This window comes from Sminthopsis crassicaudata, chromosome 3, assembly GCF_048593235.1.
Source record: "Sminthopsis crassicaudata isolate SCR6 chromosome 3, ASM4859323v1, whole genome shotgun sequence".
Taxonomy (NCBI): Eukaryota; Metazoa; Chordata; class Mammalia; order Dasyuromorphia; family Dasyuridae; genus Sminthopsis; species Sminthopsis crassicaudata.
Window position 1 is genome coordinate 396,565,652 of NC_133619.1, and position 72,089 is coordinate 396,637,740.

The window sequence follows — 72,089 nt, forward strand, 5'->3', positions numbered from 1 at the left end:
GATAGACTTTATTTGTGTAGACATGTGAATGGGGTAGGCTGGGGATTGGGTGGGGTTAATGTGCCAAGCCGCAGGGCTGTCAGGAATGCAGTGCCTGCTGGGGATGAGAATGCCTTTTTTTGTTTCCAAGGATCTTCTGGTTCCTGTGGTCTCTACTCTTCCTCTTCCTTCTTCTCCCATGAGGCTCTAGTATAGGAAATAGATGGTGGATTTCCTGCCTAGCTCTCTAGAAGTCTTCTAGGATTTCCATATAGTTGCTTTATCTCCTCCAGGGCATCTTTAAAATTCTCCTCTTATTCTTCTGGCTCCTGCCTGGGTATTCCAACCTAGTGGTGTTAAATTCAAATAGAAATGAGGACCAATAAATCAATAAACCATGTGGACAGCATGCTGACTTAATTTTGAAATTTAGTGTTACATCGTTGTAATGTTCTTGAATTGTGAGGGTCTGTCTGCTCAATTATAATCCTTCTCTGGGAGGAGATCTGTAAAATCTTTTTCTCTGTGCGCAGGTTTCTTGGGAGCTCTGAATCTCCTCCAGCAAGAGCTTTCTCAAATCAGACTGGTCTCCTTTCAGCCTGCCTGGCGTCAAAACTATCCCAGAGTCGATTTTTCTCAGACCCAATGCTGCCCCTCTTTTATCCTTCCAGAGAATAGGCAGGTAAGAACTCAATGGGGCATGGGGAAATACTTCCAGCAATGAACTTGCTCCTCTTAGAATTCCTAAGGTGTAAACTCCCTATAAAGGCCTGAATCAAAGTCTGAGCCAGAGAGCTGTCAAGTCAACCTGAGTTCTCACCTTGTCACTGTCCAGACAACCTGAGTTCTCACCTGGTAATCCTAACACGTCCTTTATTATATTTTTGCTTTGTTAACTATTTCCCAATTATATTCTTTCTGGTTCTGGCTGTACTCAGAAGTGTTGTTGACCATATGTTTAACACCTTCATTCTAGCCAACTGCAGCTAGGTCAAGGAAAAATCAACATTGTCTTTTTTCCTTTTGATTTCTCTGCTCACTGTTTTCCATGACCTAGCCAATAGTATGTGATTCAGGGGCTTTTGATGGTTCTGTAAAGAAAGGCAAAAAAAATTAAAATTTAAAATTTAAATTAAAACTTAAATTTTAAAAGAATGATCACCAGCCTTGAAATGTCACTACTGACCTTTATAACAAAGTAAGGGATTGGGGAATAAGCATCAGTTGTAAAGACTTTTTTTGGGGGGAGGGGGGTCAACAAGATTAGGTCAATATGGTTGTTTTGTGTTTTAGAATAACAGGAAGTGTTTGATTAAAAGAAGCCTGTTGCAAAGTTTGTATTTTTAACGTAACATTTAGTTGGTAATTCTTTTAAATTAAGTTTTAGTTTCTCTGGTTTGATGGATAAAAACAATGTGTCTTATGATTGACTATTCAATAAATGTTTGCCTTAAATAAAAAATGTCCATTTTTCATACACTGATGAAATGCATGCACATGATTAGTTGGGAAGAATAGCTCAGTTACATTAAAGGTTAGGTAAGCTTTTGTGATCTAATCTGGGAGTCTAATCACCTGTGACAGTAACAGCATTTTTAAATGGGTGGGGGAACCATTTAACTTCCTTGCCTCCAGAGCAACAAAAGGCTTAGCCTGAGAGGAGTTATTAGAAGTTTTGATAGAATTCTTTTTGCTCTGTGGAAGAATGCCTTTCTGACTTAGAGGTCACAGCTGATTACCTTGATAAATGCTAAGGCAGAAGAGAATGCCCTGTTTAAACTTTAGGAACTGTATCCTTTTTATCCATTTATATCAGTAAAGCAATTTTAAAATTGCATTTTTTGGTCCATGTTGGTCTCATTGCATTTTAACCTGAATCTTTGGATTGGCCTCATTAGACCTTTCCCACAGTATCACCATTTAGAGCACTGCTTCGATGTGGAAAAGGGTTCTAACCTTCAAATGATTGAATCAAAGAACTTGCATTGTGCTTGTGGTCCTTTAGCAGGATTGGCTGTGCTTTCAGTGATGCAAGCAGTGATGAGGATTTGGATTAGGTGAGTACCTATCATCATTTCTCCCAAAGAGGTAACTGAAAAGGATTTAGGTATTCTAGGTATGATCAGAAACTTTTAAAATCCCAATCCCAGCTCATCTACTTCTCTTTCCCTTTAATGATGAAATTTATTCTCTTGCTCCTATTTCTTGGTTCAGGACCCTCAAGGGTAAACAAATCCTGCACTTGGCTTATAGCAGAAACTCAACCTGGAGTCTGAGTTTGCTTTAAAATAACATCTTGATAACTATTTCAATAGAAATAATTTCTTTTGTAATCCTATGTATTTTATTTTATGTTTTTAAAAACAGTCTGTGATTTACCAGATTGGCAAAAGGGTACATGAAACATCAAAGGTGAAGATCCTCTGCTTTAAAGATATTTAAATCATACAGATATCTAGGCTGGTTTGGGTTGAGATCAACCTGTGAATCTCCAGGACTTTAGCTGAGTTCAGCCTGGGCTGAGACAAAGAGGTGGAGGGAGAAGGAGTTAGGACCCAGGAAAAAGCAAGGATGGGAAGTAAACTGATAAGAACAATATCCATTTTTACTCTCTCTCTCTTTTTTAATAATAAATGTTAAAGCAGGAAACATAGTGGTTGGAAATTAAGTCAGCAGTTTCTCTGACTGATGTTAAAACTATGCTTAGGAATAAACAGATTTCATCTGGCTGGGGTTAGTTTATTGTGACTTTAAAAACAAACAACAACCCCAAAACAGCTACCAAGTCACTGGTACCTCTAATTCCATTTTCCAATAATAACAATAGCTCACATTTTTAGTGCCTATTTTGTGCCAGGTACTGTGTAAAGCTCTTTACAACTATTATTTTATTTGATACTCACAACAATACTAGGAAGAAGGTGCTAATTTTTTTCCTATTTTACAGTTGAGGAAACTGAGGCAAAATTTAAGTAACTTACTCAGGGTTACAAAATTAGGACTTGATTTGAAGTCAAACCTGATTCCACCTTGGTGCTCTAACCACTGTGCAACCTACAGCTTCATTGTATCTGATAAAACAACTTTTATCGCTTATTTATCTCTTATAAAGCTACTTTTCAACTTGAATTGCCACTGTTCTACTTTTTAAACTCAGAGCATCCCAAACTCCCCTTTATGAAGTTGATAAGAACCACTATCTCTTGCCAACAGCCCCTGGCCAATGGGCATTGAAGCGTGCCTAGGAAGCATCCTGTCACTACTCTGTTGTGGAGTTGTTTCCAAGTGATGGGAGAAATCAGAGTGAAGTGGGGGAGGGCAGGAGTTGTTGGAAATAAATCTCTAATATTTTCCTCATGTTTGTGGTATAGCTGCTGCTCACTGGCAGGAAAGAAAGGGGAGGCTCTGAATGGGGTTTTTATTTTTCCAATGAGTGTTGCATGGGGAAAAAGCTCATGTTCCCAGCTTCTCTGGGTGAGAGCCCTGAGAATAATATTCAAAGCCTCATGATGAGTGGAGGGGTATGTGGCTTTTCCCTTGCCCATGTCCTGAGAAAGACTCTTTATCTACCCCAACTATGATCCTTTAGCCCTATCCTGAGCCATTCTTGCTTTGGGCTATGCCTTGTGGTGATGAAGGGGTGTTAGATCCATTTCTTTCCAGTGGGCTGAAGAATGCTGGGTAGGTTCCAGAGAAATACTCAGGGAGCAAGCATCTGTCCTTCCCCCACCCAGATTACCATCCTTGCTCCAACTAAAGATCTAGGACTAGGCATAAAAGGCAACTCCTTATAATGGAAAAAACCACCAGATTAGAAACCAGGAGACTAGGGTTCTAGCTCAAGTTCCATCACCAAACAGAAATATGATCTTAATTGTATAAATATGTATGCATATATTGAATTTAACATATATTTCTGCTATGTTCAACATATATTGGACTACTTGCCATCTAGGGGAGGGGATGTGGGAAAGGGGGAACAATTGGAACACAAGGTTTTGCAAGGGCTAATGTTGAAGAATTGTCCATGCATATGTTTTGAAAAATCAAAAGCTTTAAAAAAGAAAAAAAGAAAAACTATCTTTGCATGTATTTTGAAAAATAAAAAGCATTATAAAAAAGAAATATGATCTTAAGTGAGCCATGTTAATCTCTCAGGGCCTCAGTTTTTTCATTTATAAAATGATGAGATTGATTCTTAGTAAAGTTCTTTATGTCTCTAAGTCTTACTCTCCTAGGAAATGCAATGTTCATAGGATTATAGTTTTACAGTAGGAAGGGACCACTGAGTCTGTATCCAGACTTTTTTTTTTTGAGGAAATTGAGGCATAGGGAAGTTAAAGTTTTGTTCAGGATCATGACAATTGACTAATATGGAATTTGAATCCAGATTCCTATCCATTATACTATAAAGATTCTTAATATTTTTATTTTTTTTCAAATTACGTATTAAAACAATAACATTTATTTAAAATTTTTTGAGTTCAAAATTCTTCCTCTCTCCCCCTTCCTCTAAGACAGCAAGCAATTACACATGCAGTTATATAAAATGTATTTCCATATTAGTTATGTTGTAAAAGAAAACAGACCCAAAGGGGGAAAACCCACATCAAAAATAGTATGCGTAAAATATGCATTCAAACTCCATCAATTGTTTCTCTGGACGTGGATAGCATTTTTCATCAGAGCCCCTTGGAATTTTCTTGGATCTTTGTATTGCTGAGAACAGTTAAAGCATTCATAATTGATCATTATACAGTACTGCTGTTACAGAATACAATATTCTCTTGGTTCTACTCACTTCACTTTGCATAAATTCATATAAATCTTTCTAGTTTTTTCTGAAATTTGCCTGTTCATCTTTTCTTATAGCACAATACATATACCACAATTTGTTCAGCCATTCCCCAATTGATGAGCATCCCCTCAATTTCAATTCTTATAATGTCTTTTAATGTGTGTGTTATAATCGAGCCATGTAGAAGGAAAATTCATGGGAATCTTGACATAATAGAGGGTGTTAAGTTTGAGTCGGGGTCTTGAGGGTAATGAATAAAAAAAAATTGCCCAGGCAGTTCTCCAAAATTAAAAGTCTGTGCAATCACCAATATGTATTAGTAAGAGGGACAAGGTTTCCTCATTAAGAGTTCCTTACAACTAATGAAGTCACAGTTCTGGTTGAATAAAAAACCCAACATATTCTAGTGTCACTGGGACTACACAGATATGAAATGATCCCTGACCTGTAGGAGTTTATAGTCTGGGAATGGGAAGAGTAATGATTTATATGTAGCCTATATAAGTTTTAAGGAGTTTTTATTCCAAGTCTCATTAACACTGGCAATTCAAACAACACTTCCATCTCCTTCTCAAGATTTTAAGTGTACATATAAAGGATTCACTTCCAAATGCTACATTGTCTTTAGATGTAATTTTTTAAAAATGCAGGGATACAGTATCTTGCCTATCATTTATGGGCTGTGCTATAGTTCACCCTTCTAAGTCATATTCCTCACCCTGACTCATTATTGTTTGGTCTTTTTCAGTTGTGTCTGACTCTTCATGGTCATATCTATTGAAGACCAATATACAATATCTATGGATGTTCCAATCCTTTTAGAATCAAGAAGCAAGTCTCTGGTGTTTCCCAGATGAGTGATTGGTGATGTATGTATGTATGAAGCCCTGCTTGGTACATATAAGTTTATAAAAAATAAAGAAGGATAATGCCTTGGATGGAGAACTCTTTGCTAAATACTTTCAAGTCCAAGCTTTGGAGGAGCTCAGGAGATGAAGACCTTACCTTAGTCTTTTTTTCTGACATCTATACCAGACACAACCTTATAATCCACTTCCATTTGAAAGATGAAGATGCTAGTATGCAGCATGGGCTCCAACTTGCCTTGAGGCTCCAGAGTAAATCTGAGATGAGAAAAGAACTCTTGTGTTCATTCTTCTTCAAGTGGTTTTTCTATTTCCTCCAGTCCTCCAGAGCTTCCTATCTGCTCCCTTAGCAAGGAATTTTCCTTCTCAGAAAAGGTGGGGTACTTTAATTGAAGCCAAGCAATTGATAATCCCTTCACAGCTCCCCAAGGTAAGCACTCAAGTCCTTCTCCTTCTTGCTCACCCTATTAATACCTGATTTCTATTCTGGGGATGGGCAGGCATATTGGCCCCTTGATAGCTTATTATGGCCCTCAGTAACTGAACATTATTTGCTAATTCTTTGGTGCCTCACTTTCCTTATTTGCCAAACAGGGATAAAACTCCCTGTTCTGCTGATCTTGCCAGGTTCTGGTGGAAATCAAGTAAAGATTTCAGTATGGAACATAGAACCTTCTGGGTGTTTCCAGTATCCTTGAGATAGAGCCTCAGGAAAGCTCATCACTCTCCTGCCTGCCCAGTGATGCTTTTAGACTTTACTTACAACTGAATAAATAATGCCCTGGAAATGAGAATTTTCTTGTTCTGAGTTTGCTTCCTTGTAATTTATTTATTTGTACTTGTCCTACATATGGCTGTAGCTTTATTATCATTCTTCTCCCCCAAGGTAGCAGAAAAAGGGGTCTGTTCTTTTCATTTTACTCTTTCCCCTGCTGCTCACCTATTACTTCTGAACCCTGTCCCACTCTCTCCTTCCTCCTATCCTTCTGAATTTTGTGTAAATGATTTTTTCCTGATTGATCCTTATCAAGCCCAACTCACTCTGTTCCCCCTTCCTTTCCTGAATTCTTCCATCATTCATAGCACTTGCACCTATAATTTACACTATGTTTTTGCTCTCTTGAAAACATGGTTTTCTCCCCCTTCCCCCCAATTAGTTTATTTTCTCAACTCTCATATTGTCAAGGACAAAACTATGGATCCTATTCCTTTCTTCTTCTATCCCTTTCACTTCTATCTTTCCCTCCCTCTTCCTCTCTCTTTCTTCTTTCCTTTCTTTCCTTCTCTTCTTTTCCTTTCCTTCCTTCCATTATTAAGCACATTGAATTTTAAATCCATCTTGAACCCAAAGTCTTTGCTTGAGCTCAGTTCCCCATTTTTATAATGCTGTCCAACTAGTTGAATAGTTAATAGTTATTTCCAATTCCATCTGCAGATCCCAGAAGGCTGAGGATGTGCATCAAATATCTAAAGAACCCAATGTCTAATTTATTAATTATGTTTTATACCCAGGTTTTTTCCAAAAGGGATCTAAGGAAGCTCATAAAATTACATACAGGATAACAGAGATTAATGAAAATAGAAGCAGAACAAAACTAATTAAAAGGACCAGAAAAAAATAGATGTTGCCAGGGATTCAAGATGAGTTAATTACTGCAGTTGGATCCTGTTTACCTATTATAGATCTGTTATAATTAGATTTATTTCTTGAACCCTATTGCATACCAAAGTCATCTTCTTAACTACTCTCTTTGGTCCCTCATCTTCCTCTCCTCCCTCCCCAACTTCTCTTTCTAACATAATCTTTCTGCTTCTTTTTCATATTTACCCTTTCCATATATCCTGCTTTTGTCTCTGTGCCTTTGCCCTACTAGTTCTATCGTACCTATGTGAAACCCATCCATTCTTCAATCTTCAATTTACAATCTATTTTCTTCATGAAGCTGTCCCTGCTCCCAGTGATCTGTTCCTTTCCTGAATTCTTATTTCTTCATTCTTATTGAAATGTCTCAGCTAATGAATAGGGTGCATTCTCAGGACACTATCTTTGTCAGAATGTTCACTGTCAGGCTAAGACTCAAGATAGAATGCACAGGAATGCTTCCCAGGATGCTTGAAGAAGGGTATGGTATCAAACAAACAACTTAAATATATTGAATGTGCTGACAAATATAAAATAAGCATCTGAAGGCCTTGTAACAGAAGGAGATAAGCAGGGAATTCTTTCCATGTTTAATTTTATTTTCTTAATTTCTACCTAGAATCAGTTAGGTAGAGATAAGTGGAAAGAGTGAGGGAATCAGGAAGAACTGTTCAAATTTGATCCTAAATATTTACTAGCTCTATGATCCTGGGCCAGTTGCTTAACCACTATCTGCCTCTGTTTTCTCAACTATAAAATGGAGATAATAATAGTACCTATTGAAGAAATTAAAGCCATCTATAATCAAATGAAAAAATGCTCTAAATCATTATTGATTAGAGAAATGCAAATTAAAACAACTCTGACGTATCACCTCATACCTCTTAGATTGTCTAAGATGATAGGAAAATATAACGATAAATGTTGGAGGGGATGTGGCAAAACTGGGACATAATGCATTGTTGGTGGAGTTGTGAACTGATTCAACCATTTTGGAGAGTAATTTGGGACTATACCCAAAGGGTTATAAAATTGTGCATACCCTTTGATCAAGAAGTGTCACTACTGGGTATGTATTGCAAAGGAATCATAAAAGAGGGAAAAGGACCCACATGTGCAAAAATGTTTGTAGCACTTCTTTTTGTGGTAACAAAGAATTGGAAAATGAGTAGATGCCCAACAATTGGGGAGTAGTTGAATAAGTATACAAAAGTAATAGAATATTATTGTTCTATAAAAATGATAAACAAGCAGATTTTAAAAAGACCTGGGAAGATTTATATGAACTGATGCTGAGTGAAACAAGCAGAACCAGAAATACATTGTACAGAATAATAGCAAGATTGTGTGATGATCAACTATGACAGACTTGATTCTTTTCAATGATTCAGTGATCCAAGACAATCCAAATAAATTTTGAAGGTAAAATGCTATCTGCATCCAGAGAGAATTATGGAGATTGAATGTATTTCAACACATGCTATGTTCACTTTTTCACTTTTTCCTTCTGTTTTCTTTTGTTTTGTTTTGTGGTTTTTTTCCCCTTTTATGATTTTTCTCTCCCAACATGATTCATAAAGAAATATGTAAAAAAATGGATTGTACATGTATAGTCAAAAAATTAAAAAAAAATTTAAAAATAGAACCTACCTCCCAGGGTTGTGAGGTTCAAAGAAAATAATATTTGTAAAAATCAATCACTCAATAAACATTTATTAAGTGCCCTCATGTGCCAAGTACTCTGTTAAGTGCTAGGAGTCCAAAAAGAGGCAAAAGGATCCCTGCCCACAAATAGCTTTCAATCTAATGGCGAAGGAAACATGCAAGCAAATATAGACAAAGCAATTATATACAAGAGAAATAGAAAATAATCAACAGAGAGAAGGCACTGTAATTAAGAGAAATTGAGGGAGGCTTCCTAGAAGATGGGATTTTAGTTGGAAGTCAGAAAGTTCAGCAATTGGAGCAGAGGAGGGAGAGCATCCTAGACATGATGGATAGCCAGAGAAAATGTCCAGAACTGAGAAATGGAATGTCTTGTTCACAGAACAGCTGAGAGAGCAGTGTTAACTGGATTGAAAGAGTAATGTAAGGGAAGAAGGTGTAAGACTAGAAAGATAGAGAGGATTAAATTATGAAGGACTTGAATATCAAATAGAACATTTTGTATTTGTTCCTGGAGGCAACAGAGTGCCACTGGAATTTACTGAGTAATGTGTGTGTGTGTGTGTGTGTGTGTGTGTGTGTGTGTGTGTGTGTGTGTGTGTTTGTGATAGAGAGAGACAGAGAAGAAGAAGAAAGAGAGACAGAGACAGAGAAAGACAGAGAGGGAGACAGAGAGAGGCATGGTCAGACTTACATTTTAGAAATATCACTTTAGTAGCTGAGTGGAAGGTGGATTAGAGTGGAGAAAGATTTAAGATAGACTCATCAGTAGACTATTACAGTAAACAAGATAGGATGTGATGAGGGTCTAAACCAGAGTGGTGTTAATGTCAGAGGAGAAACAAGAGCTTATTTTAGAGATGTTGCAAAGATGAAATTGCCTTGGCAACAACTTGGATATAGCAGGGTGAGAAATAGTGAGGAATCCAGGATGACTCCTAGGTTGTGAGCCTGAGAATGGGAAAATGGTGTTGCCCTGTATAGTAACAAGGAAGGTAAGACACAGGAAGGTTAAGAGGGAAAGATGAGTTTTGTTTTGGCCATATCAGGTTTAAGATGTTTACTAGATATCCATTTTGAGATGTCTGAAAGATAATTGGAAATATGAGAGTGGAGGTCAGCAGAGAATCTGGGATAGGAAAAGTAGATTTGAAGATCAATAGCATGGAGATGGTAATTCAATCCATGGGACCTGATGAGATCACTAAGTGATGGGATCTCCATGCTTAGAGGGAGAAAAGAAAAGAATTCAGGATAGAACCCTAAGGGACATCTACTTTTAGAAGGCATAGTCTGGAAGGGGATCCAACAAAGAAGTCAGAAAAGGTCCTTAATAAATGTTTCCTTCCTTTTCCCTTGATTCTGTCTTATATCAAGACCATTCTGAATCCCAATTCTGTCAACTAACACTCAGCGATTACTTTTAGTTCTGTATTCTCTCACATTTAAAAGGCATATCTTCTACATGTTAAAAACATTCAATAGAAGAAAGTTGAGGACAAAGTCCTGTGGTACTAGAAACCTCCCCTACAAGTTAACATTAATCTATTAGTCAATACTCTTTTGGGGTAATTGTTCAATCAACCACAAGTCCATAACTTTATTATCCAACCTAATTTTCTCTATCTTGGCTACAGGAAGGTCATGAGAGACTGTTAACTGTCCTAATGAAATCCAATTAGCCTCTGAATATGGTATTTTCTTTATTAGTCTAGTAACCAAATATGGAAAAAAATTGATGGTATTTAGGCATATCTTGTTTATTAATGAACTCATTTTGTCTCCTTGTAATTAATTCTTTCTTTTCTAAGTCTCCCAGACTCTCTGTTTAATAATTCATTCTAGAGTTTTTGCCAAGAAGGGAAAATACAAATTTTCCTGATCTCCAGTTCTATGGAATTTATGTTTTTCTTCTTTTGATAATTGGCATAGGATTTGCCCATTTCCAATCTTTAATTTCTTAAATATGATCCATGGTTTTGCAATTACTTCGAGAGTTAATTCTTTTGGTACAGAGACATGAATTTATTAAAAAGATGGTTATATTCTCTTTTGTAATCTCTTATTCTATCCTGAGTTTTAATTCCTTGTTAATGATTTTCATTCAGTTACATGAAGTTTATTCATAAAAGGTATTAAGACCTTCCTTGAGGACCTGGTTGACTCAAAAGACCAAAGGCTCAGACTGTTGACATAATTTCCTCATTTCTTGAGTACAAAAGAAATTCTCAGAGCTCCAGAGGAACCTTGAAGCTAGGCTGATGGATCATAAGGATGATGATGATGATAGTAGATTCAGGCAAGCTTCATGCAGCTAAATCAACTTAAGATAGCCTTTAGTCCTTGTTGAATATCCTTCTCCTGCTATGGATAAATAAATTTATTTTTGTTAACTGTTGGATAACCCACTAGTGTTTTATTTTGTTCCATCATTAAATATAAACTGTCATAACCAGGTCCTACCCATAACATTTCTAAAATTGAATTTAGAATTATGCACAATCCTCAGCATTAGCCTTTTAAGAACTGATCTTACAATCTTGTATGATTTTGTTTAAGTTTGTTGACTGACAAAAAGAGATTCATACAATTAGGATTACCCTAGGTTTATGGCTTGAACTCTTTCCCTCTAATCTTAAGGTTAGTGTTACCTCTTTTTTTCTATTTCCTTTGTATCATTTCCCCTTCAATATTGACCTAATTTTAACTAAATTTCACCCGAGACAAAATTCTTCCTAAAGAGACATCAAGGGTTTGAAGTAGTTGAGCTAGGGAGGGCCAAGAGCCACAATGTATGATTTGGAACCTACACTGCTTACAGACAGTTTTGGACCAGGGTTATGAAGATGAGATTTCCCACTCCAGGCTTTTGCTTCCCCCTCATGTTTCCCCAGGACGGAGTTTAAGAGGAATATCAATTGCACCTTTTTGTTTTGGATTTGTAATGGACTCTGTTAGGGTTGGTATGGCCATTTAAAAATTAGATCTTTACATTTTATAAAGTGGTTTCTTTACCGACAGCTACACTTATATACTCACTTAAACTCACGGATCTGTTATCTTTCATGTGATATTTCCTCCCAACATGTAGATTATGACATATCCATTTGTTCTTTTAATTCCTATACTTCACACAGAGTTTACTCAACTTCATCACTTTCTCTATATGTCATGAGAATCAATCAGTTAACATTTAATAAGTGCCAGCTCTTTCCTGGTAGTTAGATGGCATCATGGATAGAGTACTGGACTGAGTCAGAAAGATTTTCTCTTTCTGAGTTCAAATTTGGCCACAGATACATACTATCTGTGTGATTCTGGACAAGTCACTTAAACACGTTTGCCTCAGTTTTCTCCTCTGTTAAATGAATTAGAAAGGAAATGACAAACCTCTCCAGTGCCAAGAGTATCCTAAAGAGAGTTATGAAGAATTGAATGTGACTGAAAATGACTGAACAAAATAGCTATGTTCTAGGCATAGTAGACAATTTGTATTGTGCTTTGGTTATCGCTTTTTCTTGCAACATTTTTCTAGTATACAATCTTTTTGGCTCCCATGTTTCTTTGATGATGTCCTAGACTTCTTTTTCCTCATCCCTTTCACATGATCCTTCCCCTTCTCTTTGGATGAAAGACATTTTCATTTCTTAAAAGATTGTGGTGTTCTACAACTCAAAGCCATCCAAGCACACTAGAAAAGTTTTAGTGTTAGAAAGATTGATCTTTATTTTAGAAAGATCTTTGGAGTTACTAGAATAACTTTGCAATTTCCCCAAACAAATCCAACGTGCTTTCTTTTTCCTATTTAATTATGGATCCAATTTGTAATTGCAACATGTGTCTAAGATAGCTATACTGATGAATGAGCTCTATAGGTTTATTCATTTACCTTATGCCTTTTTATCTCAACAAAAGGGACTCTATCTGCTTTGATTTTTTTTTTTACTGTGTAAATAGTTTAGCCAAACTCTTTTGAGTGGTTATTGATTTCATTTTGAAGTCTCTACCATGTTCTAGAACTTGATGTAATTGGCATGGTACCATCTCAAAACAGAAACATCTGGACAATCTCATCATCTATAGAGAGCACCTCTTTGACACAGATTGAGTCAAAGACTTTTATTGAGTATTCATCTATTTCTATTTTAAGCCTTGATAAATATTAATAAGAAGGTAATTAAATAAGGTTATCTCTGTTATATTTTTTAAAGAATTTTGAATAATTTTAACATGCGTATGAGAGACACTTTATTGGAAGAAGGTCTTTCAGATATAATTTTGGATTATTGAATCAATTTTTTAAAAAACAGTCAACAAACAAGGAATCTTGTGTTGTCTATCTCTTTTAGTCAATTGTGTAATGATAAAGACATAGCTTATGTGGAATGTCATTCTTAGAAGGCTGCTTTCCCCCCCAATAATATCCTGATCAAGATGCTTTTAATGAATGTATAGATTATTTGAAAGTAGACATATGTTGATAATTTTATTCTCTTGGTTGTCTTCTTTTGGTAGTAATAAGATCTAAGGTTTTTGTTCTTCATGTCTCTGGTATTTTTCCCTCCTTCATATGCCTCAAGAATCAATCTCTCAATGCCCTCCTCACACAATATTGTTCTTTATAGCACAGATTTCTTCTTTGTTTATTTGTTCTAGTCCAGCTGCTTACTCCATCGTTTTATTTCATCACTTTCCTGGACTTCATTTTCAGAAACTCATTATTCTGTTCAGAAATTCATTCCTCTTTAGTGTTTTCTGCCTTTAGGTTTCCTCCCTCTGGTTGGAGATGGTAGAGGACATATATTGGATAGTTCCTACCAGGTTCTATACAATTGAAGAAGGACCTTCAGTGAATTCTCCTCCTTGTTTCCCACCTGCTACTTTCCTGGACTTCATCATCTCCAGAAATTCACCATTCTACAATCTTTGAAATCTTTGATTGAAAATATTGGCCTCCTTTCAGTTTGGTCTTTGAATATTTTCAATATATTTTTGCTATGATGGATCTTTACCAAGTTTTTTTTTGGTGAATTTGTTTATTTTTACAAAGATTTATTATTTTACATCCCAATGTTCCACCTCCTCAACAAAATTCCCTTGAGAACAAAGATTCATAGTCCAGGAAAACAATTTCCCACATTGCCCATATCCAAATATGCACATCTTATTTAGATTTTTAAGCCCATCAACTCTCTGTCAGGAAGTAGGTAACATGAATCATCTTTATCCCTTTGGACTTAAAATTCATCATTGCATTGAACAGAGATGTAAAGATCTTTAAACATATTTTTCTTGATAATGTTGTCACTGTGTAAATTGCTTCCATTTTGCTCACTTTGTTCTGTATCAAAAGTTCATAGAAGTCATCCTAGTTTCCTCTGAAATGGTTTCATCAGTTCTTATAATACAATGGTATTCCATTATATTCATCTATCATAATTTGTTTAGTCTTTCTTTAATAGGAGGATAGTGTCTTAGTTTCCAGTTTGGAAGCTACTACAAAAAGGGTTACTTAAGTATTTTGGTACACATTGATATTTTCCCTCTTTATTTCACCATGTTTCTTCAAATTAGTTTTGCCCTCTGTTGCTTTTATGTTTTATGAGATGATACTGCATATAATGTTCTATCATCCTTCTCCATAAGACTTTACAAAAAGTAATATTTATCAGATTTTTTTGCAATCTTGGGGTGGGGGTAGGTAAGGGAGAGAAGGAGAAAAAAGAATTTGGAACTCAAAACCTTAAAAAAATGTTTAAAATTACATGTGATTGGAAAAATCACATACTATTAAAATAAAATTTAAAAAGAGAAAATGAATAGAGAAAAAAAAGACTTTACAAAAGAATCTATATTCTAAATAATGTTGCCCTTGGCTGTCACTTCTCTTCTCTTTGGAAAGGAAGTTAAGTTTTAGCTGAGTTAGGCAGTTTTTAGGTTTTTGGCATTTCCCTGTTGTGGTAATTGATTTATATCAAGTAAATCTGTTTGAAATGATTAAAATCAACAATCTGATGTCCTGACAACAATTAATGATCAATTAGATATTAATTAAAATTAAGTAATACAATTTACACATCAAAACAGAATACATCATTTTTATTTCCCAACCTGCTTTTTCCTCCAAACTTTCTTGCTTCTGTTGAGGAACTCATTATCCTTCTGGTCATAATCTCTGAGTCATCTTTGAATCTTTCTCTCATACTGTTCTTTACATATCCAATTACTTGCCAAGTGTTGTTGATTCTCCTCATGTAAGAGCTCTTGTATCTATTTATTGCTCTGCATTTATATAATTTGGGTCCTAATAACATCTCAACTGGACTACTGAATTTGCTTTTTAACTGCTCTCACTGTCTCCAGTTTCCCTTTATTCGAAAATGTATTTCATATCATTACCAAAGTAATCTTCCTAAGAAGGAAATCTGACCATATTTCTACCTTGTCAAGTCAAATCCAAACAATAAGCATTTATTAAGGATATGTGCCAAGCACTATGCTAAGATCTAGGGATCCAAAGAAAGGCAAAAATACTCTGCTCAAAAACTTCAGTAACAAGACATACAAACTTAATCCTTAGCAGTTATATTTAAGGAACTGTGTCAGAAGAAGTTCACGTTTTCCTTTAAGGAGGCAGATAACAATTGTTCTTCAGGTCATCACTGATTTACTTTGAAGCATAAAAGACTCAGCCCATGAGGAATTGGGAAATGTAGCTTAGTTGAAGTTGAAAATTTTAGCTGAGTGGAATTCTCATATTTTTTTAACCCTAGAAATTGTATTTTTTTAATCCTTTGTTATTTAAGTAATTTTATTATATTTTATGGTCCACAAGAGTCTCAGTTCATTCTAACCCTGAGCCTGAATCATTGGATTACCCTTAGTTAGACCTAAGTCACTATATGACTATAGAAAAATACCATCTATTATTTATTATAATTAATATTTTTAAAATAATAAATATTAATAACAATTATTATGTCTTTCACAATTACTTTGATTTAATATAATATACATTACTCTGCTTTATTTTCTCTCTTCATTTCAACTACATGGGTTTTGTGATATTATCTGATCTCATCCTGCCTTTTGCCACCTCTGGGCATTTTGTACAGTCTATCACCTAAGTACTTCTTCCACATCTCACCTGGTGAAATCCTGCTCTCCCTTCAAGACCCAGATAAGAAGCATACTCTCTCTACTTCATCTCCTTCCCCCATAACAAAATGTAAGTACTTTTATAAGTTTTTTAGGGGAGAGAATGTTCCATTTTTGACTTTGTACCATCTCTCTTTTTCCATCTTAGCACAGTGCTCTGCACATAACTACTTAAACATTTTCTGGATGTTACATTGAATTGATCATTCTACCTGATTGACCAACCCTCCTCTTAATTCTCCATATTTCTCTCAGAAAACGTTTTGCTGATTCAGAAAAAAGGGGCTAGCAGGTTTGCAGCTGGGGAGAAGTTCCAGGGGCTGGGGCTGGGATTGTAAAGCTGCAGCACTGCTCTCCTGGGGCTTGTCAATTTGTAATTTAATTACATAAAAAGCATGTGGAAAAATTTTAACTCATTAGAATGGCTTCAAAATGGCTTCTGGAAATTCTCTGACTACTTAAGAGCCTGCATTCTCAATTGAATAGCTTCCAGGCTGAGGGAGTGAAGTCCAGGTGGAGCTAGAAAAGAAAGTCCCAGAGGCAGACAGATAGCTTGGTAGAGTAGCAACATCAAGGAACTGGGGAAACCGAAAATGTATGTTAAAGCTCTGGCTTTATCACTTCCTATCCATGCAACTTGAGCAAGCTACTTAAGTCATCTGAGTCAATTTCTTCGTTCATCAAGTGAGATTGCTATAGAGAACAAATGAAATAAAGCACTTTGTAAACTAAAAAGTGCTATATATATTTGAATTACTATTATTTCTCAGTTCACTTTTGAGGGGAAGGGAAGCAAACTTTTTTTTGTTATTGTTGAGTCTGATATTTTATGATACCATTTGAGGTTTTCTTGGCAAAGATAGTGGAGTGGTTTGCTATTTCCTTCTCCAGATCATTTTACAGATGAGAAGGCTGAAATAAATTGGAAGTGACTTGCCCAGCTAGTATCTGAAGCTAGATTTGAACTCAGAAAGATGAGTGTTCCCTGATTCCAAACCCAGTATCCACTGCACCACCTAGATATCCTTATGCTTTTATTAAGCACCTACTGTGTACTTTGTTAAACTTTATGAATATCATCTCATTGGATCTTCACAACAACCCTGAGAAATAGGTGCTATTATTTCTTTCCTGTTACAGTTGTGGAAACTGAGGCAGAAAGAGGCTAAATGTCTTGCCCAGGATCTTGCAGCTAGTGACAGTCTTCCTGCTGCCATGTCTAGTGTCGTATCCACAGCATCATCTACCTGCCTTATAAAAAAATTTCATAGCATTGTTGTGGAGATACTTTGTAAATGGTGTCAGTATCTATATTTTGGTCACACTGATCATGTCATTTATTCTCTAAAAATTGGTGCTTCCTATTCCTGTTTGAACAAACTTGCTGATGTGGGCATTCAAGGCTTATAATTTATTTCCAATCTAATTTTTCAGTTTTGTCTTTCATTCCTTCCTTTTACACACAAACAGCGCTTCTTGCTCTATGTATCCTGCTCTTTCTTGCCTCAAATCTTTAGTTTACTCTCCACTTCTATGTTTAGAAAGGACCCACTTTCTTCTGTTGCAGTGCCACCCTCCTCCTCCGCCCCAAGTCCATCTATTGAAGTCCAATCCTGCCCTCAAGCACAAATCATATTTTACTCCCTCAGGAAGTCTTTTATAACTTCTTTCATAATCTGACATGATCTTTCTTCCTTTCATTTCCCATAGTGCTTTGCCTCAACCTCTCTACTTCTCCCTTATGCTTATCCCACAAAAGGCTCTATGAATACAAAAAATATTTATAGAAATGGACACAAAATAGATACCTTTTCATTGGGGAATGGTTAAATAAGATCTGATACATGAATATAATGACATTTTATTGTGCTATAAAAAATGATGAATATAGGAAGTCATGAAGAAGTCTTATAAGCACTAATAGGAAGAGAAGCAAGCTGAAGCAAGAATGCACTATATACAATGACTTCTGCAGTTGCATCCAAGCCTTTGTGACACTGTGAATCAACTGTCCATGGGGTTTTTCTTGGCAAAGATACTAGAGTGGTTTGCCATTTCCTTCTCCATTTTTATGCAGGCAGGGGTTAAGTGACTTAGCTAGGGTCACACAGCTAGCAAGTGTTTGATTTTAAATTTGAACTCTGGTCTTTTAAACTCTAGACCCAGAGTTCTATCCAATATGAATTGGATCCTAATCCTTATCCACCCTCCTCCCCAATCCCACTTAACTACAAGAGGGTAAATGAAAAAAACAACAATAATAAAATGAGCCTGAATTCTGTGAAATTACAGTATGATGACAAAACCTGGTCCCAGAGGAGGAGACACCTCCTGTCATCTCTGCAGAGGTGGAGGATTAAGGATGCAGTTGTTGTTCAGTCATTTTTCAGTCAAGTCTGACTCTTTGTAGCTCCATTTGGGGTTTTCTTAGCAAAGATACTGGAGTGGTTTGTCATCTCCTTCTTCAGCTCATTTTACAGAGGAGGAAATTGAGGCAAATGGATTAAGTGATCTGCCCGGGGTCACACAGTTAGTATATGTCTGAGGCCGGATTTGCACTCAGGAAGATGAGTCTTCTGACTTCAGGCCTGGCTTTCTATCTATTGAGCCATCTAGGACATAGGGAGCATTGCGTATGTCAGGTTTTGTGGATCAGTTTGGCTGAGCTGTCCCACCTTCTCCCCCCTTATTATTCTTTGTTGTAAGAGATGGTTCTCTAGGAGAGGTAGCGGGGTGGCATGTATTAGGAAGTGTATACAATATTAAAACAAATATCAATAAAAAAAGAAAAAAGAAATTATCATGCAGACCAGAGGAGTTCAAGACCCCAGGGATTTGATTGTTTGGGGATACCGACCAGTGAGAGGTAAGCCTGGGCAATATTCCAGGAATCAAGCCACAGAGTCACTCCAAAGAGGTTTCATAAACCATGTTATATGACAGGTGGAGCATTTCCAACTCTCTGTCTCTCTCTCTCCCTCCCTCCCCCCTCTTCTCTATCTCTGTCTCCTCAGTGTCTCTCTCTCTCTCTCTCTCTCTCTCTCTCTCTCTCTCTCTCTCTCTCTCTCTCTCTCTCTCTCTCTCTCTCTCTCTCTCTCCTGTCTCTCTCTCTCTCTCTCTCTCCTCTCTCTCTCTCTCTCTCTCTCTCTGTCTGTCTCTCTGTCTCTGTCTCTGTCTCCCTCTGTCTCCCTCTGTCTCTCTCTGCCTCTCTGTCCCTCTCTCTCTCTCTCTCTCTCTCTCTCTCTCTCTCTCTCTCTCTCTCTCTCTCTCTCTCTCTCTCTCTCTCTCTCTCTCTCTCTCTCTCTCTCTCTCTCTCTCTCTCTCTCTCTCTCTCTCTCTCTCTCTCTCTCTCTCTCTCTCTCTCCCTCTCTCTCTCTCTCTGTCTTTCTCTGTCTCTCTCTGTCTCTCTGTCTCTCTCCCTCCCTCTCTCTCTCTATCTCTTTCCTGGGTAATTGTGGTTTAGAACTGGCAGCTAAGGAATTTCCAGCTTAAAGGAGATAAGAATCCTAATGGCATTGAGCCAATTTGCAATACCTTTATGAAATATTAAATGTGAATGACTTGACATTTTAAACCTCAGACTTTAGCCAAAATAAACTTGGGTCATGATGGGGGTTGGGGTGGGAAGACCTGCTTCTGTGTATAGAAAATATTCTGTACTACCTGTGGCCATAATACTGACCTCTTCCATGTGGATAGTGCCTAATCTCATCAGTCCTACACTCTTTACATGTGATTTCTTTCCCTACAGCTATAATTCTTTCACAACAAAATATCATTTACTAAATGAGATCTGAAGGAATGATGTCTCATAGGCAGCATCACTGAAACTAGATGGAATAAGATCCATGACTGATATGTGTCTTGGATAGAGATAACTTTATCTATCTATCTGTTTGTTTATATCTGCATCTACATCCATCCATTTATCTATCTATCTACTTATCATTTATCTCTATATCTACATCTATCCATCCAACCATCTATCTATCTATTAGTCTTATATTGTTAAATTGTTTTAGTCAAGTCTGACTCTCTGTGACACCATCTTGGAGTTTTCTTGGCAAAGACACTGTAGTGGTTTTGCCATTTCCTTCTCCCGCTCATTTTATAAATGAGGAAACTGAGGCAAACAGGGTAAGTGACTTATCCAGGGTCACACAGGTAGGAAGTATCTGAGGCCAGGATTGAATTCAGGAAGATGAGTCTTCTTGACTCCAAGCTCAGCACTCTACTCTTTCTCTACTGTGACATCTAACTACTCTCTCTGTCTCTCTGTTTCTCTTTCTCTCTCTCTATGTCTCTCACTCTGTTTCTCTCTATATATATTTCTCTCTTTCTCTGTTTCTGCCTCTCTATCTCTCTGTCTTTCTGTCTCTGTCTCTGTCTCTCTCTCTCTCCATCTATCATTTATCATCTATCTATCTTTATCCTTATTTTTAAAAGGAAACAGGATAGGTAAAGGATAGAGTGCTTTAACATTATAGATTAAGATCATATATTCATGCAAGGAAATCTAGGAACTAGAGTAGAGAAACATGGTCAAACATTTATTAAATGCCTACTATGTGTCAGGTGCTGTGTTAAGCACGATGGAAACAAAGAAAAGAAAAAATAGTTTTCTCAAAGTATAATGGTGGAGAGAGCATGCCAAATGCTACAGACAGGTTCTATATAGGATAAATTAGAGCAGCTCTCTGAGGGAAAGCATTAACATTTGAGAAGAACAGGAAAGTCTTGTTGCAGAAGGTAAGACTTTAGCTGGGACCTGAGAAGGTAGGAGGCAGAGGTGAGGAGGATGAAGGACCAAGTATGGGATGAGAGCAAGTAAAAACTCATGAAGTCAGGAGATGTCTTGTTCCAGGAATAGAAAGGAGGCCAAAGTGCTGAATTGCAGACTTCTTGGCAGGGAGGATAGTGGGGAACAAGTTGTAAGAAGGCTGGGAAAATAAGGAGCAGCCACATCACCAAGTGTTTTAATGGCCACACAGAAATTTTATGTTTGGTCCTGGAGGTGATAAGAAGCCACTGCAGCTGATTAAATGGAAGAGAAGAGAACATGGTCAGATCAGCATCTTCAAATTTCTACAATTGAATTTTGTGATTGTTCATCCTTTGTTCATGAAAAGGACCAATGACATCAGGAGGCTGATGTTTTGACTTGCAAGTGAATTGTATTTAAGTGAAGGTTGTGCGAAGTCATCAGCCTCATTTTCTCCTTTAAAGTCCAGTGGCAATCAGGAGTGAAACAAGGTTGCCCACTATCACCATTACTATTCAATATAGTACTAGAAATTCTAGCCTCGGCAATAAGAGCCGAGAAAGAGATTCAAGGAATTATAGTAGGAAAAGAGGAAATCAAATTATCACTCTTTGCAGATAACATGATGGTATACTTAGAGAACCCCAAAGACTCTGCTAAAAAGCTATGAGAAATAATTCAGAGTTTTAGCAAAGTTGCAGGATACAAAATAAATCCACATAAATCCTCAGCATTTTTATACATTACCAACACAATACAACAGCAAGAGATACAAAGAGAAATTTCATTCAAAATAATGGTCAATAGTATAAAATATTTGGGAATATATCTACCAAAGGAAAGTCAGGAATTATATGAGCAAAATTACAAAACACTTGCCACAAAAATAAAGTCAGATTTAAATAATTGGAAAGACATTCAGTGCTCTTGGATAGGCCGAGCGAATATAATTAAGATGACAACACTCCCTAAATTAATCTATCTATTTAGTGCTATACCAATCAGACTCCCAAGAAACTATTTTAATGACCTAGAAAAAAATAACAACAGAAATCATATGGAAGAACAAAAGGTCGAGAATTTCAAGAGAAGTAATGAAAAAAAAATTAAATGAAGGTGGTCTAGCTGAACCTGATCTAGAACTGTATTATAAAGCAACAGTCACCAAAACCATTTGGTATTGGCTAAGAAATAAACTAGTTGATCAATGGCATAGGTTAGGTTCACAGGGCAAGATAGTGAATAAAAATAGCAATCTAGTGTTTGATAAACCCAAAGATCCCAAATCTTGGGATAAGAATTCATTATTTGACAAAAACTACTGGGAAAACTGGAAATTAGTATGGCAGAAACTAGGCATGGACCCACATTTAACACCACATACTAAGATTAGATCAAAATGGGTCCAAGATTTAGGCATAAAGAATGAAATCATAAATAAATTGGAGGAACATGCGATGGTTTACCTCTCAGACTTGTGGAGGAGGAAGGAGTTTGTGTCCAAGGGAGAACTAGAGACCATTATTGATCACAAAATAGAAAATTTTGATTACACCAAATTAAAAAGTTTCTGCACAAACAAAACTAATGCAAACAAGATTAGAAGGGAAGTAACAAATTGGGAAAACATTTTTACAGTTAAAGGTTCTGATAAAGGCCTTCTTTCTCTGTTTTCAACCTATCTGGTTTAGATATCAGTACCATGTCTGTGTCATAAAAGGAATTTGGTAGGACTCCTTCAATCCCTATTTTTTCACATAGTTTGTATAGCATTGGAGTTAATTGTTCTTTAAATGTTTGGTAGAATTCACATGTAATCCATCTGGTCCTGGGGATTTTTTCTTAGGGAATTGGTTAATAACTTGTTCTGTTTCTATTTCTAAAATGGGACTATTTAGACTATTTACTCCTTCCTCTGTTAACCTGGGCAAGCTATATTTTTGAAGGTATTCTTCCATCTCATTTAAGTTATCGAATTTACTGGCATAAAGTTGGGCAAAGTAACTCCTAATTTTTGTTCTAATTTCCTTTTCATTAGTGGCGAGTTCTCCCTTTTTATTTTTAAGACTAACAATTTGATTTTCTTCTTTCCTTTTTTTAATCAGATTTACTAAAGGTTTGTCTATTTTGTTGGTTTTTTTCATAGAACCAACTCTTAGTTTTATTAATTAATTCAGTGGTTTTTTTATTTTCAATTTTATTAATCTCTCCTTTTATTTTTATAATTTAAAGTTTTGTGTTTGTCTGGGTTTTTAAAATTTGTTCCTTTTCTAGCATTTTTAATTGTAAGCCCAATTCATTGACCTCTTTCTCTATTTTATGTAAGTAGGCCTCTAGAGATATAAAATTTCCCCTTATTACTGCTTTGGCTGTATCCCACATATTTTGGTATGATGTCTCATTATTGTCATTTTCTTGGGTGAAGTTATTAATTATATCTATGATTTGCTGTTTCACCCAATCATTCTTTAGTATGAGATTATTTAGTTTTCAATTATTTTTGGTCTATTTTCCCCTGGCTTTTAATTGAATGTAATTTTCATTGCATCATGGTCTGAAAAGGATGCATTTACTATTTCTGTCTTACTGCATTTGATTTTGAGGTTTTTATGCCCTAATATGTGGTCAATTTTTGTATAGGTTCCATGAACTGCTGAGAAGAAAGTGTACTCCTTTTTGTCTCCATTTAGTTTTCTTCAAAGATCTATCATACCTAACTTTTCTAAGATTTTGTTTACCTCCTTAACTTCTTTCTTATTTTGTGGTTTGATTTATCTAATTCTGAGAATAAAAGGTTGAGATCTCCCACTATTATAGTTTTGTTGTCTATTTCTTCTTGCAGCTCTCTTAATTTCTCTTTTAAGAATTTAGGGGCAGCTAGGTGGCGCAGTGGTTAGAGCACCAGCCTTGAATTCAGGAGGATCCGAGTTCAAATCTGGTCTCAGACACATTTCCTAGCTGTGTGATCCTGGGCAAGTCACTTAACCCCAGCCTCAGAAAAAGAAAAAAAAAATTTAGATACTGCACCACTTGGTGCGTATATGTTTAATATTGATACTGCTTCATTATCTATGCTACCCTTTAGCAAGATATAGTGCTCTTCCTTATCTCTTTTAATTAGATCAATTTTTGCTTTTGCTTGATATCAGATGAGGATGGCTACCCTTGCTTTTTTGGCTTCACCTGAAGCATAATAGATACTGCTCCAACCTTTTACCTTTATTCTGTATGTATCACCCTATTTCAGGGGTGTTTCCTGTAAACAACATATTGTAGGACTTTGGCTTTTAATCCAGTCTGCTAAATGCTTCCTCTTTATGGGGGAGTTTACCCCATTCACATTTATGGTTAAAATGACTAATTCTATATTGCTTGCCATCCTGTTAATCCCTGCTTATGCTTTTCTCCTTTCCTTCCCCCTTACACTCCTCCCCAGTATTAAACTTGTGAGCACCACCTGCTTTTCACAGCCCTCCCTTTTTAGTATCCCTCCCTCACCTTAGAGTTCCTCCCCCTATTTTACCCCTTCTCCTCACAATTTCTGTATTCCCTTCCCCTTAGCTTACTCCTTCCCTTTTCACTTTTCCCTTCCCACTTTTTAATGAAGTGGAAGGAGTTTCACCATAAATCAAATATGTCTATATTTTTCTCTTTAATCCAATTCTATTGAGAATATGATCCACACTATATTCATCCCTCTCCATTCTTTCTCTCTGATATAATAGGTTACCTTTGACTCTTCGTGAGATGTAGTACCACCACTTTACCCTTTTTTATGATATAATTTCCTTTCCACCTTTAGTTTCTAGAAAAATTATACATGTGCTCGTTATATATCTTTATGGCAGAAATATAGCTCTCAAGATTTCTTTTTACCTTTTTAGAAATCTCTGTTCTGTATTTGGAGATCAAACTTTTGTTTAGATTTTGTTTAGACTCATCAATGATAGATGGAATTTATTTATATTGTTAAGTGTCCATCTTCTTCTCTGGAAAAAGATACTCATTTTTTGCTGGGTAAGTTATTCTTGGCTGCATACCAAGTTCCTTAGCCTTTCAGGCCCTTTGAGCCTTTAATGTGGATGCTGCTAGATTTTGGGTAATCCTTATTGTGGCTCCTCCATATCTGAATTGATTTTTTTCTAGCAGCTTGCAATATGTTTTCCTTCGTCTGATGGTTCTTGAACTTGGCCACTATATTTCTTGGCATTTTGATTTTAGGATCCCTTTCAGTAGGTGATCGGTGAATTTTTTCAGTGTCTATTTTACCCTCTGTTTCTAAAACGAGTGGGGAGTTCTCTTTGATAATTTCCTGGAAAATAGTATCCAAGCTCTTTTTTTCCTCATATTTTTCAGGGAGTCCAATTATTCTCAGATTGTCTCTCCTGGATCTATTTTCCAGGTCTATTGTCTTCCCAAGAAGGTACTTGACATATTCTTTTCCATTGTTTAATTTTTCTGGTTTTGCTTGACTGATTCTTGGTATCTCCTCGAGTCATTCACTTCTGTTTGTTTGATTCTGATTTTCAATGATGTATTTTCTTCACTCACTTTTTAAATATCTTTTTGCAATTGTCCAATTGAGTTTTTAAGTGAGTTCTTTTGTTCTATGGAATTTTTTCCCATTTCACTAATTTTATTTTTTAGAGAGTTTTCTTCTTTTTCCAACTCACTAATTCTGTTTTCCTTAGAGTTGTTTACCTTTTCCAATTCACTAATTTTGTTTTTCAATGATTTGATTTCTTTATCCACTCTGTCTTTAAATGCGTGGGATGACTTCTCCAGACTCCTTGCCAAGCTTCCCTTTCCTTTTCCAATTTCTCTTCCAGCTCTCTTGTGAGAGCCCTTTTGATTTCCTCTATGAGAGTTTTGTGTATTGAGGAGAAGATCATATCCCCCTTTGGGGATCCCTCTGGAGACACTCTGTTTTTATTCTCCTCAGGGTTTAAAGTCTGCTCTCTATCCATATAGAAGCTGTCAATGGTTAGAGCCCTTTTAAATTTTTTTTTCATTTTGTCAGAGAAGAATCAGAGAAAACAAATTAATAAGGAAAACAAATGGTCTGCTTTTGGGGGGAGGGGGCTGGATTATGTTACCGAGCTTCCTCTACAGACTGTGGGAGACTAGCAGGACAGCAATGGCTGCGCTGCATCTGCGCTCTGAGGCTCTAAGAACATGCTGAGTCACTCCAGGTAGGGGTGGGGGTGCCAGGTTCCGAGAGATGCTAGCTTTTCAGGGTTTTATTCTTTAGCTCCTGTGTTTATAGCTTCTCTGCTGATCCTGGCTTGCTGCCAAGATAGAATATCCACATTGGGGTAAAGGTCGTTCTGCAGAAAAGGCAGAGATCACACCCCTCCCCACTCTGGTCTGTGCATTGTGAGCTGCCTTGCTCTCATTACTTGCCCTCAGCCTGCAGCTAATCTGTTGGTCCCTGACCCCAAGCAGAAACAGACCTTTTCTGGCAAATTTCAAGGATGTCTTCTGTTGGTAATTATTTGTGGGTTTTTTTCCAGTCAAGCATTAATTCCAAGGCTTTTCATGAAATAAATTCTTAGAGAAAACATGGAGCTCAAGCAGCTGTGTGCCTCCTCTCTGCCATTTTGGCCGGAAGTCTGTGATTATACTTTTAAAGTAAATATTTCTTTGTCAAATATAAACTGATTTTAGTGTCTAATAGACACTAAAGTCCATCCATACACTTGGGAACAACATCGGCAGGAACTGAAGTTATTTGTGGTGAGCATGGAGATACCCCTAATCCCCTTAAGGTACTGGAGAACTTTAGAAGAGAAGTGAAATGACAAAATGCAGCATACTTGGCCTTTAGTCAGTGGGGTATAGGTAGTCTGTGTTATATGTCTGGGCTCAACTGATGAAAAAAGAACTACAGAATTCTATTTAATTCAATAAACATTTTATAAGTTCCCACTAAGTTCAAGGCACTGAGCTAGGGATTCAAAGAGAGAAAAAAAAAGACATTCCCTGATCTCAAGAAGCCTACAAGCTAATGGGTAAGAGAAATGATTATTAATAATCAATGATTTGGGGATATCCAGAGTTCCTTACTTTGTTCTAAAATCCTTATTTCAGAGGTTCAGTTTCTTGAAGGACATTACTGGATTATCTTTCTTATATTCATCTTTGAGTGGGGATAAGTTCTTTGAATAAATTGTCCAAGGCTAAGGGTGGTTTGGGTATAGGATAGTCTCTTTTTGACACAATATCACTCCCAGAACCTCATTGTAATAGTCATCCTTTCATTAACTGTTAACCAATCAGAGTTTATTGCTATCCTCCAGAATACCTCTTCCAAGAGCTTGCAAATTGTGAGCCAATACCATGATAGTCTCTGGCATTTGAGAGTATCACTAATCTTTTATTTAAAATGCCGGCATTATTAATAAAATGACTACCCAGAAATTATCTCTCCAAATTTTTAAATGTCACACTAAGGAGACAACAAATTAAAAAAATATATATACATATATATATATCAAACAAGATATATAGAGGATAAATAGAAAATAACTAACAAAGTAAAAGCCCTGGAATTAAGAGGAGTTAAGAAAGGCTTTCTGTAGAAGGTGGGATTTTATGTGGAACTTATCTGTCAGTAGTCAGAGCAGAGGAAGGAGAGAGTGTTCCAGACATATGGGTAGCAGCTAGAGAAAATTCCTGGAGCAGAGAAGAGTGACTTATGGTACATGGAACAGCTAGGAGAACAAAGTTACTGTATCTAAGAGTAGTAACATGTGGGGGAGTAAGATTTAAAAAGACTGGGAAAATAGGAGGGGATTAGGTTAGAAAGGGCTTTGAAGCCAAATAGAGCTTTTGCATTTATCTTAGAGGAAATAGGGAGCTCATGGAATTTATTGAGTAGGGGATATGTGACATATTTATTTTAGTAAAATCATTTTAGTGACTGAGTGGAGAATGGATTGAAGAGGTTTAGGACAGGCAGACCCACTAGCAGGCCATTGAAGTAATACAGACATGAGGTGATGAGTCTGTCAGAGGGGAGAAAGGGACATATTTGGGAAATGTTGCAAAGGCAAAATTGATAGGCCTTAGCAATGAGAGATAGTGAAGAATCCAGGATGACTTCTATTAGCTTGAGGAATGGGGAGGATGGTGTTGCCTTCCACAGTAATAGGAAAGGTAAGAGGGTGGGAGAGTTTAGGGAGAAAGATAATGAGCTCTGTTTTGGCTATAACTACTGTTCAAAGTCCAGTTTGAGATCTCTGAAAGGTATTTGGAGATGAGAGAGATGACCTCTGCTGGAGGTCAGCAGAGAGACTGGGCCAGTAAAAGTAGATTTGAGGATAATCAGAATAGAGATTGTAATTAAATCCACAGAAGCTGATGAGCTCATCAAATGAAGTTGCATAGAGGGAAAAAAGAAGTCTCACCTGAGGTCTGAGGTCATTTGAGGGACACCTAAGGTGAGAGAGTGTGATCTGGATAAGGATCCAGCAAAAAAGACTGAGAAGGAAGGATCAGATAAGTAGGTAAAAAAACAGAAGAAAGCAATAGTAAAGCATTGTCCATTGCCACCACGTAAAAGTCAAATATACTCATGATTTTCATTCCCTTTAGAGATATACATGACAGGGGACTGCTCGGGTAAACGTGATAGCCCTCTTGTAGAGAAAGCTGACTTATGTGCCAGCCTGAGAGTAAGAGCTACACGCGCTTTGATGCTCTTTAGAAATTAGTATCCTACCTGGATTGTAAACTCGACATTGATACAATACTAGCCCATCCCCTTTTGTAATTTTAACCTCTTAGCATTGACTTCTCTTATTACAAAAGTTTGTCTTTAAAAGGTTAGGCATAGTCTGAGCTCTGGTCCTGGATCATGCAATGCATACCTTGTGTGTTAATAATAAACTCTTTTTGCTTCATTTTTTTTTTGAGCCTGCCTAATTTATTAGGGTGGAGCCATAATTAAGATTTTTCCTTTCAAGAGTGAAGTCCCAAAAACCTATCTTCTTGGAAAAAGGGACCAATAATGCCAGAGGCTGCTGAGAGGTCAAGGAGAATGAGGATTGAGAAAAGGCATTGGATTTGGTGACTAAAAGATTATTAGTTATTTTGGAGAAAACAATTTTGGTAGAATGAGGTAGGAAGCTGGATTGTACAGAATTAAGAAGAGAATGAGAGAAAGTAGAGGCACCTGTTACTGTAAAAGACAAAATGAGATATAGGATGACAGCTGGAATGGAAAAATCAAGGGAGATTTTTTTTCGGTATTGTGGAGACATGGACATATTTGTGGACAGTAGACAAAAGACAAGGAGAGATTGGATGGAAATAAATGGAAGAGTGGGGATAAGAGGGAAGAAGGGAGAGAGAACTAGAGCTAGCTCACAAATTTATCTATTCATTTATTTATTTTTTTGAGGCTGGGGTAAGGCTGGGGTGACTTGCCCAGGGTCACACAGCTAGGAAGTGTTAAATGTCTGAGACCAGATTTGAACTCTAGTCCTGCCTGAATTCAGGGCTGGTGCTCTATCCACTGCGCCACCTAGCTGCCCCTCTAGTTCACAAATTTAATAAATGTTTCCTATGTGGCGTTCCATCCAGTGATGGAATGGGGTCATTTAAACAAGTAGGAATTTAAGCTTTGGTCACTTTTGGTCACTTGATCACATCAGACAGGGGTAAAGGAGTGAATGACAGAAGGCAGCAGAGTGATAGAAGATGAGGAAGAGGAGAGAAAAAGGAACTCTCTTATGAATGGGTGTTTGAGGAGATGGTGAAAAAGTTTGGAAAAATAGCTGTGGAGAGTGGGATCGTGTAGAATAAAGAAAGTGTAGAAGGATTAATTAATATCAGTAAAGACTCAGTTGAAGTTTATAACATAAATTTGCAGTGGACTTAGAACAATGGTATTATTTTTCCCACTTTTGTTTATCAGGATCTGTGTAGGCTCAAAATGATGAATGGTGGGGGTGATGCAAAGCTGAAGCTTGATTGGGTATGATCTTCAATATGATAAAGAGAGCAGCAGAAAGAAAGTACCGGAAAAAAAGCAGTCTTTCCAGTTTTAAGGACACAAAAGCCAATCAAAGGAGGATTCCCCTACCCCCATGATAGGGGATACAGAAGCCTTCTGGGTTGTTCTCTGGATATTCTCCAAAGGCCACCTTATCTGAGCTGGACGTGCCCAGCTGTGTCTAGGTTACACCGATTAAACTGAAAAATGTGTCCAGTGTATATTTTCTCTCCCAGCTTTCTGGTTGTTAAATATTTACCAGCATGGCACTTGTAGGAGTTATGCAAAGTAAAGAGGGTGGAATTTAAAGTCTCCAGAAGATCTATACCCCTAGATTGTGTGAACTTCTCCAAGGCTTGGGCTGTTGGATTGGGGATAACAAGGCAGAAGGAGGGGTTTTCTATAAAGTAATTTGGAGGGAGACTAGGAGATATTCACAATTTAGAAAATATAGAGGCTAAAAATGAGGATGAATAAAACTTAAAGCTTTTTCGGTAACACTAGGGAAGGCTCCTAAGAGAAGGCTGACTGAAGAAGATGCTCGAGTTGTTGACTCGGTAATATTTCCTGTTCTGAATAAGTTTTCCCTTAGCTTTTCCATTCTCCCTTCAGATGCCTCAGCCAACTTCTGCTGTGCCAGATTGGCTAGGTCCCTCCTGGAAAAAAAAATCTACTAGGATCCATCCCTGTGTAGCCATCTGAAATTGGTGAAGCCTCTGTCCTTATTCCTGCTTCTCCTCTATTCTTACTATTCCTATTTCATGATTGCTCATTTTCTGATGCCTTTCATCATGCCTTACTCTTCTTCCACCTCCAACCCCACTGGAAACTTGGATTCAATTCTAAGTCCTTCATTTCTTAATGAAGATGTTTTGCTTTATCCTTTGAGTCCAGACCCTTAAGCCACTTCTTGACTTTTTTAATAGACTATCTTACTTATTAGAATGTAACTTCTTTGAGGGTAGAGATTGTCTTGTTTGCTTGTTTTTGTATCCGCAGAATTTAGCATGGTGCCTGGAACATAGAAAACATTTATTAAATTTGGAAGCTAAATCTAGTTCTTCTTTCTTTTTCTTTCTTCTCTTCTTCTTTTTCTTCTTTTCTCTCTCTCTGTCTCCATCTGAATGTCTGTCTGTCTGTCTCTGTCTCTGTCTCTGTCATTTTCTCTCTCTGTAGGTAAATTCTTATCTGCTGCTGAGTGTTCCAAAGTGTAACCAAATAGTCTCTCCTGTTTCTCGTTGTTTAGTGTCCCTGTTTCTAGTCTGTCCTCCCTCCTTTCTTTCTCCTCTACCTCATCTCCCCATTCCTCCTTCCCCTTCCCTTTCCTCCTTTCCTGCTCTCTCTTCTCCTCTCCCTTTTCCTCTCCTTTCTCTTCTTCTCTCCCCTCCTTTCCTTTCCTAGGAAAGGGAACTGATATATTCCTCTCACTAGGGAACTGATATTCCCCTCTTGTTGCATTCTGCATTGGGGAGGCACAGGGGCTTATTACATTTAGCAGTCATTTGGAAATGGGCACCAAGAATACTTAAATGATCCATTTCTTCTTCTACCTTCAGACAGGCGGCTCAGATCATATGGGGACACCTGAAAGAATGCAAGCAGCCTCCTTCCCTCCCCCCAGAGCCTACTCCCCAATTTTCCTGCCAATGCCTACCTTTGGTCTTTCCCTTCCTCCTACCCAGACATTAAATGCCCATTCCCACATTTGCCAGAAGGAACTTAAAATTTCTTTACTCTGACTTTTAGATTCCTTCCCCCATTGCTAATAGTAATGGGCCATTTCTGTGAGTTTGACATCCTGGGACTTGTCATCTGACTAGAGCTGCCCAATTCCTGGTTCCAGACTTAGGGTAGAGAGAAGTAGTAGAGCAAATGGCTCCCTGAGTACTGGCCACAGAACAAACTTTGAACTCAGAAACAGAACTCTGTAATTCTGAAACTAGGAACAGAGTGACTTAGTCTTAACTTTTAATCTCATATATAAATTTGTAGAAGAATAATCAGGGCAAGAGATTAAAGCCAAAGGGCAACTGATAATTTGTTGCACTGAACCTTCCAGCAGGTAACTGTGACTTAGCATAGTTTTAACTGGAAACTCAGCCACACATAAGCCAATAATTTGGGCCTGAATTTGCAGAACTCAGACCATGAGGGCAGTGAACAGACTTTCCCCTGGATCACACCACTTTGGAAATGCTGAAAACTCATAGACCTGCCAGACTGAGTGGGAAAGCATCAGGAGGACAAAAAAGAGACAGAAGCTCAGGCCAATTAAGTGGCTCAATGGATAGAGTACAATACCTGGAATCAGGAAGAGTTGAATTCTAATAAGCTTATATTTGTAAAGCACTTAGCACAGTATAAGTACTGTAGAAATGTTAGTTCTTATTATTACCTATCACTATTAATTTTTTTGTTATTCTTTGAGCTTTTCTAAAGTCAATTTTCTCTTGATGAACCTGGAAAATGCATTTTTAAGGGACAATAGTGTAGTATTTCTAACTGAATCTGATTTTTAAAATTTTTAGTTGAGGTTTTACGTCTCAGAAATAAGCAAATGTTTCCATTTTGGCTTGATTTATTGATTTATTAATTGCCTATACTTAAGAAAGTGATGGAGAAAATGTTAATAATACAGATTAAACCTCAATGAGAAGGTGGGGACATTTTCTTCCTCCCTATTTCCAGGAGCTGGTTGTTAAATTTTTACCAGCATATAATTGATATGGTACTCATATTGAGTGTGTCAATATTTAAAAAAAAATCCTCCTGTTCTCTTCTCTCTTTTCTTTTTCTTTCAGTTCAACAAATATTGGCAGAGTACCTACAATGTATGTAAGATAAAGTTTGCACAGTGGAGAGAGCTCTGTGTTCAAATCCTTCCTTGGTAACTCTGGGCAAATCAGTTTACTTCATGGAGTCTCAGTTTCTTCATCTGTAAAGATGAAGGAATTAGATTTTGCCTTTATGGAATTTTCCAGCTCTAAGTTTATGTTACATTATCTTACTCCCCTGGCTGTTGTGGAGCATAGGCGTAAGATATAATCTCTGGTCTTTCAGGAACTAAGTCTGAAAGTGTGATGAGACAAGAACAGAATTTACTATAAAGAAGAATGTGGTGGGTGCTATTAAGAACACATACCTGTTGAGCCCCAGGCCTGGGGGAAGGCCGCAGTTGGGCCACAAATAACTGCAGACTCTGTGTCTGCAGGGCCCAGCCTGTTGGAGATTAGACACTGGGAATGACTCCCATCTCCCCCTGGTCCCTCTCCTTCTTCCCTGCTGGGTCCTCCCTCCTTCCCTCAGCCCCTGGGGCCAGCACTACCTGACGCTGAGGCAGGATAAAGCAGTCCTCTTGGGCTGCTGTGGCTGGAGTCAAGGCAAGCAGTCCAAGCTGCTTGGGGGCCCTGAGATGAAATACAACTTCCCTGCCAAACAGTCACCATCTTAGTTCAGCCTTAGTGCTTGCCATATCAATGAATGGAAAATGGCAGCAAGGAGGGGGAGAATTTAAAACAAAATTTTAAAAAATGTTAATATATATTTGTGTTTAATGAGAGTCATTTTTAAAGTGGGGGGGAGGAAAAAAAGAAATTTACATGATAATTTTATTATATTTTTAAAAGCCATAACAAGTTGTACATAATAGATTTTTGGTTTCATGTACATTCATTTTTTTTATTCTACTATGACATGGAAATGCTGTTTTAGTCTATAAATTAAAAATAAAATAAAAAATTTTCCAATAAGTAGATTAAAAAAAAAAGAACACATACCTGTGATCTCTTCCTTCCCCTTTGAATTATTATTCATTTTTTAAAGCTCAACTCCAATGCAGTCTCCTCCAGAAACCTTCCATGTATTTATGTTTTTGGCATCAGCCTTCCCCTGGCACATCAGGTAATCTTTTTCCTTCTTTTTTTTGGGGGGGTGAGAGGTGGGGGAAGAACTTCTAATGCTCTTACAGGGTAATATTGTGCATGATAGCTCTCTGAAGTTGCACCAGTCTACTAGGTTGTGAGATCCACAACCACAATCCACATGCTTTCTTATCTAATCTTCGTAATTTCTATAGTATTTCTCAGACAAGAGATCCTTAATAAAGCCACACTAAATGAGCCAATGAAGTATTAAAAATAAAAGATAGAGGAAAAGGTCATATCTGCTTATGGGATCAAGCATTTAAGCTTTGTCCTTAAGGGTATATAGGTTTTTGAAAAATAGAGTTGTAGGGACAGGATATTCCAGAGGGGAATGATGAGTAAAGCACAAGGCTGGAAAGCATAGAACATGTTTAGAGAACAGTGAGTAGTCCAGTTTGACTGAGATTAACATGTATAGAGAAGTGATGAGAGATGTCTGGAAAGATAAGTTGGGATCATATTATAGAAACCTTGAATGACAATAGAATTTGGATTTTATTTTGTAGGCAGTGAAGAGTCACTATAAATTTCTGGATATATGATTGGGGCCCAGCTTTATAGAAAGATTACTTCAGTAATATGTAGGATGGATTAGATTGGGGGCAAGCTGGAGAACCTCTGTTAGGCCAGTAGCCCAGATTAGAGATGTTAAGGACCTGAAAGAAGGTGTTGACAGTGGGGTTGGAGCAAAGGGGAAAGATGCTAGCAATAGCCATCACTCAGGCCCAAAACCTTGGTCATCTTTGCGCTCCTTTCTTTCCCTCATTCTTTATATGAAATTATTAGCAAGGCCTGTGGATTCTGCCTCTTCAATGTTGTTGGTATCTGTTCTTTCCTTTCCAAACCCACTGAAGATTTTATGACTCAGTCTCTCAGCCCCCAAGTCAGAGACTGAGAAAGTGACATTTCCAGGAATGGTGATCCATCACTTCCAGACTCAAATATCCTGACTTTTCAGGAAACTGCTCTTTCCTAATTTTCTTCCTATCTATCTGACCACTTCTCTGTCTCCTTTCCTAGATTTTCTTACAGATCATGTCCTTTAACCATAGATGTCCTTCAGGGTTCTACCCTGGGCCTCTTCTCTTTCTCTCTTCATACTAGGTATTCAATCGTTGATCTCATCAGCTCCCATGGCTTTCATTTCTAACTCTATGGTGATGATTCTCAAATCTACATTTCCTGCCACAGTCTCTCTAAACTCTAATCTCACATATTCCAATTGCATTTCAGACATCTGGAACTGGTTGTCTAGGAGACATCTTAAATTCAATATGTCAAAAGCAGAACTCATTATCTTTTACCATAACATTATGTTACACCACTCATCCTCCCTATTATTGTAGGGGACAACTATTCCCATCCTCCTTACAGCCTCCACAGTGATTTTCTTTTCTTTTCTTTTTTATCATTACAATTTTTATTATGAAGTAACAAGGCATTGTAGTTAGAGAGTTGACTTTGGTATGGAAAGGGTTCAAATACTAACTTAATATTTTTATTTTTCCAAATACATGCAAAGATAGTTTTCAACATTCACCTTTACAAACTCTTATGTTCCATTTTTTTCTCCCTCCTTTCCTCCATCCCTTCCCATAAATATGAAGCAATCTAATATAGGTTAAATATGTGCATTTCTTCTGAACATATTTCCATATTTGTCAGGTTGCGCAAGAAAAACCAGATCAAAAGACGAAAGGAAAGACACAAGAAAACAAACAACTACAAAAAAAAAAAAAAAGATGAAAATATTGTGCTTTGATCCATATTCAATCTCCCTGGATGTGGATGGCTCTCTCCGGCACAAGTCAAAGTGATTTTTAAAAAACTCAGGTCTGATCATGTCACCTTTCTATGCAATAGACTCCAATGGCTTCCTATTGCCACCAGGAACAAATACAAAATGCTCTGCTTGGCATTTAGAGTTCTTTATAACTTCACCCTACTTCTATCTTTCCAGTCTTCTCACACCTTCCTCCTACACACATACTCTTAGATCTAGTGACTATGGTTTCTGGCTGTTCCATGAATTCCATCTATTTAGCACAGGGCCATTTCTCTAGCTGTTTTCCACTCCTAGAATGCTCTTCCTTCTCTTCTTTGATTACTGACCTCCCTGTCTTCCTTTAAGTCTCAACTAAAATTCTTCCATCTATAGGAAGCCTTCCTTAATTCCTCTTAATTTCAGGCTTTCCTTCTTTTAGTTATTTCCTCTTTATCTTGTATATAGTGTATCTATTTGTATCTATGTATTTGTATGTTGTCTCTCCCATTAAATTATAATTTTCTTAAGTCTTTTGCCTCTTTTTGTATCCTCAGAGTTTAGTATAGTGCCTAGCACATAGTACCATAGCACATAGAAGGTTCTTAATAAATGTTTATTGATTGATTATCTTCTAAGGCAACTGACTTGCTTTTAAATCCTTACATTTTTATATTGTCCCTTACATTTACCACTTTGTGACCTTAGGTGAGTCTCAGTTCCCTTATCTGTAAAATGAAGGGGTTAGTTAGATATCAATTCCAACTCTAGATCTATAATCCTATTATAGCATTCAGAAGTCTGAGTGGTCCTGATCTTTCAAGATGGAGAGAAAAATCAAGACTGGAAGAATAGGAATGGGAGTGATCTTTGAAAAGGAAGAAAAGGACGCTGGTTTAAAGAGAGACAAAAGGACTAACAATAATAGTAAGGAAGAGAGCAGACAATCTATTATCCCTGGACTTCCCAGACAAAGCCATTTGCAGCACTATTGAAAACAGAGGCTTTCAATTGACAAAGCTTTCAAATGGTACATTCCTGGGTGTGTGGGTCCCATGATTAGGGTAAGGCTGACTCCTAGTGGCCAGTCCTGCAGTGCTCCACCGGGCTGTGAGGTAGCTGCCGGCTAAATCACTGTTGCTGAGTTCAGCCCGCTTGGTTTGGGCAGGAAGTCCCGCCCACATGAATGTCTCATTGCTCATTGAACTCAATCAAGGGCTATGTGAGATGCTCATCATTTAGGCACGACAATTGAGGCAGGACTGGAATTAGATTGTTGTTGTTTAGTCATATCTGTGTCTTCATGACCCCATTTGGGGTTTTCCTGGCAGTCACTGGAATGGTTTGTCATTTCCTTCTTCAGCACATTTTATAGATGAGGAAATTGAGGCAAACAGGATTAGGTGACTTGCCCAGGCTCACACAGCAAGTGATTGTCTGAGGTCAGATTTGAATTCACAAAAATGAGTCTTCCTGATTTCAGGTCAGGCACTCTATTCACTGTGCCACACAGCTGCTGGGACATGTATGCCAGCATATAGAAATCAATCATTTCTAGTCCCTGCATTAGGTCAGAATAGCCTTCAAAACATCAGAAGTGAGTTAGGATGTCTTCATGGCAGGAGAAAAAATGTCACATACCCTCTCAGTTTCTCTTGCCTGACTGGAGGTGGTGATGGTATCTACGTGATTAACTGTATTTCTTTGTGTGCTTTTTTATCTCTGACCATCTGTTCATCCTTATAATTTCTTTAGTTCTGATGATTGGTCTGACTTTTTAATTAGAGGCAGCCTGCCTTAGTGTTAGGAGCATTGGGATTTGAAGGACTGGGTCCATAGCATAGCTATTTACTTAGCTGTGTGATCTTAGCAGTCACTCTGGGCTTCTTTTTCTTTATTTGTAAAATGATTGTGTTAGCTTAGATCATTTCTGAAGCTCCTCCCAGATATATGGTATAATATAAATTCCATAATTGCAGCCTTCTTTTCTGTTATTAGATATGGATCTCTCTTTGTCTTCTTGACACTTCACTTTTTCTCTCCATGGCATCTTGGATCTAGTGACTCTGAATTGTTTTATTGGGACAGCTGTTTTTTCTCATATTTTCCCTGCAGGATGAGTCAAAAATTTGTTGTTAGGGTTTGTATGTAGTGGAGGTGGGGTGGAGGCTAGAAACTGACCATGGTCAGCTGAGAGTCCATTCCAGACCAAATTAATTCAAAGAAGATGGGTGGAGGAGTCAGAGAAGAAGCTATGGCTGGGAGCCAGGGAGAATTGAAACTTTGAACATAGATTTTCCAAAATAATTTGCTCATGGTCAAAGCTGGGAACATAGCAGCAGCCATCTGGGAAGAGAAAGGAATGAAGGTTAGCCACCCACGTGGAGCTGTTATTGTTATTGTCACTGTTAGTTACTGTAACTAACATTTCCTAGCCAGCAAATCATATCTTAATGACTTAGCCAGCCTGAATGCAGAAGCATATGAATCAATTCCTAAGCTGAAGCATTTACTGTATACTGCTCTGTGCCTAGCATTGTGCTTGATTTTGGGGCGGTGAAGTAGGATGGGATGGGGAGGCAAAGAAATGTAAATATTTGTTAAGTTCATGCCACCAGAGAGCTCAAATGCTTCAGGGCTGAAAAAGCTAACACTTTAGTCACAAGATAAGATATGTACATAGAAAATTAGTATCTATTGATGAATGGTATGGTCCAAATGCCAAAGGATGTCAGAAGAGTCAGAGGCCATTGAGTAGGTCTGATCCTTGGCCACAGCTTGGAAGTCTGTGTGGAAGGTAAAGGGACAGATTCAAGGACTCTTTTTCTTGGTGATGCGGGCTGTGGGCTTGATTTGGTTATAGATACGTATGTCATTCTGGCAGGAGTATTTGTCCAGTCATAGTTGTGTTTGACTCTTTACATCCCTTCCTCTTTCTCTCCTGTCTATGGGTTTCAGAGCAATTTCACTGGGTAATTTGAATAACATAGTATAAATTCCAAAGGAAGAGCCAGGGATTGGAAAGGCATTTGGGGAAGGTATATGCTTCCCGAAACCTCAGACCCAGTGGGAAGTATTGACCTAAGCAGAAGATCATTGTCAGGTTGCTGGGTGAAAGAGGAGGCAGGAGGTAATGATTCACTATAAGTTTACATTGGAATTGAATACTAAAGTTTACCTGTACAATGTGAGAAAAAAAAAAAAAAGCATCTCTAGAAGACTTTACAGGACTTTATTGGGGCTATACAGATTTTGTATAGGAAAAAAACTTCAGAATTATGGATATGTGGGTTGTTGATGTTTTTCATTTTTTTTTTTAGATTTAAGAAAACACTCTTGTGACAGTTCTCATAGGTGAAATTAAAGAGTTGGTCCCCTGGGATGGAGGATGAGAGCCATCTCCTGGAGAACAACTGAACTGCTGAATACAAGGGCAATTCAGGGGTGGAGATTTGAAGACAGATGAGCTCAATTATTCAGCACTGGCAGTAAGATGGGTATCATCTGCTGGTAAGGAGATGACAGGAGCACAATTAAGGAGAGGTTACAGGAGCACCATTGAGCAATGTCTGAAGATGTCTTGGAAGAATCATCAGTCAATAAGCATTCATTAGACATAAGCGTTTTTAAAGCATCTACTATGTTCCAAGTATTGTATTACTAAGCACTGGAGAAAAGCAGAAACTTACTGTAAAAAAGCAATGCCATGAGCACAGAGTAACCACAGAAGGGAGCATTGATAAGATGAAGAGTGGGAGGGAACAAACTCTGATTATTTCTCATCAAGACATTACTGTTTGTTTATATTAATTTGTAAAGAAATTTGTTTACATCATCAGCTTTATAAGCCAATGTATTTTTTTTAAAATTTTTAATACACATTGCTTTGTGAATCTTGTTGGGAGAAAAAAATCAGAGTAAAAGGGAAAAACCCTGGGAGAGATTAAAAAAAAAAACACAGGAAAAAGAAGTGAACAAAGCACGTGTTGATTTGCATTCAGTATCCTTGGTTCTTTTTCTGGATGCAGATGGCATTTTCTGTCCAAAGTTTATTGCGATTGCTTTGGATCACTGAACCACTGAGAAGAACCAAGTCCTTCATAGTTGATCATGGCACAATTTTGCTGTTACTGCTTACAATGTATTTCTGGTTCTGCTTGTTTAGCTCAGCATCAGTTTTTGTAAATCTTTCCAGGCCTTTCTAGAATCAGGCAAGCCAACGTACTTGTAATAGAAACTGGTATATATGCTTAGGGGAATTTCAGGTTGTATAATTCTAAGAGAATCTGTTTGGGGATAACTGAAGTAGAAACATAAGAGGCCCCTAAAGTGTATCTGGGGCAGCTAGGTGGTAAAGTGGAGGACCTGGAGTCAAGAAGACTTGAGTTCAAATCCAGTCTTACTCCAGACTTACTGTGTGATCCTGATCAAGTCATTTACCCCTATTTCCTCATCTGTAAAAGGCCAGAGTAAGAAATATCAAAATGTTACAGCATATCCACCAAGAAAACCCCAAATGGGGTCACAAAGAATTGGACATGACTGAACATGATTAAACAATAGCAAAAATGGATTGAGGGCCTTTCTATCATGAGGAAGTCTCTCACACATATTTTTCAGAGCCTCAGGTCTTTCTCAGTGCAGATTCTAGAATTAGAATTTCAGTAAATCAAACCTGGATTGTTGTCCAACCTATACCCTTCTACCACATCCTAGCAAGTGAAAATCCAGCATTACTTGAAGACTGCTAATGAGGTGGAAGTCCACCTCCCGAGACATCCCATTCTACTTTGGGAGAGGTCTACATGTTAGAAAACATTTCTTTACTTTGAGAGTAGATCTTCCTAATCCCTATTCCTAGGTCAATCTTTTTGGAGCAAAACAAGTTTAATTCCTCCACATGAAAGCCTTCCAATATTTTGAACCTTTTAGTATTTTGTCTCTAATTTTTGTCTTCAGGTTAAATATCTCCAGTTAATTTAATAAAACACACATAGCAGGGTGTCCAATCCTTTTTCTATGTTGGTTCCCCTTCTCTGGGCATAAACTAGTTTATCTATGGCTTAGATGACCACATTTACTAAAATGTGGCTCCCACATTCAACACAACTCTCTTAGAATTTCCATTTCCTTCATCTCCTTTAATATTTCTGCTACATGTAATACTGCTGACCATTTTTTGGATACCCTCTGTGCTAACTTCTATGATACTACTCTCTTGTACTCCTTTTATTCCTTTGACTTCTTCTTAGTTTATTTCCTCTAACAGTTGCCTCCGTGAATGGCTGTCCTTCACTTATTTTATATGGGAATGTGTATCTCTGTCTTTAATCTCTTCAGCACATAAGATTGGGTCAGATCCCAATTCTCTTCTTTCTAGAGATAACTCTGGAGCTGGGGGCATGAGATTAGTAATAAGAAAAGGAGCAGAATTCAGATTTTTAATCCTCTATTGATTGATTTACAGCACTATTCCTGCAAACACAGAGATGATTCTTATGGAGTTCAATCACTCAAGTATTATAATGGGTTCTGGGGAGAGAAGTACAAAGAATGAAATAATCCCTATTCTCAATGAGCTTGTGTGTGTCTGTGTATATTTGCTGAGGCAATTGGGGTTAAGTGACTTGCCCAGGGTCACACAGCCAGGAAGTATTAAGTGACTGAGATCAGATTTGAACCCAGGTCCTCCTGACTTCAGGGCTGGTGCTCTAACATACCAATTAGCTGCCCCAATGAGCTTATATTCTAATGGAGGAGATAAGTACATATAAGTGTATATGTAGCATTAACATAAAGTATATGTGTGTATATACATACATATATATTTATATATGCGTACATACACATGTATACATATATACACACATATATATGTGTGTATATATGTATATGTTTATATTTTGTATTAGAGGCCATTGGAGTTGCTTAAATAGAAGAGTTATATAATTTTTATGTACAATTACATTAGATCACAAATTTTCAAGGTGAGGTTCTGACCCATGGGAATGGCATTGTATAGTAGAAGGAGTAGAAAAGTCTTAGGTTCCAAGATTTGCTCTCTTTTTTATGTTGGAGAAGTTCCTTTATCTCTTTAAGCCTTGTTTTCTCATCTGCTTAATGGAAATAATCTCTTCCCTGCCTACCTTACCTCACCAGACAGCTGTGAGAAGTAAATGAGATAATATGTTTTGTAAGCCAGAAAGTCCAGTACAAACACAATGTATTGATATTATCTTGTTCTCATCTCTCAATTATTATTATTATTATTGTTATTATTATTAGCTTACACAGGTATGTGCCTGTCTGGATGTCTCTGCCCATCCAGAGAAACAGACAGACATGCTTCATGGCCCTGCCAGACTAAAACATCTGGTGGGCCAAGGCAGCTGAAAGGCACGTGGCTACTCGCCCACATGGATACGTATACTTCTATACACATGCTTGAATGATGAGGATGGCCCTCTTCATGCCAAGAGTCTTGTGATTCAGAACAGATACTCCTCTTGCACTCGTGATACCCAGCAGGAGACAGGTGATTTCCCTCAGGCTAGTAATGGGCAGGTGGGAAGGAAGTTGAATCAAATCAACAAGAATTTATTGAGTGTCTGTTATGTGCCAGGCACTGAGCTATAATGACAAAAATGAAATTCTTCTGTTTGTTTCCTGATATCAATAAGTAGCTTCTTCATCTTCCTTGAATTTTATGGCATCTGACACTGTTGAGTGCTTGACTTGGAATCTTAGAGGAACCCATTCATTGGTTTTCAATCTCAAATCCACCTTAAGTCTACCAAGAAACTTGAGTTGATGCCTGACTTTTGGATGGTCTATATATATATTTTGTTGAGACAATTGGGGTGAAGTGACTTGCCCAGGGTCAGGTTACACAGCTAAGAAATGTTAAGTGTCTGAGGCCAGATTTGAATTCAAGTTCTCCTGACCTCAGTGTCCTATCCACTATGCTATCTAGATGCCCCTGATGGTCTATATTCTTATATTCCCTCAGTTTTTCCCTTTTATCCTAAGGTTTCCAAAGAAAGCTTTTCTTTTTCTTTACAGACCTTTCATTCAAAATACTTTCCTCACTTACCTGTCACTTTATTTAAAATTTGCCATTGTAGAGTGATAAACCCTGTCTCTTTTTAATCATGAGTCATGAGTGTAGTAAGTTTTAAGATCATAGAAGCTCAGATTTGGAAGAGACTTCAGAGATAAACTAATCAAACCTGTACTTAGCACACCTTCCCCTCCATTCAACAATCAAGCAGCCTTTACTTAAATACTCCTGATGAAACAGAGCTCACTAAATTTTTGATGCAGTCCATTCTGTTGAGATTTGCTCTAATTATTGTGAAGTTTTTTTTCTTATATTAAGGCTAACTCTGCTTCACTTCATTTCCCACTCATTTTCCTCATTCTATTTTCTGAAGCCAAGCAGAACAAATCTAATTTCTCTTCCATGTGATAATCCTTTACATTCTTGAAAGCAGTTATGTTCCCTTAAGTTTTCTCATTTCTATTTTAAATGTCTTTAGTTCTTTCAATTCAGCCCTACAAGATAAAATGCTAGGCCCTTCATGATCCTGGTTGAACTCTTAAGGAAAAGCTACAGTTTGTTAGTGATTTTCCTAACATAGCAATCAGGGATCCCAGAAAGTTACCCAGTTTTCAAATTATTACTTCCTTAGACTTCTCTCCATTAATGTGTTTACTTTAACTGATTAGTCAAAGAATACACAGTTCAAAGCAAAAGTATTTAATGAAATAGCATAGCAATAAAAATAACAACACAACATTTTCCTTATAAGCTCACTATTCCACAAATACACAGAGAATCACCAAATTTGACAATTATAAAGGATCATTTAACCCATGCATAAAAATAGTTTCCACTAGAATGCACCAAACCAGAGGTTGTCTAGCTTCTGCTTGGAAGGAGAGAATTCTTTGTCATCCCCAATAACCAAAATTTTCTAAATGGTCATATTGGAACTACTTGTCTTCTTAGCTATGAGTCTATGTCACAAATAGTTTTAAATTATAAATTGCTTGTGTTTCTACTGGGCTTATATCCCAAAGAGATCTTAAAGGAGGGAAAGGGATCCACATGTGCAAAAATGTTTGTAGCAGCCCTTTTTGTAGTGGCAGAAACTGGAAAGTGAGTGAATACCCATCAGTTGGAGAATAGCTGAATAAATTGTGGTATATGAATATTATGGAATATTATTGTTCTGTAAGAAACGATCAGCAGGATGATTTTAGAGAGGCCTGGGGAGACTTACATGAACTGATGTTAAATGAAATGAGCAGAACCAGAAGATTATTATACATGGCAACAACAAGATTATACAATGATTAATTCTGATGGACATGGCTTTCTTCAACAATGAGATGATTCAAACCAGTTCCAATTGTTCAGTGATGAAAAGAGCCATCTATACCCAGAGAGAGAACTGTGGGAACTGAGTGTGGATCACAACATAGTATTTTCACTCATTTTATTGTTGTTTGCTTGCATTTTACTTTGCTTCTCTTTTTTTTTCTTGTGAAGCATGATAATTATATAAATATGTATGTATATATTAGAATTAACATATATTTCTACCATATTTAGCATATATTGGACTACTTGCCGTCTAAGGGAGGGCTTGGGGGAAGGAGGAAAAATTGAAATACAGGGCAAGGCTAATTAGCAAGGGCTAATGTTGAAGAATTGTCCACTGTTTTGAAAAATAAAAAGCTTTAATTTAAAAAAAATTATAAACTGCTTGAGAGTAAAGATTCTTTTTTTTGTATTTTGCATTTTTATCCCTATCACTAGCTAACACATCTGGAATGAAAATTACAAATAATTTTTGACTGTGAAAAGAAAAAGCTGTGTGACCTTGGACAAGTCACTTAACCCTGTTTGTCTCAGTTTCCTCATCTGCAAAATGAGCTGTAGAAGAAAAAAACAAACCAGTTCAGTATCTTTGCCAAGAACACTCCAAATGGAATCATGAAAAATAGAGCATGAATTAAAAATGACTTAATTCAATTGACATTAAGCTAAATTTGACTCTTTGCAATTCTCCCCCCACTCCTATTGCCTCTGATTCTGCCCTCTGAGGTCAAATAAAAACAAATTTAATCCCTCCTTCACATGATAGTCCTTCAAAGACTTTAATATAGCCATCATATTCCTCCTATGCTTTTTTTTTCTCCAGGATAAATATTCTACATTTCTTCAATCGAATCTCATATGAAATGGATTCAGTGTCCTTCTGTATCCTAATTGCCCTTCTCTGGACATTCTCTAGCTTCTCAATATCTTTTTAAAACTGTGGTGTCCAGAATTGGATTCCATATTCTATATGATGGTAAGGAGGGCAGAGTAAAGAGGGCTGATCACCTCCTATTACTAAGACCTATGGCCCACTTAATGCAGACCAAAATTGCAAATTTTTTGAATGCTAGATCACATTTCTGGTTCTGGTTGAGCTTGTAGTACATGAAAATGCCCAGATTCTTTTCATAACAACTATCTATCTGTGCCCCAATTTTATATTTTTAAAGCTGTTTTTTTTGTAACCAAATATAAGACTTTACATGTATTTCTTATTGGATTTCATCTTACAAGATTTCTTCCATTATTGTGGTCTGTCAGTCAATAAACATTTATTAAGAACCTTCCATATGTCAGGCACTATGCTAAGTGCTGGGGATGCAAAAAGAAACAAAAAATAGAAATTTATAATCTGATCTAGAAGATTACAAGCAAAAATATGTATAAATAAGTCACATATTGGATAAATAGGACATCCTTAAGAGAAGGAAACCATTATAATTAAGAGGAGTTAGAGAAAGCTTCCTATAAAAGATGGGATTTTAGTTGAGATTTAAAGGAAGCTAGGAAAGCCAATAAGTGAACATGAGTAGGGAAAGCATTCTACACATAGTCAGATAAAATGCCCAATGCATTCAGCCTCTCAAGATCCAAGGCATATAGATGACATGGTGGCTGGAACATTAGACCTGGGTTCAGAAAGGTTTGAGTTCAAATGTGGTCTCAGACACTTAGTAGCTTTGTGACTCTGGGCAAAGCATTTAACCTTTGCTTTATGTGTCTCCTCACTTGCAAACTGGGGATAATATTATTACCTCCATATTAGAGTGGTTCTGAGGATCAAATGAAATGATGGATGTAAAACAGTTCATAGGCTTTAAAGCATTGGATAAATGTCATTGCTCTTATTAAAATCCATATGGATTCTGTTTCTCTCATCCAGTGGGTTAACTATACTTCTCTACTATGTGACATTTGCATATTTCATGAGCATACCATTTATATCTTTATCTAAGTTATATAAAAACATTAAACAGCATAGAGCTAAACACCTTCACTGAGAATTCAGAAAATACTTGGGGATCACTTATACAGCATACATGTGTGATGAACATGTATTGTCAAGGTACATACATAAAGTGGTAATTCTTATCTCCAAGTCTCAGAGATGGTAATGTTTTCAGGTTATGTCATGTTTCTCTTTGCTGTGCCTTATTTTAGCTCTGGTGGGTCTTACAATAATCAGCTCTCTTCAGGTTAATGTCATACTCATTAGGATGCTATGGTTAGTAAACCTCTTCCATGCAAGGAAAGTCCATAGTCATCTCTACCAATCATTATAGATTGCTATGATCATTAAGTCTCTCCCTCAGAGGGAAGAGTTGTGACTTTTAGCTGTCGTTAGTTGTTGTTTTCAGTTGTGTATGACTCTCTGTGACCCCATTTGGGATTTTCTTGGCAAAGATACTGGAGTGGTTTGTTATTTCCTTCTCTAGCTCATTTTACAGAGGAGGAAACTGAGGCAGACGGGGTTAAGTAAGTTGCCCAGAGCCAATCAGATATAAAATATCTGAGACCAGATTTGAACTCAGGAAGATGAGTCTTCCTGACCAAGCCTGTTACTCTATTATTGTGCCACAGCTGCCCCAGTTGTAGCTACTACATTCAGTAAATATGTTATTTTTAGTTCTAACTGCTATTCTGTCCTCTAATCACTGGGAATTGCTGTGACTAGCTTTTTTGCCTGCAAAAAAGTGATAAAAACCTCAGTGAGGTTTCTCAGCCACTGACTATGAAGCTCTTCCCCTCATCAAGGCTAGCCAAAGTAGGCAGCAGATGCCTGGATCATTATTGTTCTTTGAACTCCTCTTTCTTTTATTATTTCATCTGACTCCTTCAGTTCAACTCCCATCTGGCTAATGGTCAGAAATGCATATTAATTATGGGATCTTAGAATATCCTTTTGTTTAGGGCAAGTATTCTCAAGGATTCACATCCTCAAAGAAAAAGAGCTAGAAATGGTGAGCTGAAAGAGCTGAAACAGGTAATAAAACTGCTGAGAAATCTGTTTTTCACCCATCACACTCTTCTGTTCTCTGCCAAACACAAGGGAAAGGCTGAATGGAGATGATGAAAAAGGTTGATGGTCTTTGGCGCCATGCTTCTTTCCATCAATTTAGCACCGGATGGTTTCTTTATAGAAACATGTAGCATCCAAAACTGAACATAATATTCCAGATGGGTACAGTGGAATGGTTCCCTTTCCTGTTCCAGATTCTTAGATATCTTTTGGTTTTGTGGTTTCATTAATATTAGCACTTTCTCCACTAATGCTAATGGCAACCTCTCAATTCCTTCATTGGTCTTTGTTTGTGGGATCATATTAAGTTTCACATGCTTTATAATCTGCAAATAGGTAACTCAAGGTATAAGCCATTCAAGATCTCTTGCCCTTTACAAGGTTCAAAATGATCCATTCATAATCTGAAAAGGGATACTTTTTACAACGTATGAACTTGTCTAATGCTCGTGGTCTGAAATGGGCACATCTTTCCCAAGACAGTTTTCATTAGTTACGATGGCCAAAAACACATCCCCTGCTGGTCAGTATTCTTGTGATAACATTCTCTAAAGTTAATTGGTTCTTTAGATGTTGGACATATGATTAATTTCCGTTTCTGTACTTAAAGTATTTACAGCTTTCATCCTCCACAACACAATGAAACACAAGAGCAGAACATTTGCTAAAATTCTATATACTACTTCTATTAGACAGCCTAAGATTTTAAGAAGCTTTTTCAATGTTACATTGTGGGATCATATTGAGTTTGTAGTCCACTAAAACTCCTAAATCTATCTTTCTCCACATAAATTGTAATTCAGTCATTTTATCCAGTCTTTCCTTACTGTGTACTTTTGTAGTTGATGTAGGAATTTACATTTAGAACTATTAAAATTAATTATGTTAGATGTTGCTTATTGTTCTATTCTATCAATATTTTGTGTGATTCTCTCATTAAATGTGCTAGTTATATTTCCTAGCTTTGTGTCATCTGCAAATTTGACAAACATGTCACCTATATCTTTTTTTTTCTTTTGCTGAGATAATTGAGTTTCAGTGACTTGTCCAGGATCACACATCTAGGAAGTATTAAGTGTCTGAGACCAGATTTGAACTCAGGTTCTCCTGACTTCAGGGCTGGTGTTCTGTTCACTGTATCACCTAGTTGCCCTTCATCTATAGCTTAATGTAAGTCACTAAGGATGCTAAGGGCAGATGCCTATGGTACTCCACTACAGAGATCTCTGTAACATTAATGTTACATTAATTCATAAATTGCTCCCCTCTAGGACCAGTCCTCAGTCATAATGTTTTGTCAAATGCTTTACTGAAATCCAGATATATTGTGTCTGTGGGTGTTATTGGTCAACTAGCTTAGCCTTAGCCACTAAAAATGGTAATAAAATTAGTCTATAATGAGTTGTTCTTGAACTTATTCTAGCTGTCAGTAATCACAGTTTTCCTCTCTCTAGGTCTACAAAACACATCTTAAATAATCTATTATAGAATTCCTCAAAGATTTTAAGTTAAACTCACTAGCATTTGGTTTTAAGAAAGTATTGTTTTGCTGAAAGTTGGATTGGTAATTGTCCATCTTTAGTCCTATATTATAATTTCTCCTCTTCCCAGGATATTTTCAAAGCTCACTGATGAATACTCAGAACACATATCTAGAAACTCTTAAGTTCCTGGGAATGTAGTTGATCTGGCTCTGGGTGACTTAAACTCATTGAGGGAAGTAAGGTATGCTGTTACTACCTCTTCATTTATCTTATGTTTCACTTCCTAATTAATCATTTTGGTTCTAACATTCCTCATCTGAAGATTATTTTTCTTAGTAGAGAGCTAAGAGATGGGTAGTTCTCTCTCTCTACTGTCCATTATCATCTTGCCATGTACTGTAGTGAATGGCATCTTAGTGAAAATGGATTTTAGGTTTTTTTGGTGGAAGAGGATGGTCCAGGGTGAGAAAATGGGGGCTAAGGACACTGAATTGGAAAGTTGGTGGCCCAGAGACAAATTTCACAGATTTTCAAACATGTTCAAAGACTTCCCTTAGAGACAATCCCCCAACTACTCTGAGATCTTTCCCTGGGAATACTGGTGGGGAGGAAACTGGTGAATGATGCTTAGTCATGGTCAGGATACCTCATGGTCCCTGATAGTGCCATCTTTACAGATCTCCAGGGATAGCATGATATAGTAGAAAGAAAAATGAACTGTAAGTCATGAGATCTAAGCTGGGTTCTAGTCATAAATCAGGTGTGTGTGACTGAACTGTTTGGACCTCAGTGGAGATGTTCCTTCTATTTCCTACAGGATGTTGTGCTGGAAGAATTCCATTCCTGGAAGGGTGGACAGGAAAGCGGCCATTCCCTCACGTCTACTACACTGTGGAAGAGAAGCAAGGGAAAAGGTGAAGAGGAATTCTGTCTCAAGAGCTGAGGTTTTCCTTCTTTGCTACTATCACTTTAATCAACTGCCAGAGATGACTCCTTGAATTAACAAGAATGATTACTCCAGCATAGAGCTGGCTAGCTCGCTTTTGTGACTGATCCTTTATCCAACCATTGGATAATTCCATCTAGTTGATGTAGCAACTTCCTGATATCTTCTGAGAGAACAAGGAAATATACTACTTTACCCTTTTTATAAGATATGAAGTTTCATATTCTTTAATCTGCACATGGGTAACTCAAGGTACGAGCCATTCAAGATCTCTTGACCTTGACCTTTACAAGATACAAAATGATCCACTCATAATCTGAAAAGAAATACTTTTACTACATGTAAACTTGTCTAGATTCCTGATCTGAAAGGGGCACACCTTTGCCAAGATATAAACTTGTTTTCTACTTCTGGGTGGGGGGGCAGATTCTTAATATCTCATTGTCTCTATTACCTCCCATTACATTCTATAATCTCCTCAAGTGTTCTAGAGGGCACTTATTCAACTTATCAGTTGTCTCCCTAGTAACCTAGACACACCAGTTTCCTCACCTGTCAAATGAAGGGAATGACTTAGATAACCCATCTATTGGTGACATTCTACGAGCCTATGAAGCTCAGACCAAACCTGAGCTCATGTGATTTCTGGGATGGAGGCCAATTCCAAAGTATATTCCCACAGTGCTTAAGTTAGGGAAGTCCCATGGGAAGGGCTCCAAGTTTAATGCCAATAGGTACAGAGATTCCAAAGCTCCAGACCATCACAAACTACAGCTCTTAGGTATTAGAGGGCTACTAAAGGAGGCATTATTCCTTTGAGAAGTGTTGGGGGGCGGTGTATATACATAGGCTCCATGTATATACAAGTGTGAGGGGACAGGCTAGGTAATTGCATATACTAATGCAGGATTCTATTTGTGTATACGCAGGTGTGAAAGGAAGCTAGTTATACATGTCCATGTGAATGAATGGTTCTAAGAAACATATGAGCAAGCTAGCAAAAATTGGTGGAATTCCATGTTAGAATAAAAATTTAGATATGTGTGTGTGAGTGTTTACTACTGTGTGACCTTAAACAAATCACTTGGCTTAGTATCTTCATCTGCAAAATGAGATGGTAGTCTAGATGCCCTCAAAGGCCCCTTCCAGCTTGTCAGCTAGGATCCTACGGCTATAGGAAAGGCTGTAGTCACCATGTATTTCTTTTTTTAAACAGGAGAAAACAGGAACATACTTGAGAAAATTCTAATCTTTTTGTCATCACCCAAAGCATCATAATCTGGGGCAAGTTTGAGGGGAGGGGGTCTTCTTCCTTCAATCAGGTTGTATTGTGGTATTGATCCTGCTCATGCTGATGTGGCCCAACTCCTTCATGGCCCACTTGATCTGATGCTTGTTGACTTTGACATCAAGAGTATTGTGATAGAGGCAGCTAGATGCACAGTGGATAGAGCACCAGCCCTGAAGTCAGGAGGACCTGATTTCAAATCTGGTCTCAGACACTTAACACTTCTTAGCTGTGTGACCCTGGGCAAGTCATTTAACCCCAATTGCCTCAGGAAAAAAGAGTATTGTGATCCTTAATCTTCTTCATTACAGGCTTTGGTCAGAGGAAACTTGATAAGAACAGAGTGACCAGGCTTGTCTTGGCTCTAATGGGCACTTTTCCCAGTTGAAATGTGTTGAGTTGGTGGAGCCAAAATGGCACAGTAAAGGCAAAGAACCAGAAATGTATTGAGTTGCTCAAAGGTAGAGGAATCTTAAATTTTTAGTCTTTTGTGACTGTGTACACCCTTCAACACTGCCCTTCTGACCCTCAAGACTTTTATCTTGGCTTCTGTCTTGGGAAGGCACTTCCTTCATCTTTGGCACTATCTTTGGGGAAAGACCACAGTTTTTATATCTCAGAAATCTTCAACTTTCCATGTCTGGTATGATTGCCATGGAGATGCTTCCTTGGCTCATTCTTTCTCTCTCTTTGTACCCCCAACTCTTGTGTGAACTTTTCCTTGAAGATTGGCTGCCTTCAGGAGACTGGAAATGAGTGGATGCCCATCAGTTGGAGAATGGTATAAGTTAAGGTATAGGAATGTAATGGAATATTATTGTTGTGTAAGAAATGATCAGGAGGATGATTTTAGAGACCTGGAGAGACTTACATGAACTGATACTAAGTGAAGTAATAGAACCAGGAGATCATTGCACCTGGCAATAAGAAGATTATGTGACAATCAATTCTGATGGACTTGGCTTTCTCCAACACTGAGATGATTCAAACCAGTTCCAGTTGTGCAGTGATGAAGAGAGTCATCTACACTCAGAGAGAGAACAGTGGGAACACAGTGTGGGTCCCAACATAGCATTTCACTCTTTTTGTTATTGTTTGCTTTCTTTCTCATTTTTTTCCTTTTTGAATTGATTTTTCTTGTGCAGCAAAATAATTGTATAAATGTGTATACATATATTGGATTTAACATATATTTTAATGTGTTTAACATATATTGGATTAGTTGCCATCTAGAGAAGGGAGTGGGAGAAAGGAAGGGGGAATTTGGAACACAAGATTTTGCAAGGGTCAACGTTAAAAAAAATTATCCATGCATATTTTTGAAAAGAAAAACCTTTAATAAAAAAAAAAAGAAGATTGCTGCCTTCAATCTAAACTCTTTCTTCAGATTTCCTAGTAGATGTTTATGTCTTTTCCATACCCACTATCTCTCTCACTCATACATTCCCTTGTTTCCTTCTTTCTCAGGGTTAGGAAAATTTTCCTGATATCCAACCTACATCATGTTGAAGTGTCAGGGTGTTGGTGATGCTGAAGGAAGGAGAGGGAAAACCTGACCTGCACAGACTTAATGCTAAGTAGAAATAAATGTTGGTTATTTCTCAAATGACCAGAAGGTGGGAGTGTTGTTGCAGGAATAGTAGGCTCAGGATTCTGTTCCTTTTCTCAGATTCCTGAAGCCTGGGCTGATGGGACTGCTTCTTCAAGGAAATAGGAGCTCACGTCTCTACAACATCTTAGAATTTATGCAGTAGTTTTCTCCGAACAACCCTGGGAGATGTCACAGAATGTCAGAGCTGGAGAGATCTTAGAGATCAGGTAGTCACAGGATCAAAAAGAATCTCAGGGTTGGAAGAAGCCTCAGAAGTCATTCTGTCCAAACCATACCTTATTTTGGAAATGCTGAAGGTGAGGCTCAAACAGAAGTGCTTAAGTTCACATAGCTACTGAAGAAATAAGCCAGGAGTAGGGACTTTATTACAGTAGGCAGAGTGCTGGACATGCAATCAGGAAGGCCTGAGTTCAAATCTTGTGGCAGATGCTTATTTGAAGAGTGACTCTAGGCAAGACATTAGCCTCCATCTGCTTCGATTACCTCTCTAAAATAAGAATAATAGCACCAATATCTAAATGTTGTTATGAAGGTCAAATGAGGTAACTTAATAAAATGCCTTGCAAGCTTTAAAGGCTATATTAGAATTTATATTTAGCTCTTAGGGCAGTGGTGACACATAGTAGGTGTTTAATAAATGTGTATTAATAGATTGACTCTTTACTCCAAATTCAAAGCTCTTATTACTATGACAGACCACTTCTGTAGGCAGGTGTGTGAATATTATCATCCCCATTTTAGAGATGAGGATACTGAAGCTCAGAAAAGTTAAGTTGGAAGATAACCAAAGATCTGGCACTCCAACTTAAATTTTCTTGCTCTAAATTCAAAGTACTTTTTTATTACCCCTATCTATGTCTGGCTGGTAGAGCCTGGAGACAGCAGGATGGGATCCAGAAAACAGGGGCCTTGGGTTATTGATAGGGTAATGAGTTGGATACAAGGGGACCATAGAGATAGGAGCTTCTCCACTCCCTTCCCAATCTTAGTCCCCTAAATGGGGTCTGATCTTATGTACTGTCTCTTGATTATCAACATGGCTCCTCCCTCTCCCCCAGTCATACTGCATTAATATCTCTTTCCCCCCCAAATCCTGTATTGTTCCTACTTCTCTTAAAGATCCTTGGTGCTCAACTGTAGGCAGCTCTTTTTCATTCAGGGGCTGCTCTTAGCCACTCAGCTCTGCCTGAATCTTACTGGACTCTCTATTCTCTATTCTCTCTTTCTCAGAAAAGGGATTGGGAGCAGGTGAAAAGTGGAAAGTTTATGGGCTTATAGGAGTAAATAATGGAAAGGACTAGAAATCATCTTTTTATTTTTTTTTCGCAATCAGGGTTAAATGACTTGCCCAGGATCACATAGCTAATAAGTGTCTAAGTCTGAATTTGAACTCAGGTCCTCCTGACTCCAAGGCCGGTGCTCTATACATTGTGCCTCCTAGCTGCCCCTTAGATACCATCTATTTCTACCTTGTCATTCTAGAGATGAGGAAAGGAAGACACAGAGGAGTTGGCGTGGCCAATCTTCCATGGCTAATGGTCTTATACAGTGCAGATAGTAAGGGATCAGTCAATATTATTGTTGATGAAGATGAAGAAGAAGCCAGAGCAAGGGAAAGAACACTGAGGGTGATCCCAGGTCGATTCAGAGGAGGAGACAGTGCCATTGGTTAGCTTTGAGGAGAACACTGGTTGGGAGTCAAGAAGGATTTGAATCAAATTCTATCCTAGGCAATTACTGTCTGTATGATTCTATACACTTGTATTTTAGGCTTTCTGACCCTCACTTTTCTTATCTTTAAAATGGGAATGATTATAGTGTCTGTCTCACAGGATTGTGAGGATCAAATGAGACAATATACATAAAGGACTTTGCAAGCCTTCAAGGCTAGATAAATGTTAGCAATGATGATTGTCAGTCATTCCTGCAAACTCATTAAGCCATTTGGAGGCAGAGGAGTTAGGCTGAATCTTGGGTCTATGATTTCCTATGTTTGTGACACTGGACATGTCAGGCCATAGGGAGCAGCCTTCTCACCGGCAAAATGTGAGCTTGGGACCAGATGCCATATAAGGTGCCTTCTAAATGCTCCGAACCTGGTGTCCTATCATGGGATCAGCCTAGGCTATATGTACTGTCAGGGAAAGAGAGGGAGGGAGAGAGAGGAAAAGAGAGAAGAGGAGGGAAGGGGAGAGGAGGAGGAGAAGGGGGATGGCAGAGAAGGAGAGGAGGGGAGAGGAGGAAGGGAGGGGAAAGATGGAGGAGAGGGAAAAAGTGAAGGGGAGGGGAGGGCAAAGCAGAGGAGAGGAAGGGAGAGGAGAAAAGGGGAGAAGAGAAAGGAAGGGGAGGGGAGGAGAGGGGAGGAGAGGAAAGGAGGGGAAAGGAGAGGACAAGAGGGGAGAGAAGGCAAGGGGAGAGGAGGAAGGGAAGGGAAGAGGAAAAGAGGAAGGAAAGAATAAAGGGGAGGGAGGGGGAAAAGGGGAGAAAAGAGGGCAGAGAGGATGGGAAAGGAGGGGAGGGAAAGGAAAGGGAGAGGAGAAGAGGAAAGGAAAAGAGGGGAGGGGAGAGAAAGGGAAGGGAGGGAAGAAGAGAGAAGAAGAGGGGAAGGAGGGAAGAGGAGGGGAAAGAAAGGAAGGGGAGGAGAGAAGAATGGAGAAAGGTAAGGGAGGAGAGGGGAGGGAGCTGAGGAAGGCAGAAAGAGAGATGACATAAGACACAAGGATCTCTCTATGCAGTTGCATGAGGGGCCCAAACAGATGGACAAGAGTCTTCCCCAGATCAACATAAGAAGGATGTGCCCGAGTTGCCACTGGTGGTATGTACATCTCAGCATTCAGTGCAGGCAATCAGAACTCAAGGAATTTGGTGAGAGAAGAGATGTTTGAAACTGGCATATCAGGGAAGGCTTTTGGGAGGAGGTGACTCTTGAACTGGAAAAATCAGATGTTGCAGTGGTGGCTCAGTTCACCACAACTGGTTGAGATGCATCAGCCCTATGATTCTGACAGAGATGAGAGTTCACTCTTCCCCCTTAGCCTGCATGCTCAGCTTTCCTAGGCCAGATTCTCCTTGTATTAGGGAAAAGCAGATGTCAAAAGCCCAGGTCTGGCTGTTACTTTCCAATCTGTGTCTTGTTTTGGCTCCCGGAACTGACGGGCTGCATTTGGTTTTTTTCCCTGAGTTGTGATCTACCATCTGTGACTCACAGGTCAGGCTGGAGGGAAGGACCTTCTACTCCCTCTCCCACATTCTCCCCTGATTGCACAGCATTTAGCCAGCTCATAGTCTGCGCTGATCCCACACCATCCGGAGCAGGGGCTCTGCCAGGTGCGTGTGGCATTGGAGCCCCTGGCATCTTACTAATGGGCTACCAAAGGAAAAATGACTTGAATATTGGTTCTCTATTTTCTCCAGGTGCTTTCATCAGCTGGGGTAGCTACCCCAGGCATGGCATTACTGCCACTTCATTTGTGCCAACCTGAGAGCACTATTGTATGGCAGAGCCTCCCAAGGGTGCTAGGTAGTAGCAGCTGGCATATGAGCTCATGCCATCTGGGCACCCTGAACTCACAGCTGGAGATGGGGGGCATGATCCAAAAGGGCATTTGATACTGCTTCTTTATTGATTCCCTTAAAAGGATTAGAAGGCTGGTCCATTGGAAGGGAGAAGGAGGAGGGTGACTGCCCAACTTACTTTGTGCCTGCCTTGGAGACTCTTGCCCCACCACTGTCTAGATTCTTCTAAGTAGCCCCCCCAGTTGTGTCCAACCTCCCACATCACTGTGGGGTCTCTCTTCTTTGTTACCCTCCCCATCTGAGAAGTGTCCAGACAACTTTGGTCCCCTCATCTACTTCCTAATCCCAAGTCTCTCCTCTTCTCCCCCATCTGCCATTGAATTATTAGGGTGGATAGTATACATACATATATACACATACACACACACATATGTGTGCACAGGCACATAATTACACCCATAGGATGGATACTGAAACCCAATCTGGAGGGGACTCAGGAGTCTGGAGCTGATCAGCTGCCATTATTTTTTCTTCTCTTCCTTAAAGAATGTTAGACCTGGAAAGGGACTTTAAAGGTCAATTAGTCCAGGCCTTTCATTTTAGAGCCCAGACAAAGGCCGTTCAGACAAAGGAAGTGATATTCATTTAGTTGTGCATGCAATAATCATTTTTTAAGCACTACCATGTGCAAAGCCATGCACTGCATGACCAGAAGAACAAGGATGTTTATGACCTGGCCCTTGCCTGGAAGCGGCTTTTGTGCTATAGCTCAAGGACATACAAGCTAGTTAGGAATAGTTGGGACTTGAACCTGGGGTGCCTGATTATGCCTAATTCTCCAAATTCTCCTGGGCTCTTTCTGCTATTGGCATCTTCTGGCTCCCTGTCTCCCTGCCAGGTCTGAGGATGGGCACTGTTGCTGCTTTGTCCCTTCTCTTGTACGCCCAGCTGTCCTGGCCCTGACTCCTCCACTCCCCTCTCATCCCTCCCTCCTTCTCTCCCCAAACTGTGGGCTGGGTGCCTGCACGCCTCGTGTGTGAGTGTGTGTGTGTGTGTCTAGCGGGGGGAGCTGTTTGCTTCTTTTTCTCTAATGGCTGCTGAGAGCCTCTCTTGGATTAATTAATTTGCTGCCCGTCCTGCTCCTCCGGCCCATCTTTTATTCATGGACAGGCGGCGTTCTCTGCCTTACCAGGATGCGGGCATCAATATTTCATCCTTGCTTCATCTGCCAGCTCCTCCATCCCTTCCCCCAGTCCAAGCCCACCCAGCTCTAGGATCCGGGGTGCCTGCTATACTGCTATGGATCAAGGGGCAGAGCAGTAGCTGGGCTTTTGCTTTCTCTGGCCCTTCTCCATGCCCCTGGACGACTTACAAAGGAGTCTTCTCCTAGAAGACCCCTGAGGTTAAGGTCTGGCCTCTGCCTTCCAAGAGTACCATGGACAGTGCCAGGAGCTCATGCCAGGAGCTATTCTGAGTAAACAAACTGGAAAGGAATTCTGGAGAGTTAGGAGGAGATCCAAGGAAGCAAAGCTTTCCTTGGACTCCCTGGATCTAACGGGAGATTGAGGTCATAGAGCAAAAGGAGGATCTAGTGGAGCTGGCTCCCTGGGGCAGACACCACTTTCCCCACAACCTCTTCCTTCTTGCTTTGGAAATTCCCTACACCCCTAGGCTTTAACTTGATTTTAGAGCTAGAGGATGGAAGGAAGAGCCTGGGTGTAATTGTTTGTTCAGTTCATACGAGTGTCTGTGCATACACACACACACATCCACATATGTATATATGTATACACACATATATGCATATATGTCTCTGCATATGCATATATGCAATGTGAATATAAATATGTTATACACATCGACACATACACATGCACAAGTATATATATATATATATGTTGATGAATATACACTCAGGCATGTGTGCATGCAGACATGCATCTATGTTCACTTATTAATGTATTAATGTATAAGCAATGTAAACATGTAGATAGGCATGTATGTTTTGGGGAGTAGAGAGAAATCTTGAGTAATTGTGCCCGCCCTCATTTCTTGTTTATAAAAGAGATCTGGAGGAAGACAAAAAAAACCTTTCTACCTCCTTAAAAAAGGGCAATATACATGATTTGATATAAGTTTTCTGTAGTGTGCTATTGCTTAGATTTATAGGGCATAAGAGACATGATCAAGGATATGTAGGTAGGAAGAAATGAACCTTCATTAACTGCCTACTGTGTGCCAGACAATGCACCAAGCATTTTACAAATCTGATCTCATTTGACCTTCACAGTAACCCTAGGAATCAGGTGTTATTATTATCCCCATTTTATAGTTGGGGAAAGTGAGGTAGGCAAAAGTAACTTGCCTGGGGTCACACATCTAATAAGGATTTGAATGCAGGTGGTCTGCCTTGCCCCAGGCTCAGAGCTCTATCCACTGTACCAGCCCACTGCTTCTTACATACCTGAAGGAGGAGAAAGCTCATCCAGATCTCTGCTCGGCTACAGAGAAGCATAGGATGAGGAATGTCCGACTTGGAGTTAGGACAAACTTGGATTCAAATCCTTGCTCTGGTATGTACTAGGTGTGTGATTCTGGGCATGTCACTTAGCTACCCTGGATCTCAGTTTTCTATCTGAAAAATGAAGGGAGTGTACTTCCAAAGGAAACTTTAGAGATTTAAATCTATGATTTGTGTTTTCTTGTATCTGTTTCCTCTCCAGAGCTATTACTCTGGTTTAGGTCTATCTCCATTATTGGCATATTTGCAATAGTTTCTTGTTTGGTCTTTCCCTTCTCTATGTTCTCCATAGAACTGACACAGGGCTAGCTAAAGCACAGGCTTCACCACAGGCTCTCATTGCAAAAAATCTCCAGTAGCTGCCTGTTGTCTTTAGAATAAAATAAAAACTCTTCTGTCATGCAAAGTCCACAACTCTAGCCAACCATTCCAGGCTTATGCTACACTACTCCTCTTCATGCATGCTACCTTCCAATCAAACTGGCCTGATTATGATACCTCATACCCAGCAGTGCATCTCTGATCTCTAAGCCTTTTCACAGGCTGAGCCTTATGTCTGTCATACATTCCCTTCTCATCTCTGCCTCTTAGAATCTTGAATTTCTTTCAAAGCTTAAGTGCCACCTTCTACATGAAGCCCATTGGAATTCTTCTCACTGCTGGTTCCTCCCAGCAAGATGCCTGGTGGTGCAGAATGAGTTGTGACTGAGTACAAATTGTTTGATGGGGTATTGGGAAAGTGCTGCAAGTGATAATTATCCCACTTTAGATGGGATAGCTCAGTTATCCCTCTAGTTATTCCTCCTGATAGTGGCTCCCCTCCAATCATCCAGAGCCATACACATACTTTTGCTCTGCTGCCTTTTCTCAGTAACTCATACATATCATGTCCAACATCACGTACATGATGTCCCCCCATTGGAAAGTGAGTTCCTTTCTGCTTTTCTTTGCAGGGGTACCAAACATAGAAGTACTTAACAAGTGCTCACTGACTGACAGTCTCATGCTCAACTGGCAGATAATCAAAACCCATCTTAAAGATATGATATCTGCTATATTCCAGTTGCATCTATAAGACTTTGGTACTCTAGAACTACTCTTCCTCCATAATATAATTCCACTAGTGGAGGAACAAATTTGTAGTAACAATAAAAATAATAGTAACTCTTGAGGTAGATTATACAAGTACTATTATCCCTATTTTATAGATGAGAAAACAGACTTAGAGAACTGAAGGGACTTGCTCCTAGTCAGATGGCTAGTAAGAATCAGAGCTCCTATTTGAACTCAGGTTTCAGATTCTAAGACCAACACACATTTTATTACATACTAACTATATTGCCATTTTTTCCAGGGAGAGATTTGAAGACTAGTCCCACTCATTTCCCCTCATTAATCTTCCCCTTTCTGGCCGTTTCCTTATGTTCCCTGTTTCAATCTATCTTTCCTTGGTTGAGCTCCCCTCCTCCCATCCCCCAATCTTCTGAACTCTAACCACCAGCACAAGATTTGATCTTCTTCCTTCTACATCTCTCTTCTCCCATCTCTTACTCCCTATTCAGGACTTACTGATTTTATATCTGATTATTCTGAGATTTATACTAAGCATGTGATGTGTGTTGACATGATGGGGAATGGAATGAGCCATGGTTAGTGGGAAGCAAAGGAAACAAATGGAAGAGAGAGTAAGGAAAGAGACTAGATACTAGAAGGTTCATTGATAAATAAGCTCCTGCTTCACTGCTCTGCCCCTTTCTCCTCTCCCTCCATCAACATCAGCTTTCTTCTTGAAAATGTGATTTCTAGCTCATTAAATGGATCATAAGCATTAGCACTGGAAGGTAGTGTGGGTGTCTGGGGCATATTCTGTATCAACTTGAGGAATCATTCTGTTGGGGGGGCAGTTTTTAACTCTTCAGTCCATGGAGGTGTTTGTGTGTGTGTGTGTGTGTGTGTCTGTGTGTATGAAAAGAAGTAATAAATACTATGCCATTCTAATCTGGGGTTTCCCATAGGGTCTTTCTCAAACATCCCTCTTTCCGATTTCAATCAGAGAAGGGGATTTCTGAATTAGCCTTATATAAATGGAATAGTTAACTAACAATATGATATGATTTGAAGGACCCCAGGAGTCTTCATCCCTTTCCATCTTTGACTGAATTTCCACCATTAATTCCTTGAATGGCATGTCTCCCTAGGGGAGAAAAACAGTACATCAATTAGTTTATTTAATGATGTGCTCCTAATGTTTAACAACAAGATCTCGAGGAAAAAAATTGCATCAGGGTACACTTTTAAGTTTAATTTGAATTAACATTTTCTCCACCACTTTCTCAAGTTTAAACAATCAATAAAATGACTAACAAGCCTTGATTTATGGAATTGGTTGATTTCCAAAGTGTAAATGCTCAAACTAAAAATTTAACAATTGTCTCTCTTGAGTCAGTTCAAGCTTATTGCCACACCCCTAAGTTAATAATTTTTTTCCCAAGGAGTGGAAAAAAGGGTGGAGAAATATATCAGTAAGGGTGAGGGAGGGATCGCTGAAAGTGGAGTAAAAGAATAGAGAAAGAAAGAATACAGATTTACTTGGCTGACTTCCCAACTATGCCCAGCTCCTTGAAATCCCCTTCCTGATACACCTATGACTTACCTTCAGTCTTTTCTTTTCTCTTCTGCTTCCTAGAATTCCTTTCTATTCTTGGAAATCCTTGAAGGAGAGATGGTGATGGAATGAAACCTAGAGGATATTCCTTCCCCCCACTTAATTCTTTTTGACTTTTTATTGTTTCCCCTCACCCCTTACCTTCAGATTTCATTGATTAAAAGAGACATCCTTGGGCATTTTTAAATAGTTCTCATTTACACACACACACACACACACACACACACACACACACACACACACACACACACACAACCAGAAATGCGGAAACTCCTATAAAATAACCCCACAAAAGCAAATTTCTTTTAAAATCCCCTTTCCTGATTCTTTTCTGATATGTGAGGATATATTGGCAGAAATGGCTGGCTGGCTTATTGCATATGACATGGACTCTGATTCCTAGAATCAGAGGGTCAGTCTGGATCCTCTATTGAGAGAGATCCTAGCCTAAGAGCTGTCCAGAAAGAAGAAAAGTTGGGGTTGGTTGGGGTTGGACAGAGAGGCTGAAGGGAGGGTCACTGAAGATCTGTAGCTGAAAAGATGGGAAGCTAGAGGTAGGGAAGGTAAGTCAGAGAGAGAACAGGAAAAAAAAAACTGGAGCTATTGAGGTTGGAAGGGACCCTTGGAAGGGATGGCTAGGCATTTGTTTCTAACTGTAGTGAAATACGCTATTTGAAGTTGCTGTTCAAACACAGTTTTCTTCATGTCTGCTCTCTGTAACTTGTCCTGTTTGAACAGAGGTTCCGAGGGTTTTCTTTCAATTCCCCTCCAAACATATTCACCATCATTTCCCCCAGCTCTTCTCTTCTTCCATGGCCCCTCAGGTCTAACTTTCTGGTCCAGGCAGGGAGATCTGCTCCTCCTGTTTCCATGTTATTAGATTCTTACCCTTTTCTGATTTTGAGTTTTCATCCTACTTGCGTAAATTTCTGCTGATGAAGCCATAGCTGGATTATTGCATTTGATTCTGGGGATTACATTTTAGAAGAGATTTTGACTAGCTGGGACATATTTAGAGGGCAACCAGGATAGTGGAAAAACAACAAACTGTTATTTGGGGAACTATCAGAGATTATTATTGAGAGTAATTATCAGTCACCAGCATTTATTAAGAGCCTACTATGTGCTAGGCATTGTGCTAAATACTATGAACTGTTGAAAAAAATTAGGGGTACCTAGTTTGGAGAAGAGAAGACTTAGAGAGCATGATAATTATTTTCAAATATTTTTTCTATTTATTTATTGAAGTTTTTAATTTTCAAAACATATGCAAGGATAATTTTTCAACATTGGCCCTTGAAAAAATCCTTGTGTTCCAATTTTCCATCTCCTCACCTAGATGGTATGTAATCCAATATATGTTAAACATGATAAAAATATATATTAAATCCAATATAGGTATACAAATTTATACAATTTTCTTGCTGCACAAGAAAAATCAGATCAAAAAAGTAAAAAAAAGAAAAAGAAAAAGAAAATTCAAGTAAACCACAAACAAAATGAATGTATTTTCAAATATTTGAAAGGATCTCCCAGGGAAGGGGGAATTCCTCTTGTTCTGCTTGATCCCAAGAAGCAGAACTAGGAGCAGTAGGTAAAAGTTATTAAGACAGTACTCATTGGCTGTCCTCACTGAATTCTTATGAGATCAGGATGGATTCTGTTCTGCTGTAGTGAAATAACTTTCAGATATGATTACTGAATCATTGCCAGTGACTTCTGGGAAATTGTGGAGAATGAGTTGTGCTATGATGCCCCACTGTAGTGGAAAGGTGATCCAGGTTTCTTTTAGGCTATGCAACTATGGTCTTGTAGATTTTACCCAGCTGAAAAGCTGGGTATTGACTCAATGATTTACTGGGGTTATTATTTTTTCCTCCTGAGGACTAGCTTAGATAAGTTTAGAGACACCCATCAACAGAGTGATGTATTTTTCTTTTCCAACAACGCATGAAGATCATTGAAGGCAAAAGGAGGGTTTTGATTTGAGCTGGTAGAGAATGTGCCTACAAAGATAGAATCATGTATTACTGAGGTGCTGAACAGAAGTAGAGAATAGGAGGATTAAAATTTGGCAAAATTGTGCCACTTTAAAAAACAGGCAACAAGACAGATTCTTCAAAGTATAGTCTTATGAACTTAATTTTAACTTTTGGCATAATTCTAGAAGATTATTAAAGATATCTTTATTAAATATTTATTATTAAAGATAAAGGGGATTTTAAAGATAAAGATACATATCTTTGTCTATGACAACTAGGAAAAAGGAGTAGTGATCATTAAGATCTAGCATGAGCTTATCAAGACCTGCCTTGCCAGACTAGCCTCATTTTCTTTTCTGGAAAATTAGGGGAATACAAGATATCTGACTGTCAGCAGAGAATTTGGCAAAGCCTTTTATAATAATCTTATGAACAAAATAAAGAGTTTTGGACAGTATGGGAGAACATTTAGGTGACTTCTAAACCAACCCAATAGCTATATCCAAGGTGTAGTGATTAAATTATGCCAACCTAGAAGGAAATCTGTGATGGAGCTCAAACCTGTTCTGGTTGGTATTTTTATCAAAAAATTGGATAAAGGTCAAAGACACAAATGGCATCAATTTTCTTATCAAATTTTCAGATAACAATGAAATTAGAAAGGACATTGAATAATAGAATTAAGATCTGTAAAGATCTTGAAAAATTAGACTGATAGGTTAAATAGAACAAGATCAGCCTCAATGGGCATAGAATGCATGCCTGACGTAAGTTTTTTAAAAATCAACTTTACACATGTGAGATGAGGGATGAGTGGCTAAATAGCAGAAAATGACATGGGATTTTAGCAGGCCAACAAAAGTCAGTAGTGAGACATGGCAGCCAAAAAGGGATGGGAAAAAGAAATCTTAGGCTATATTAAAAGAAGTACAATGAATGTTTAAATAAATTCATATGTTTAATGGGTATCATATTTCATGCTTTCTTGGTGGATGGGAAAAGGGGTGGAGAAAACTAAGTGAAGTGGAGTGAAACTGAAAAAAAAAAGAAAATTTTGGGGGGGTAATTTTAAAAAATTTTGAACTTAAATACAAAATAAAAAAAAAAAGTATTGCCATGTACACAGTAAACCATAAAAGAAGATTCGATATAAAACAACAAATTTACATTTCAAAAAAACTCTATATAATAAATATTGCACATTGCTTTCAAAGCTGCCTAGCTTTTCTTTGCTTATTTGTTGGTTTTCTTTTGTTCTCTGCTATGTCCTTTTTACTTTATTTTTTCTCCCTCTTTTACCCTCTACCTTAAAGAAGGCTACAATTAAGCATGGAAAGATACGTAGACATCTATATACTCATACACATACTGCACTATATTTATTTCTTCCTGTCATCTGTTTCTTTGAAGGTGGATAGCATCTCCCTGTATAAGTCCAAGTTTTTCCATATTTTTCTAAATCCAGAAATTCATCATTTCCTACACCACAATAATAATCCATCCCAATCACATACTATCTGAGAGATTGCTTATGAAAATTTTCTTTCCAATTTTCTGTATTCCTTCTATTCTTGGCTGGGTAGGTTTTATTCATAAAAGCAGGTACAGAAAGAACAATTTTTTTGTTTAATAGTATTTTATTTTTTTCCAATGACCTATAAAAATAATTTTCAACATTCATTTTTGTAAGATTTTGAGTTCCAATTTTTTCTCTCTTCCTCCTTTCCTTCCTCCCTTCCCAAGACAGCAAGCAATCTGATATAGGTTATACATGTATAATTATTTTAAACATATTTCCATATTAGTCATGTTGTGAAAGAAAAATCAGAACAAAAAGAAAAAACCATGAGAAAAAAACCTCAACAACCACAAAAAGGGTGAAAATAGTATGCTTCGATCTGCATTCAATTTCCATAGTTCTCCTTCTGGATGCGGGTGGCATTTTCCATCACAAGTCTGTTAGAATTGTCTTGGATCTGGCTAAGATGACAGGAACAAATAACAATGGATGTTGGAGGGGCTGTGGGAAAACTGGGACACTGATGCATTGTTGGTGGAGTTGTGAAAGAATCCAACCATTCTGGAGAGCAATCTGGAATTATACCCAAAAAGTTATCAAAATGTGCATATCCTTTGACCCAGCCATTCTACTACTGGGCTTATATCCCAATGAAATACTAAAGAAGGGAAAGGGACCTATATGTGCCAAAATGTTTGTGGCAGCTCTTTTCGTAGTGGCTAGAAACTGGAAAATGAATGGATGCCCATCAATTGGAGAATGGTTGGGTAAATTATGGTATATGAAGGTTATGGAATACTATTGTTCTGTAAGAAATGACCAACAGGAGGAATACAGAGAGGCTTGAAGAGACTTACATCAACTGATGCTGAGTGAAATGAGCAGAACCAGGAGATCATTATACACTTCAACAATGATACTGTACGAGGATGTATTCTGAAGGAAGTGGATATCTTCAACATAGAGAAGAGCTAATCCAATTCCAATTGGTCATTGATGGACAGAATCAGCTACATCCAGAAAAGGAACACTGGGAAATGAGTGTAAACTATGAGCACTGTTTTTGTTGTTGTTTTTCTTCCCAGATTATTTTTACCTTCCAAATACAATTCTTCCTTTGCAACAATAACAACAACAAAATTCGGTTCTGCACATATATATTGTACCTAGGATATACTATAAGATATTTAATATGTATGGGAATGCCTGCCATCTAGGGGAGGGGGTGGAGGGAAGGAGGGGAAAAATTCGGAACTGAAGGGAGTACAAGGGATAATGTTGTAAAAAACAACAAACAAACAAAAAAAAACCTATGCATAAGTAATGTCAAAAAATGTTATAATTATAAAATTAATAAAAATAAATAAGTAAATAAGTAAGTGAATGAATGAATGAATAGATAAATAAATAAATAAATAAATAAAAAGAATTGTCTTGGATCACTGTATTGCTGAGAAGAGCTAAGTTTATCATAGTTGATTATCACACAATCTTGCTGTTACTGTGTATAATGTTCACCTCACTCAGCATCAGTTCATGTAAGTTTTTCCAGGTTTTTCTGAAATCAGCCTGTTTATCATTTCTTATAGAACAATGATATCACATTACATTCATATACCAATTCCTCAATTGATGGAAATCCACTCAATTTCCAATTCCAGCAAAAATTCTTTGTTACAAAATAACCCTTCAAACCAGAGATCCATTCTCTTCTTGCATATTTAAGGACCCTGGAGAGAGTGGGCTTTAAACACGTATTAAAATGTTAAGGAAGACAAGAAAGGAATCCATGTGGTAAAGAAATAACTCAGCTCTTAGTTATTAAAAGTCATTTTCTGGTATTCTCCCCTCGTTTTATGCTGTAGGTGCAAGGTGGTATTTTTGAAGAGTTCTAAAGCTACTTTTCTTTAGTGCATTTAGTTTGTCTTCTCTTTTCTAGATATTCCCTTTCTTCAGTGGTGCTCAATGTGTGGTTTTAAGGGAACCTATGATAGGAAGTTAGTATTAAGTGTATATGGATAGACCCAAAGAATAGTGATTAACTGATCCATGCCAACATAACCAGACTGACTAATTGGCTAGAAAGGGCTTGAGTAAGCATGTGAAAACTACAGCTTATGTTTACAATTTCATGCAGGAGGATTTCTGGGATACAGCTCTTTGCTAAAGATAGACTTTAATGTTTCTGGATTGGCAACTGTTACTTTTCCTTCCTTCATCCTTTCCCATGTAGTAAGGCCTCAGTACTCAGAGCTGAGAAGAGACAAAATAGAAGAATAATAGGTTCTGTTATTCTTCATAATTCTGTTTTTTTTTCCTTCCAAATAGTTTCACTTTTTGGGAGGGAGCCAATTTAAATCCTCTTCCTACCCCTTCCCTTATCAGTGACTATCCATATCCCTATTCATATTTAAGATCATAGGACATAGATATGGAGCATCCAAAGGGACTTCCTAAGACACTCGTTCGATCTCTTCATTTTATGGATGATAAAACTGAGGTTGAATGGTGGATAGAGACCATGACTTGAAGTCTAGAAGAATGGAGTTCAAATCCTGCCTCAGTCACCAACTTGCTACGCGATCTTAATCTCTTTTGAGCTCAGTTTTGTCATTAAAGAGAGCATAATAAAAGCATCTTCCTCACAGAGTTGCTGTGAGGATCATATGAGATAATATCTGTAAAACAATATATTGATATTACCTACATATGAGGTCCAGAATGACTTGTCCAAGGTCATACAAGTAGTAAATATCAGAGGCAAGATTTGAATCCAGCTCCATTCACTCTAAAGTTACTCTACTTTACAAGTTACTCTTATTTCTACAATATTATACTGTCTTTCCTGCCCCGGATGTGGAAAGTCCCCTTTGCTAGTGAATCACTGACTCTCTGAGCTGATGAAAATGTCTACTGGGATAGAGTAGACACAGATGTACTGGCTCTTAACACCCAATGTCCAGATACGCTGGGAAGCTCTCGGGTTCAGCTCCATTGTAAGGACCTAAAAGTATAATGGTGGTAGGGGAGGGGTTTTTTTTGTTTTTTGTTTTTTTTTTTTTTGAAACTCCATAATTTCTATTTCTGAATGATCTCAAATAGCACCTCTGCTTTAGTCTGCCAAGACCCTCCAGAAGACATCTTATTCATTCCTCTGTCTCTGGAAACTGGCCCATAGTCATCTTGGTCACTTGGGAGTTTCCTTTGTTCTCAAACAACATGTGTCCTTGACCGGGTTCTACTAGATGTTCCTGCTTAGTACTTATCAATGTCAATCCTAATTAGACAGTGAAAGGATTGCTCATACCCCCATCCTTTCCTCGTTGTTTGGGATTAATGTTTATATTCTTTCATTAATCCTCAATATGGAATTTACCCAATGTCTCCTCTGATGTCTGCCCTTTTATCCATCTTCTTCACCAAATGGCCAACCTAACTTTTTTTTTCCCCTATCATCTTCTCACATGCAATTCCTCCTTGATAATACGCTGCTTCCTAAATACGAGCACCATACGAATCTGCATTGCCCTCCAGGTCATCCACAATTTAGATTTTTCTGAGATTGCAGTGCTCAATGATTCACAGCTTATCAGTGAGAGGATAATTACCTTAAAAAGATAGACTTTGGTGGCAGGAACAGCTTGGGATCACTAAGAATATGGTACACAGTTTCCCAAATGTGATTCAGCATTCTCTTCCCCTATTCAATACTGGGCCCAGTTTGTTGGTCTGTTTGTAGTGTGTTTGGAACAGATATCCTAATGGATTAACTTCAGTGGGCTGCCTGTCTAATGACATGTTTTAACATGAATGATACACGTTCTTTATCCATCTGATTTTTTTTTAGTGTAGGCAGATCTCACTTATCTCATTGAGGAGACCCTAGAACTGGATACAAGCAGCACAAAGTCATCTCAAGACAGGAGCATCTGGAGAATCTCTCCATCTGTAAGGAATGAAATAAGTGAATGAAAACACATTTGTTACATGCTTGTTACAGCAATAAACACTGAAAATAGAAATGCAAAAACCTAGACTTTCCTTGGATTAAAAAAGCTTGTGTTTTAATAGGAGAGTGGGTCATGATTATTTATAATTGTTTCTGGTTGTTTCTAGTCTCCCCATTAGAGTAGGAGTTCACCAAGGGAAGGCCTCTTCTTTTCCCTGGATATCCTCACAGGAGCTTATACAATATTCAATCCTGAGGGTCCCAACACTAAATGCAGACAGTCTATGGATGGTGTAGACCAGTGTGTCAAATTCAAATAGAAACAGGTGCCACTAATCTGCACATAAAGATCCCTGTGGGTATATCTTGACTTAGAAAGCCCTATATTAACATTTTCTGTTATATTTTTGTTAAATATTTTCCAAACATACTTTAATCTGATTTGGGACACAGTGGGGAATGTTGAAGGTATGTGGCCTGTGAGCTGCATGTTTGACATTGTTTGAAAAGACTATCTGGTTAACTGAATAACCACTTACTAATTAAATTACTATTTGGCTAAAGGATTGAGTGATGGCCTGGCCAGCTGACTGATTGAGTGACTTACCTGCCAGCTGACTGACTGACTGACTGATTGACACACTTGCTCATGGACTAAAGAAATGACTGATAGCCTTTCTGATTGATAGACACACATAGTATGCTAAAAGCAAAGATGATTTCAAAAATCGTACCCACTGTCAAAGATTTAAACAGATTTTTTTGCCCCAAGAAATCATCTTGAGCTGTACAAGCCACTTGTTAATCCTTGCCTGCCTAATACACTGGACTGGGGGAATAAGAAGTTCTAGCTTCAAGTTTAAGCTATGATACTAAATATGTATATATATATGTATATGTATATGTATATGTATGTGTACATATATATGTATATGTATACGTACATATATATATGTATATGTATATGTATGTGTATATATATATATATATATATATATATATATATATTACCTGCTGTCTAAGGTAGGGGAGGAGGGGAAGGTAAGAGAAAAATTTGCAACACAGTTTTGCAAGGGTGAATATTGAAAATTATCTTTGCATGTATTTTGAAAAATAAAAGCCATTATTATATAAAAAAGAAAATGTGGATAAAAGTACATGCACTATTTGCTTTTTTAAGGAGATAATGTGAATCAAATGAGATAATGTGAATCAAATGTGTGTCAGATACTGTGCTAATGTGCTGGGGCTACAAAGACAAAGAATAAAACAATCCTTCCTTGTAGGGAACTTACATTCAACAGGGGATATTTTGTATGTATATATCTATATACATATATATGTATATCTAAATATCTATAAATATAGAATAATTACAAATAAATACAAACTTGTTAAATATTATAGAAGTTAATAAAGGAAGGCACTAGCAGTTGGGATAGGGATAAATGAGAAAGAGTTTTGTGTAGAACACAAACTTTTTTTTGCCAATAGTTATTTGGATATTTATAACATTATTCATGGGCCACATAAAATTATCAACTTATAGAATTCAAGCAATGGAGGTTGTTGTACCTAGCTTTCAGCTCATCATTGTCTGTTATTGCCTTAGCAAATGATTTAGTGGGCCTTATATGGTCCTTAGGCCAAATATTCCCCACCCCTAATATAGAAGATAGTGCTTGGACTGCAACTTGGAAGAAGAAAGAGATCCTAAGATGCAGAGGTAAGAAGAGGGAGCATTCCAAGCAAAGCCCAGAGATGAGGGCTAGAGTGGTGTCCAAGGGGAAAAGAGGTCAGTTTGCTGGACTGCAAAGCGATGACCAATGAAGTTGGAAAGATGGGTTGAGGTCAGATTGTAAAAGGCTTGAAAAGCTAAAGAGAGGAGTTTATATTTACATTTGATCCTAGAGGCAATAGGGAGTCAGTAGATTTGAGCAAGTAGAAAAGTGACATATTTAGATCTGTGCTTAAGGAAAACCATGTCAGCAGCATTTGAAAGATGGACTGAAGTAGGAAGAGATTTGAGGGTGGGAAAAGACCAATTCATGGGCCACCACAATAATCTAGATAATGAGGGCCTGCACTAAGGTGTGAATAGAGAGAAGGCATAAGATTTGAGATGTTATGGAAGTAGAAATGGCAAGATTTGGCAACTGGTTGAACATGTGGGTTGAACATGAGGGAAAGGCAGGAGATAAAGATAATTAATGCTGAGATTGCAAACCTAGGAGATTGGAAGAATAGGAGTGCCTTTGACAGAAATAGGGAAGTCTGGAAGAAGAGTTGGGTAAGGAGTCAGAAAAATAATTCAATTTGGAACATGTTAAATTGAGATGTCTCCAGAATATCTAGTTTCAATAGGCAATTAATGATGCAGAATTGAAGTCCAGAGAGATTGCTTGTTGTCCAGTCACATGACTCTTTGTGAATCCACTTGGGATTTTCTTGGCACAGATACTGGAGTAGTTTGCCATTTCCTTCACTGACTTATTTTACAGAAGAGGAAACCAAAGGAAAGAAGATTAAGTGTCCAGGATCACACAATTAGTAAATGTGTGAGGCCAAAATTGAACTGAGGAAGACCAGTTTTTCTGACTATGATATGATATGCTCCAGCATTCTATCTAATGAACCACCTAACTTCCCCTGAGCTAGAACACACACTAGGGTTGGATGAATTGATTTGTGAGTTATTTGAGGTCTGATATGATAACCAAGAGAGAGTGCAGAGAGGGAATAGTGGAGAGCCTAGGACAGAGACTTAAGGAATACCCACAATTACAGAGTATTGAACTACAAAGGAGACAGGGACATTTGGACAGAAGTGTGGAGAACCAAGAGAGAGTATGACAAAAATCTGAGAAGGAAAGGGTATCTAGCAGGAAAGGGTGACCAACAGTGTTAAATACAGCCATAAGTCAAGAAGAATGAAGATTGGGAAAAGTCTAGCAGATCTGCAATTAGAAAAGAGCATTGGAAACTGGAAATTTGAAAGAACAATTTTAGTTAAATGATGAATTCAGAATCTAGATTATAAAAGGCTGAAGAATGAGTAAAACAGTAAGTGGATATAGTGAGTATAGATTATCTCTTTTTAAAAAAAAAATAAATTTGTTAAGAAAGGGAGAAAAATGTGGAAATGTGGATAGTAGAATTGCACGTTTAACAAAAACTGGATTTCTTGCTGTCTCAGGAAGGGGGTGGGGGAAGGGAGAAAGAAAAATTTGGAACACAAGGTTTTGCAAGGGTGAATGTTAAAAACTATCTTTTTGTAAATAAAAAGCTATAATTTTTAAAAAGGCAATGATAAGATATTTCCATGAATGGCATAAAACTAAAAAAAATCTGTCTTTGCATTTATTTTGAAAATAAGCTATTATTAAAATAATAAAAAATAAGAAAAGGAGAAGAGACAGAATGATAGCTATTATATATATATATATATATATATATATATATATATATATATATATACACACACACACACATGTTGATGTTGGCAAGGCAAAGAGCTACCTTATTGTCAAAGAGTGGGGAAAAGGAGGATATCATAAGATGAAGAGATGGGGAGAAGAGGGAGCTTTTTTGAATGACCTTTATTTTCTCAGTAAAGTAAGAGGCAAGATCTTCAAGTAAAAGAAAT

General features: G+C 37.9%; 1 long non-coding RNA gene across 1 annotated transcript; it reads left to right on the plus strand.

Annotated features, from left to right (window-relative positions):
- The first annotated feature begins 1,652 nt into the window (after nt 1-1,652).
- LOC141562392 (uncharacterized) lies at nt 1,653-54,460 on the plus strand. The gene is made up of 3 exons (XR_012488198.1): nt 1,653-2,036; nt 5,526-6,073; nt 49,263-54,460. It is a non-coding gene; the product is annotated as an uncharacterized LOC141562392 (long non-coding RNA).
- The last annotated feature ends 17,629 nt before the right edge of the window (nt 54,461-72,089 follow it).